Here is a 72,089-nt window from a genome sequence, read left to right on the forward strand (position 1 = left end):
GTCAAATTTTGATATATGTGTATATATGTGTTATGTTGTGGTCAATCAAGCGTATTAGATTCTTTTAGACTTAGTTCAAGGTCTTATGTGGTCTAATGAGAGAAAGGGATCAATTTGAGTGCTTGAATGCACAAAATTTTTAGAAAAAGTAACTTTTTATACCCCAAGTGTTCAAATTTTGATCGAACCATTTAATCATGTCCAAACCTATCTCATTAGTTAGCTTATGAAATAAGCTTCATTTGGGCGCTTGAATCACTCCGATCAAACATTATATGTGAAAACAGTACACGCTGGAAGTTCATCATTTTGTTGTCAAAATGATAGTAGAAATTTTAGACTACCACACCATGATGGCGCATGGTGTCTCATACCGTAGTACATCTCATAAAAAGTTTGGGCGTATGGCTCTATGCCACATGTCACAGTGCATGTACAACACGCCATAGCATATGGCCCATATTCTAACCTAATTTTATAATTTGTGATGCATGCAATGGGTGCTATTAATGCATGTGACTTGCTTTCGCTGTTTATTGCTTAAATGTGTTGTGATTTTGATGATTTTACAAATCAGTCTTAGGCCTAAGCTTTTCAAATAAAATATTTGATTACTGATTGGTGTGCTTTATGTGGTGATTTTGTTAATCTTTTCCTATATTGAGTGGATATGAGAGGAGGTTACACATGAATTGGGTAATTCTCCTCATACAGTCTTAATTGTCTAAATGCATAGGCTACAACCCTAACATATTGCATTAGTACACATCCCAACCTTTTGAGTGAAGCATTAGTATAGACCACATATGGCCATTTAGGATCTGGAATGCTCAGCACTGGTGTTGTAATTCCCTTTATATCTACCCGATATAAGAAAAAGGTTAAATTAATCACCATGCTCATACCAAACTAAATCAACAAGTAATTTGTGACAAGCTTAAGACCCAAGACTTCATTTTCAAAATCATCAAAATCAAATAAATATATATAGCAATGCATAACGGAAGATAAACACATGCATTCATCACCCTCAAGTTATGATCTAAAATCAAGGAAACAAGGCTAGATATTAGGCCATGCATCACAGCATGCACCATATTCGCCACAACATGTGGCATAGTGCCTCCTTTATGCGCTATGCACCATAACGTGATACGTAATGCACTATGGTGCATATGACAAATTTTTGCTATCATATGACAGTTTGCAAAAGCAAACTTCCAACATGTGCTGTTTCTATATACTATGTTTGATCAAAGTGGTTTAAGTGCCCACATGAAGCTTATTTTATGAACTAGCTAATGAGATAAGTTTAGACACAATCCAACAATCTGATCTAAATTTGGATACTAGGGTGCAAAAAGTCACTTTTTAAAAAAATTATGTGCACCGAAGTGTTCAAATTGCATACTTTGTCTCATTATACCATTTTAGGCCTAGAACTAAGTCCAAAAGTAACCAACACACCTGATTGACTCATAATTATAGCATAAATACATACATCTAGATTTGGCCATTTAATCGCCCATTTACACAATAAAGATCCAATTTCCAAACTTTTCAAACAAACACCTATTTGGCCAATCTTTACTAAATAATCACCACAGTTAAACACACATATTCATCACAAAAGACATGCTTTTATACATTATATTATATTTCCATATTGCTTATGTCTACAATTGAGTTATAATTCACACTTCTATCTCATATATTCTACATATACAATCACAATAAATTCTTAGCCCACAGTCACATTTTTCATCACAATCAATACACATTCACCATTACAGGGCTAAAAATCATAAGATTACTACTATTCACAACTATCCACATGCACATGAATCCTATGGTAACTTAAATCATTTTACAAACATAAAAGGTGAAATTCATTATACAAGCTCTAAATTCATATGGCAAATGCACATCTATACCGGTCTTGGGTCTTTCCTTTTGCCTGGCTAACTACTTTAACCTATAAAAATGTAACCATGAGGTGAGAAAATAATTTCAGTAATAGAATAACTTGCTACTACTAACTATCACTAGTAACTATAAACAAGTATAAGATATATATTTACAATCGAACATAGAAAATACATAGTTTCACATCATAATACATTTTCACCATAAACTATCACCATCGTTAGCATGATCACTACCATCCAAACCTCCAAATCACCATGACTAAAACTATAGGCTCTTAACAAGCCAATTCACACTCATTGACCCAAGCACACTTTCAGTGGTAGAATCACCCAACCAAAGGTGTTCTATCCTACTTTTGAACTATGGTTTCCCAGTATCATATATTAATTATGGTGTCATTACTCTAACACCGCATCACATAGATGCTAAGGAGCTCAAATCTCCAACACTGCACCCCATCGGGCACTAAGGCAAATAATGCCATATGGATTTTTCACTACTTCTCCCTGTGATGAACTATCACCCCCTATGATCATGCTTTTGTTCAAACCACATGTTTGCATAAAAATCCAATACATACATACATACATACATACAACACATATATACATATAATCACATAAACATGCATTTTCATAAACTCACATCCTTAAAAATCCATTTCATGCATCAAACATATATTTATCAAATATGCATATTCTAAAACATTTTCATGCAATAATATTCATGCTCCCAAACAATTACAATAGATAATCAAATAAAGGAAGTCATTTAGTTACCTCAACCCTCTTGTCACCAGAAAAGTTATCTATGGATTTTGCAACCATTAACAATCCACTACAAGCTTCGTTTCTCACTCTACATGCGTAATATGCCAATCTACACATTTGGCACTATTAGTCTACTAATGAAATTGACCAAAAGTACTTAATTATTACTATAAACCATATTTAGCTATTCATTCACTTTCACTTGGTCAAGCTAGGTCCATCACCACTCATTCATCACTTTCTATCACTTCTAGGAATCTCATTACATTTCCACTCAATACCTCTCATTTATGGTTAAATTAAGCTTACAAAATTAAAGCTTTATCGTTTAACCCCAAACCAATCACAAAATCTTAATTTAACTCCTAAGAATCTTTTCATTACAGAAGGGTAAGAAACAAAGCCCTTAAAATTCCCAAATTTAATTTCTCTATAACTTACACCAAGAGAAATTATAGTAGACTCAAAGCTAAGGCCTATATGAAACTTACCTAATAAGCTATCGGTCGAAAATGCCTTTCAAGACTCCACAAATCCCTACCCTAGTAGAGAATGGTCTCTTTCTCTTGTCTTTTTATGTTTTCCTTTTGTATCCTTTCTAAAATCACGAGCTGATCATGACCTTATTACCCAATTTATGTGCCACACATTGTGGCGCATACAGCTTGGGCCACGGCGCATGACACAATAAGGGAAATCCTCACCGTACATACACGCTTCTTCAATATAGTTCTTCCACCCGTTTCTACTCATTTAACACCCCAAAGAGTCAAAATATTGACTTACCTCCTAAAATCCTAATCGCTCACTAATTACTAATTTACCCTTAATTAGTAATTAGTTTCAGGATTAAAAAATCAGGATGTTACAAGCGTTATAGTCAATTTCTCTTTTAGAGTTTGGAATGCTTCTTTACATTTCTCATTCCACCCAAACTGCTAATCTTTCTTCATCAGCTAAACCTAATTTGTATGCATGCATGGATACCTTATATTTTTCATGTGTGTTTGTAAAGTTTTGAATGGATTTTGAAGCCACATGCATGGTCACCTTAGTCAAATTTCATGTTGTTTTCTTAGGTGGCACAGAGCATGGAAGAGGCTATTAGTTTAAGACTTGGCTTTTCACAGAGGAGCTTAAGGGACGTGATTCAGATCCAATGGAGACGATTTAGATGTGAATTTCAAGGCTTAAAGAGGAGCACATAAGGTTTAACTTACACTTGCACATAAGAGATCAAAGTTGACATGAAGTTGGCTTGCCTTCTCCAAGATTGTTCCAATTTGGTTAGAAGACTTAAGTGGGGCGTGATTTCCAATATTTATCAAGGGACCACAAATGCTTATAATGATCATGCACATATGAGATTGGAGGAATTAGTAAGAACAACATTTAAATTATCATCATAATTAACTTGCAACCTATTGCACTATTCACCTTACCCTTCCTAATCACTTGTAATTAGTTTTGTGGCAACTTGCTAATCAAGTCACCTTAAGTATTTTTAGCCAAACACAATTTAGCTAGGACCTTAGTGAATTTTTAGATCATCACACTCATTTGCTTAGTTTTCATATTTCAAGTTCATTAAATTCTCTCACTTCTCTCTTTACACTTTCACCTTCTCTCCTCCATATCTCTCATTCCAACCTTTCAAATCTCACAAAAGTTACATGAATCTCTTCCTCTCCATAACCTAGAGTCTTAACAAGAATCAAGCACTTGTAACTTTGGGCAATTTTCCATGGAAGTTTCAGCCATGATCATAGTGGTTCAACTTAGTCTTCACTTGGAGAAACAAGGCTAGATTCTTGAAGGAGCTACTATGTGAAAAAGGAAGCTTTAAGCTCGTATTACTTTCTAGCTAGATTTAAGTTTCTCTCTCTACCTTTCTCTCTCTAGAATTATAATTTGTATGACACTTTGATCTTAAGATTTCAAATGATGATTTATGTGATTGAGAGATACTTGTTACAATTTGAGTTTTATTTCATTGAGCTCTTCATCTCGGCCTAATTGAGTTATTCCATAATCTTGGTTTAGCTTGATTAGGTTAACATGTCTTCTTGCTTTTCATATTCTTACCAACTTAAATGCATGTGAATATCTCATGTTTCATAATTTTAAGCATGTGGATCCCATTAGTATGTGCTTAACCTAATTGACTTTTACTAGTAACACTTTGGTTAGACCTTTTACTAGCTTGGCTGTGGCTTAATCTTGATTCATAATCTTCAATTAGAGTTCGTTAAGGTGTTAGCTAAGTCCTAATTAATATAACTAAGTGACTAAAACCAAAGAAAAGAGAAAGGGGACCAAATTAGCAAGATAGTGATCTTATAAGGATAGGTGACCTAATTTACATAGGAGTTCCTAATTCTTACTAGGTTTACACTCACCAACTTCATTCACACTAAAATTAGGTTTGTTTGCTCACTTAGTTTTAAGTCTAAATATGTTCTAAACACTCCATAACATGTAGCACATTTAAATAAAGCTTGTCCAACTAAGCCTCCTTATAGAGAATGACCTAAGTTCATACTACTGCTATATTAGTATAGCTTAGTACTATTTTGCAAGGGTAGTGACAACTCTAATCACCTTATTAATCCATAATTAATCACTAAAACCAAGGTAATCATCAAGTTCATCCAATTCAATTACCAAGTTTATGATATTTGATAAAAATGAGATCCCACAATCAAACTTGAAAGAATACACAATGTCATTTTGTAAACCAAAATCAAATTACATTATATATACAAAAGCATGGGATTCCTATAACAACTTTAAAAATCATGGAAAACAGTTGAAAGTCCATTTAGCCCCTAAATTGAGAGATACACGACAGCAGGGTGCCCCTACACTATGGCGTACCTTCTTTATGCCACGCATCTTGGCAAGTTGCACATTTTGATAGCACTTCTACTGTCATTTTGACAACACCTTGGGCAACTTCCAATTTGCCCCAATTCTCTGTCTAATGTTTGATTAAGGCAATCTAGGCATTTACTAAAAGCTCTTTTCATAATCTGGCTAATGTCATAGGTTTACTTCTAAATTATTTCACATGAGGAAGATGGACACCTAAATACATTTTTTCAACTTTTCATACTTTCAGAAGGGTGGCTAAGACCACCCTAAATATGTGCCAAAAGCTACTATGATCACTAAGACCACACTTAATGGACTCAAGACCATCTATGCAACACACCACATACCCATAACAATAAAATAGAACGAGGAAGTTTAGCATTGCATTTGATCAAATAACTTTCATTGTTATAAATATTTCAACATTTGTGTACATGTACTTGTATTTTGGTCCTATTAGCAATATTGAAATTTACTTATAATATTTCAGGGCCCAACATACATCCACCAATCATAAACATTATTATAGTGAAAGTATATTCAAAATGTATTTTATAATTGGTAACATCCTATCAATTATATAAAATAAATGAGTTTGGGAGGCTTTATAGTAGGAATACTAAAATTCCTAAGCATCTAATTCCTTTCTCCTATCTGCACTCAACCTAAAGCCTATAAAATATTAAGGAAAGGGGATGAGTACAACCACCAATAACTAAGGTACATCTATCCTTTGCAGTTGCATATCAATTGACATTAAACATGTATTAAAGATGATTACAAGTATGGATTTAATCACACATAACACATATCATAGTTATATGATTCATCTTATTCTTATTTTTCACAATTCATAACACAAGACACATAACCACAATACTAACAACCATGTGCCAATGGCTCAATCAACATAACAATGCACATTGCCACAATAACAACCATATGATAATGACACAATCAAATATTTCAACTTGCCACAAACTTATCAACCATATGTTGTGACACGTCAGATAAGCATGTATGATCAATTCCTCTTTATATCCTCCTCATTTCCTTTAACTAAAACCATGGGCTATAAATCAATTAGGGCTCTATTAGTGTGAATAGACTACCCAATCTCACTAATTGTGAGAAGTGACCTAGCCAAAGATCACTGTACTTACTCTTAGACCTTAAGCTAGTCTCCTTAACAAAAAGGAAGAGATAGCTAGGTTTAAGTCCCTCAACAAACTATGAGATAGTCCCTTGAGAAGTAGTAGAACAAGGCTAGCTTTTGTAATGCCCTCTATGACATTACCATTCAATACTCAACAATTTAAATTAACAAAAAGAATCTTTTAAAAGGGTTGGAATCTCAACTTAAAGCATTTATAACTTAAAAGTATGTATCAATCCACAGCAAAAGCAACACGATCATGTGTATGAAAACCTTAAGAAAGAAAATCAAAACCACACATTTCAAGTAGAATAGGGCCATGCACCGTGGCTTGTGCCACATGCACTATGATGTGTGGCACAGAGGCACTGATGTTGGCTCTATGTTGTGCACTGTGGCATGCGACACATATGCTGCGGCGCACACATCAATTTATATAGTCAAAATAGCAGCTCTAATGAAAACTTTTAATGTGCGCTATTTACACATCTGATGTTCAATTGGGGTGATTCAAGTGCCCACACAAATCTTATTTTAAAGTCTAACCAATGACACTGGTTTCATCAAATTCAAATATCCCATTTGAAAATTGGACACCCAAGTGTAATTTGACCACTTTAAGTTAAAATCTTCCACTTGAGCATCATCATTTGAAATCATAAGTCATTGGGCACTTTTAGGGCCTTGACCATGTCCAACGGGACAATTATCACCTAATTGACCATTCATATACACAATATCACGTGTATATACAAGTTTGGCCAATAAATTTCCTATTTCACACACACTTGAGCAAAATTGTATCATTAATATAAATTCTCGCTATTGGCCAAACTTTTTCATTCATCATACATTCATTATATCCATATGTACTAGTAATCAATTCCTAGCCCATCTCATCACTTTCACTTCAAACACACATATACAGACATGATAGGGCTAGGGTAGAAAATCACACATGTAATTGCATTCATAATGCTTATGCACAATTATATACTCCTATAAAAAGTTATATGTAAATCACCAACTTATATAACACAACTTCATTATACCAACCCTTTAATGGGCAACTAGATTAATCCTCTAGTCTTGGCCCATATCTTTCCCTTTAGCACTACTAGTGTCAGAACCTGTAAAAATATAAATAACCATGGGTGAGATAACAATCTCAATAACCAAAATAGTTCATTAAATGCTCATTAACACAAATAACCACATATAAGTAAATAAAACCAAAGTAATAGGTTAAATGTTGTATATAAGCATAATTTTCCTTTTTTCTAAACATTTCCACACGTCCACAAACACTAGCATGATCATTTATCCATCAACCTCTAAACCCCCTGACTTGAAGCCATAGGCTTTAATGGATCAATTATATATTTACCCAAGTACCCCTTCAGTGGTAGAAACACCTGACTAAGGTATTCTATCCTACTTCTAGACTATGGTTTCCCCCTTCACACCAGACTAAGGGGTGTCATTGACTCCTAACCGCACCTTCATGGGCACTGAGAAGTTGCTAAACTACCTAGATGTCCCATGGAAATAGTCCCAATATAAATGCTGCACTGGATGTCCTATAGTGTTAGCCTGACCATATAGATTTGTTTACATGCACATCTCTATACACGCACCTACATACACATAGGGTGAACTCCCACCTACTATGATCATGCTTCTCAACACGCATAAATTACCACTTTTCCACATATTACAATATATATATATATATATCCATTTCATTTAAAAGCCATTAACAATTCATCAAACATTTCAAAATACTATTGAATGCTAAAACCATGCACATTGTAAGAAAAACATTGAATTTATATTTAGCACATTTACTTCTATGCAGTTATAATAGTTAATAAACATAACAAAATATATGGTTACCTCAACCCTTTTATTCTTAAGAAAGATTGCTAATGATTTATTTCTCTACAAGCACTTCTTTTCTCAATTCACTCGTTAGACACAACAATCTACACAAATAACGACACCTAGAATCAATTACCACAATGATTATCAATATCACTTTCAACAATTCAACACCTAAACACTACCAATTTTCCTATTTGAGTCCATTTCTACTTTTCTAACCCTACATATCATCTATCGCGACCTTAACATACTTATTCCCAAATTTCACCTATTTTCTCTTCTAAATTTCACTAATTTGAGCCTATAACTTCAAAACTCTATCATTAAAGTTGAAACTAGTCACAAAGTCTTAGTTTAACCTTCAAGAGCCTTTTTACTACCATAGGGTAAGAAATTAACTAATTAAAACTTCTAGATTTTAATTTCCCAATAGCTTAAACTAAGAGAAGTTAGTGTAGAGTCAAAGGTCAAGGTGGTACAAGACTTACCTAATAAGTAACAAGTTAAAATTATCTTTCGAGCTCCTAAAATTGCTTGCCCTAATAGAGCCCCTTTCTTCTTCACTCTCCCATTTTTTCCCTTGCCTTCCACAAGCTCCACGTCCTTATCTATCATATTTCTATGCCATGTGCCGCAACGCATAGCATAATGAGAAAAATTCTCACTACACTCACACACTCTACTTCGTAACACTGCTCTTCCACTCTAATTTGTCATGTAACATCCCAACGGGTCAAAATAATATTCCCTCAGTGAAAACCCTAATCACACCCTAAATTACTAATTCACCCTTATTTAGTAATAATTCTAGAATTAGGAATTCAAGATGATACAGCCTTCATTTAATGAAAAGTGGCCATATAATAATATATGGATTTAACTACTGATCTCCTTAAGCAAACTCCTGCCATTCTTGCTCACATATCTAACATGTTCTCATACATAAATAGCAGCTCAATTGATTCCTACAACTAGTTTTCACATGTGAACATTATAGCCATTCTCACTTCACACACATCACTTCTATTCTTAATTTTATATCACAATCACATATTCTTTGCTTTTATTCGTATATTGCACAAAAATCATTACCCCAACTCAATCGTCTCATCAAATTATCAATTTCTTCTTTTTAAAACTTAATTGTTATATTTCAAATATTTCAAATTCAAATATCACATGTTTTTTCACACAATCAGAATTATGATAAGCATTCATCCATATCAAGTAATTCATTTTCAACGACATAAATCAATTAACAAGTACATAAAAAAATTTCCCTTGATTACCTCAAATAATTGAGAGGTCAAAAGTTTTGTTATGTCCTAAAAATTATGCATGACTAGCATGAAATATATGCACAAACATACATCCCTTAAGCCGTGGTCAAGAAAACTTTAATATAAAATTTAATATTTATTTCTAAAACATAATTAAATTTATATTGAAATTTTTAATACCTTTAACAATGTTCACCTACAGTAAACATTTTAGTATTTTTACAGAAAATTTGGCATAACCTCCCTTATAAATAGGCCTCCCGAAGATTTTATAATACAATGTTTCAATCAAAATATCAAATCAATCAAGAGCAAGCTCCTTCCAGCTAGCAAATAGAATATATAACAAAATAAAGAACTTAGCTATAGACTATGTAGAGCACTAAAAAATAAGTTTACAAATTAAAATTTCATAATTAAAACTTTACATCAAAAGAAAACTTAATTCTAAGCTTGTCTACCTCTAGTCAGTAATAGACTCCTTAGTGTTTGGCAAGTGGTTCAATGTTAGCTACATTATCTTAGACCAAAATTATTTCCAATGAATAATGTCCCAATAATAAAGTCAAAGAAGATAGATGGATTTTTTGGATAATTATAAACAAATTAAAAAACACTAAATTAGAGAATTTAAATATCTTGACAACTTCACAAGTGTTGAAACATTAATTTTTTTAATAAATAAACAATTTATCACTTGGCTTTAAGAAATTAAGTAAAATAATTAAATAGGAATAGAAATATTTACTAATTAAAAACAACAAAGTGTGTATATATTTTATTTTAACAAATCACAAATCTAATAAGATTAATTTGTTTATGAGGACTTTGCAGAACAGATAATATACATAGACACACAGTCCTTAGGGTAAATAACCAAACACAGCTAAAGCTATGAAATAGATGTGGACACATGGTCTACATGTAACCTCCTCCTATATTCGTTAGATATAGGAGAAGATTAACTAAAATTACCACACTAATCACACTAAACAGTAATAAAATATTTTGTTTAAAAAGCTTGGGTCTAAGACTCATTTTTCAAATTCATTGAATTATATTACATCTAAACCACATGCAATGAAAATAACCCATAAGCATTCATATAAACTATTGTATGCTTTCAAATTTACAAATTCAGGTTAGGTTATGGGCAATGCACCATGACAGATAGCACCTACACCACGGTATGCAGCACAGAACCAAATGCCTAAATCTTCTCTATGTCATGTGCCATGGCGTAAGACACCATGTGCCATGGCACACAAATCCGAATTTGTTGCTATTATTTGATAGCAAAATGATGAACTTTTAGTGTGCACCGTTTTCACATACGACGTCTAATTGGATTGATTCAAGTGCCCACATGTAGCTTATCTCATAAGCTAACTAATGAAATAGGTTAGACGCAATCTAAGGTCCAATCAAAATTTGGACACCTGGGTGTAAAAATTCACTTTTTCAAAGAATTTCACACACCTAAATGCTCAACTTGATCCCATTATCTCATTAGACCATACTAGTCCTTAAACTAAGTCTAAAAGGACCTAACACTTGATTAACCATATTATAACACATATATACCCATATATCACAAATTGGCCATTTAATGGCCCATTTTCACATTTCATAAATTTTCACAATTTAACACAATTTGGCTTACTTGGCCTTTTTCACCACAAATTCACATATATCCATATTCTTCAGATGGTCATCACTAAATCTTAGCCCATACCATTCATTTTACCACATATTTCCACACATAGGCTAAGATTTACCAAAATTCACAACATTCACAACAATATATATGTTCAACAACTTATAATGAGTCAAATCATGCATGCAATCCTATGGCAACTTATATATATACAATATTCACATCCAGTTAGTTCATTATACAAACTCAAAGGTCTTGTAGTCATGGCACCACTATACCGGTCCAGACTCTTTTTCCTTGCCCTGATCATTGCTTTGTCTTGTAAAAATATACTACAAGGGTGAGAGAAAAATCTCGGTAATGGAATAACTCACTCCTATTAACTACTACATGTAACTATGTGAAAGTATAGCATAGTATATAGTTAAAACATAACATATATCATGTATTCAGTTCAATTTTAGTTATATAAATCATTTCACCACTCTTAAATTGATATTTGCCACAATTAACCGCTTTTTACTACTTTTTCACATATAGCATGATTACTATTGACCGAACCTTCAAATCATCCCAACTTGAAACTATAAGCTCGGCTTACACCAATATAAGCTCGCCTTTAGCCTTGAGCTCACATTTAATGGTAGAATCACCCGGCTAAAGGTGTTCTATCACACTTATGGACTATAGTTTCTCCCAATACACACAATGAGGTATCATTGACTCTAACACTGTATCACACAGATATTAAAGAATCCAAATCTCTAACACCGTACCTCTATAAGTATTAACGAGATAATCTCCAACACTACACCTTAAAAGGTACTAAGGAGATATAACTCTCCAATAATGTATCCTGCTGGGCACTAAGGAGAATATGCCATATAGTCTTATTACCACACTTTACATAGGTGAACTCCTAACTCTATGATCATGCTTTTCGAGCCATTCATAGGTTCCCAATTCACCACTTTACTCATATATACACATATATACATTTCTGTATCAAATTACACCATTTCATTCACTTGTTTAACCAAAGTTCCTTTTCATGCAATAAACATACAATGCTACAAAACATGCTTAGTTCAAAGTAATTTCATGCACTACATAACATACTCACATACAGTTATAATAAATAGTCAAATAGAGAAAGTTAGTCAGTTACTTCAACTCTTCTGTCACTAGAAAGGTTACTCGTGGATTTCAATTACCACTATAGCTCTTCACAAACTTCCTTTCTCAACTCACTTGTTAGATATGCCAATCTATACACAATTGGCCTAATCAGTCATTTAGTCTAAATTGATCAAAAACACTTAATTATTACTTATGGCTACATTTAGCTATTTATTCTTTTCCAATTATCTATTTTTGGTTCATTAACACTAAATTATTACTTCACATTACTTCAAACAATCTCATTTCAGATCAAACGTGATGTTCACCTCAAATTCTCTCTTGTTTTAGGGCAAATGGAGCCTATAGGTTCAAATCTTTATTGTTTAGCTCAAAACCACTTGCTTCAACTTGAAATGCAATCCTTCCACCCATATCTACTCATTTATCATCCTAAAGTTATAATTCATCAAATAATCATCCAAATGTCTAACTTTTACTAATTACCACTTTACCCTTGATTAACAGCCAATCATCGAATTAGAATAACTAGGATGTTACACTATGAGGGTAAGTAACCAGATGTGGTTGAAGCCATGAAATAGATGTGGATACACAGTCCACGAGAGTAACTAACTAGATGTGGTCAAAGCCATGAAATAGATGTGGACACACAATCCACACAAATAACTAACTAGACGTGGTCGAAACCATGAAACAGACATAAGCATGAGACCTATGAATAACAGACATGACAATAAAGCTCACAATAATCAAACTATCTAGTTGTTGACCAAGCCACGTCAAGGGCTAATAGAACTGCCGTTAGCAACAGTGTTATGCTTAAAGTCCTCACAAAATCATTTTTCAAATATGAGAGAAAAATAATCATTTCTAAAATATAATTTTCATTCTCAATACCAAACTCACATGAATCAATTAAAATAATCATTCTTTTTAATATGAAATTTCATAACTAACATCTCATAAACTCCTTCGCCAATTTTCATGATTGTCTTTATTAAATAAAGGATTACTAAAACTTGTAAAAACAATTTCATCAATCTTGTAAGCATAGGACATGACTTCAAGAAATAGAGTTATTTAATCAACAAATTGAAAGTAATTAATGCTAGAGAAATACACACATACACATACATAATTATGAATTGTTGAAAATAATATTTTGATAAAAGAAAATTTGCTAATAAATTATTTAAGACGTTATCATTTACCTAATCATTTCTCGAATAAATTACTCCTAACAGATCTTCCTGCAATAATGTTTCCTTTTTAAATCCTCAATTTACAATAGTAGGAAGGAAAGAAGTTTGTGGCATAGAAGAAGGAGGAAATTTTAAAATCAAACTCCCAAGAACAGCAGCCGAGTTCCCCTTTATAGCTGCTCAAACAGATAAGAAGGAAGAGGCTTTGATGATGAGAGACAGAGAAAGATGAGGAAGGCTATGGGCTACATATAACCATGGCAAACAAAGTGATGACGGGCACCCATACCAACAATAAGCACCCATACTGGCAAGGATTGTAAACAGTGAGAGAGAGAGAGAGAGAGAGAGAGAGAGAGATTAGATGATAAGGGTTTAGATATGAATCCTAAAGTTTTTAGTTCCTGTCTGCTCGCACAAAAAAATGAAAGAGAAGGAAGAGAAGATGAAAACAAATAAGATTAAAGAGGGGTACTATGGTCATTTTAAAAGGAAAAGAAGCAAAAATAAAATCTCATTTTGGGACAAAAGGTTTGAACCCAAAACCTTAGAATGAGAGGCAATACTAATTTCACTAGGCTAACAATTTGCTCTTGATAAGTTTTCCCAAAAACATAAAAATATCATTAAATTACCTTATCATCAATTTTTAAGTTTAAATTAAATTATGGGTTATTATAGGTTTACCCCTCAAATTAATGCTTTTAAGCTTGCTACCAAGCCAAATAGATATGCAGATGATTAATTTATAATTAATCATGTCCAAAATCATCATTATCACAATTTACACTCTTTATTTCAATACTTGAAATATCCCAAGATGCTCATTACTAGCGTATAAACTTATTCATTGGGTTTATTAACATCCATTGACTCTAACATCATTAAACTCTTATCTTATCATTAATGGCATTCAAACCTCTCCAACCACCCTTTTATTATGAAAATCCAGCCATAAATGCCTTTCCAACAACCAAAATGTATAAACCTATAAATTTTAGGTTTAAATACCTCAAACAACTCCCATTAACTCCATTTGAGTTAATGAATTTGGACTCATAACATATATGGACCAAAAATTAACCCTGCTCAACAAACCAAAACAAAAACTTAAGGAAATAGGTTCGGAAGGGAGAATAAGTGGCTATAAGACTTACTTTTGAGGTTTGATTACCTTTAAAATGCCTCCCATCTTCTCAAAATTAAAGCCCTAGTAGAGTATAGCTTGTGCTCTTTGTTTCCCTTCCTTTTCTTCTTCTATTTTATTTTGTCTCAGCTTGTATCTTATTTTTGCAGAAAATGAGCCATGCGCCGTGGTGCACATCACATGTGGTATGGCATGTGGCATGTGGCATAAAGAGGCTCCTTCGTGATTTTCTAGCGCAATGCACCATTGCACACCACACACACATCGCAATATGTGACATAGAGACATTATTATTGGGTTTTCTCCTCTTTTGACACCAAATGACCTAATTTTCACTTCAAACCCAAACCTAGGGCTAAAAACACATCCCAAAGCATTTAATAGTCCTCTTTGATACCACATTGATTTACTTAATAACCTTTAATTAGTTTGATTTAACAGGAGCTTTAATTTTTAGGATGTTATAGAAAATGACTGTTATTTTAAAGGGTCAAGATGAATGCCATATCAACATGGGACTAGGCTTTACAACTGTGAAAGTGACAATCATTTTCTCTAACTTAACAGTAAGGTTTTGATAGCTCATATTTGTTACACACTTTTCTTAGGCATTTAGGACCACATTTCATGGTAAGAAACCCTAAAATATGCATTCTTGGTGTTAAATTAGGGTTTTGGGCCCTGGTGAGAAAGTCTGCATATTAAGGGTATTTTGATCATTTTGCACTTTGTTGGGAATTCAAAGGCAAATTTAGAATTTGATGTGTGCATTAGTTTTAGGTCTATTAGAAATTTTTCTTAGCTAATTAGGACCATTTCTATATCTTAAAAGTCTCCATACACATTGATATCACATTTTTAGTGTAATTTTTCTTAAGTGTTCAAATACATGCATTAGGGGTAATTTGATCATAAAATGCACTTTTTCACCAAATTAGGGTTAAGCTAGAGGTTTATGTCTTTTAATGAGATAAGATGATTTGTCTAATTAGTTTTTACTAATTCATTCTAGGTTAAGAGTTATTGGGAAAAGATAACATTTTAAGGTTGTCTTCCTTTGATTTTAGTTCAAATATGTGTGTCTATACTTGTGTCTTGTGAGGCTCTTTTCCTTTAGTCATTTTAATACTTTGGATGAATTAAATATTTTCTATCTTAGTTTAATTAAATAAATGTCACATTATAGTTATTTGATTATTTGATTTGATTGTGATTTAGGTGAATTAATGTGACAAATAAAGACATAACTCAAAGTAGCACTTTACATGGAAGAGGCTTTAGTTCAAGACTTAGTTTAGCACATGGGGGAGCTATTGAGCACAAAATTTCAGACCTGAATAGGCTTCAAAATGGTGTGATTTATCAAGTCTAATGAGGCATACATGAAGTTTCCATGCATTTGTATATAAGGAATTAAGTTGACTTGTCAAAGTTCAAGATAATTGCAATGTGTTTGAAAAGCTTGGAAGCAAATTTCATATCTAAATTTGAATGGCATTAGGATTGAATTCCAAGAAAATTAAAGGAACATAAGAGCTTATCATGTCCATGCATATATGGGATTAGAAGAGCAACATTGGAGTTATTACACAAGTTGACTTACAACCTAGACTACTCTTAACCTCACTTGACTTAATGACTTGTTTTGAGTTTTATAGCGACTTGTTTAGTAGGTCACCATCATATCTTCATCCAATAACACTTCTTAACTAGGTTTAGATGAATTTTTCAGATCATTCACTCTTATTTTCAGATTTCAAACTTCAAGTTCATCAAATCCTCTCACTTCTCTCTTTATATTTCCACTCTCTCTCCGCCATATCTCTCAATCTAACTACCCAAATTTCATAAAGCCGCCACTATTCTCTTCCTCTTTTATTCATCCACATAACCTATTAGCTTTCTCAAGGATTAAATCAAGCTTTCTTTAGGTGAAATCATGGTAAAGAAGACCATAATTTTGGAGCTTCATCTTGTTCATCATTTAAAGATGCAAGGCTAGATTCTTAAAGGAGCTAACTACTATGTGGAGAAGGAAACCTTAAGTTTGTCTTATTTTCTAGATAAATTTAAATTTCTTATCTCTACTTTTCTCTCTCTAGAATTACAAATTTGTATGACTCTTTAATCTTGTAATCTCAAGTAATGATTCATTTGATAAAGAGAAGCTTGTTACAACTTGAGTTTTGTTATGTCTAGTGCATAATTTTGGCCTCTTTGAGTTGTATCATAATCTTAATATAGCTTGATGAATTTAACATGTTTCCTTCCTTACCATAATCTTGCCAATTTGAATGCATGTAAATATCTTCATGAATCATAATCTTGAGCATATTGATTCCTTCATATGTGCTTAACCTAATTGACTCATATTTGTAACATTTTGGCTAGGCTTAATGCTAGCTTTGCTTTAGCTCACTCTAAGATGATAATCTTGGATTGGGGTTGGTCAAGCTATTAGCTAAGTCTTGGTTAATATAACTAAGCCTCTAAAGCCAGAGAGAAGAAACCAAACTAGTTAGGTTGTAATCAAACAAGGATAAAAGACCAATTCCACATAGGAGTTTTTACTTCTAATATGTTTACACACACCCACTCCATTCCCTCCATAATTAGGTTAATTAGCTTCATTAGTTTTGAGCCTAATTCTATCCAATCATCTTTAACTTGTAGCACACTTCAAACCTAAATTTTCCAACTAAGCCTCCTTATAGAGATCGACCTAGGTTCACACTAATACTACATTAGTGTAGTTTAGTATTATTTTGCTAGGGTAGCGACAACCTTAGTATAAGTTTCAGGCTTTTAGAATTTAGAAGTTAAGGAGAGTTTTTGCACATTTCAAGAGTTTAGGATCCATGATGCTATTCATGTAATGGCTTCATTAACATTACCATTCAATCTTCCATGCAATCTACTAAACAATTCAAAACTATTTCTTTTGAAGGGTTGGGATCCTAACATAAAGCATTTGAAAACCAAATCTTTGAAATACTTGTTTTACAAAATATTACATAGCAAAAGCATCTCATTCAAGTAGGTGAAAATCAAGAAGGAAACAAATTCCAAATAATAAAATTTAGCTAAAATAGGGGCCATGTGCTATGGCTTGTGCCACATGCACCTTGGCTATAGCACAGAGCTACTAGCTCATGCTCTGTGCCATGCACCGCAGCGCACACATCAAATTCTACTGTCAAAACAATAGTTTCTAATGGAAACTTTAGAGGTGCACCATTTCTGGATCTAATACCGATTGGGGTGATTTAAGTGACCACACGAAGCTTCTTTCAAAATCCAACCAATGTCATTGGTTTCATTTCAATCTAACATCTTATTCAAAAGTTGGACACCTAAGTGCATTTTGATCATTTTAAGTCAAAATTCACTACTTGAGCATCACCATTTGAAATCACAAGTTGTTGGCCACTTCTAGAGCCTTGACCACATCCCAATGGACAATTTACACTTTGATTGAACAATTACATGCACAATATCATACATATACGCACATTTAGCCTAACAATTGCCCATAACACATATTTGGGCATAATTCACAAATTTCTCATTTCAATCTACTAGAATGACCAAACTTTACACATATATAATATATTCAATACATCTACATGTACATATAATAAGTCACTAGCCCATACTGTCATATCACTTCTTACACGTGTATTTACACATAATGGGTTAGGATACCAAAATCACACTCATATTGACATTCATAAACTTATGCACTGCAATATATCTCATATGGCAACTTAAAGACAAAATGTAACTTATACAATACAAATTCATTACACCAATTCCTACAATGGACTTAGTTAAGAAATCTTAGTCTTGACCCAAATCCTTTCCACCACAAATGGCAAAACCTGAAAAATGTTAAACAATCACAAGTGAGATCAAAATTTCAATAACTAAAATAGCTCGTTAAATGCTCATTAATACATATAAAGATATACAAGTGAATAAAACTAAAGCAATAGTTTATATATCAATCTAAGTATTTTCACACAATCATAAACAATAGCATAATCATCTATCCACCAATCCTTCAAAACTCTCCAATGTGAAACCATAGGCTCTAATGGATTAATCACATACTGATCTAAGCACACCATCAATGGTAGAAAGGTATTCCATCCCATCTCCTAACTACAATTTTCCCTCATTTCACACACTTATGATAGAGGTGTCATTGACTCCTAACCATATCCTAACTAACACTAGGGAGCTGCTAGGTTGCTTGGATGTCTAATGGTAACAGTCCTAGTATATCGCTGCAACAGATGTCCCATGTTGTCAGCTCGATATAAATTACTACACCAGATGTCCCATGATGCCAGCCTAACCATATGGATTTATTCACTCACATCTCCACACACACACACACATCCACATATACCCAGGATGAACTCTTACCCCTTATGATCATGCTTTTTACACATAATTTACCACTTTTCCACATTTTTCACACCATACACACACACACACATATAAATATATATTCATTTCATTTGAAAAGTAATAGTTACTTAAAAAACTTCTCAAAATCACTTTACATGCCAAAACTGTAATGTCCACCTTGACATTACCAAAATTCACCACACAATCACAACAAACAATCATAATTAGGAGCAATGATTTGCTCCTAATCTCACATTATATATATAAGGGTTAAAACTAATAATCTTTTAAAAATAATTAAGGAATATTTGGGATCCCATAAAAACCCTTTAAATTGATAGTTTGAGCTAAAACTTAATGTTTTAAATAGGCATTAGAAGCATGGAAAAGTTTTGGGAAGCAAACCACTTTAAAATAGGGCCAAAATGTCATTTTTGAGTATTTTGGTCCGTGTGCCGCAGCTTGTGGCACAGAATGCCATGTTTTCTCGCTGTACCGTGCACTGCGGCTTGTGCGAAATGCACCGCGATGCACCTGTCCATGATAGCAATGTTGTCATGACAGCTTTTCTGGACGAACTTCGAACGTGCGCCATTTTCACATCCGATGTCTGATTGGAGTGATTCAAGTGTCCACGTGAAGCTTATTCAATAAAATAACTAATGGTACAAGTTTAGTTTCAATCTGACACCGTATGAGAATTTTAAATACTCGGATGCAAAAGTCAGTTTTTCAAAGAAATTTTCAACCATCCAAGTACCTAAAACTCATAACTAATACCATTAATCCATTGTGAGGCTTGAACCAACTCTAATGGACCAAAATATACTTGAGTGACCAATCAAACACAAAAAACATACCAAACACAAAATTTGGCCACTAAATGTCCATTTTGCCTAATACAGCCAAAATGCACAATTAGCACTACAACCACTATTTAGCCTCTATTGCCACATAATACACTACCAATACATTATCACCACATAGATAAAACATTTCTTGCACTTGTATTAGTATTTTAGCCCATCACCACAAAAATTATCACATATTTACCTCATATACAATATTGGGCTAAAATACACAACAACATAGTATGAAACAAGTGCAACCAATCAAAATGATATGCATTCCTAGTTGGCAACATATAATATCATAGCAAGTTTATGTACACTACTCAAACCAAAATCGAGCTTTACAACGATTGTAGCAGATATGCTAGCCCCTGCCCGATTCCCTCCCTGGCTCAATCTTACTGGTAGCACCTGTAAAATGATAATCTACAGGGTGAGATAAAAATCTCAGTAACTAAAATAATCTACATTATTGATTAACAAGCCAAGTTATAAACAAGCATTAAAATAAGTGACATAATCACATCATATAATATCACCACAAATTTACATGCATGATTCCTAACCATCTGGTCCTCCAATACTCCCGATCGAACCAGTAGGCTATTTCACAGAATCAAACCACATGTATGGTCCCCAAGCTCACCATCCATGGTAGGACTACCCGGCCAAGGTGTCTGAAACCACTTATGGACTACTATTTCCCCCTATTACAAGGAATTAGGGTGTCGTTACTCTAACACCGCATCCTACAGATGCTAAGAAGCATAGTCTCCAACTCCGCATCCTTTTAAGTACTAAAGAGAGAAAGTCTCCAACAATGCACCCATTTTGGGTACTAAGGAGAATAAATGCTGCACCTAGTGTCCTGAGGTGCCAGCAATGCCATATAGACTTAATCTTCACTATCTCCACTAAGGTGACCTCCCACCCTCTAATATGCCACATTTCACTACATATCTCCACTTGATCATGTATAAATAACTTTCCAAACAAATATAACAAATCTTACCATTACTTCAAAAATATAGAATTTCACAAACCAATACTCCACTCATTTTCTAGAATAGTTAACCTTTAAAGAATTTTTACATATCTACTCAACAATCATAGAAAAACAACTTGAGAATAACTTATACAAGTTAATAAACAATGCAAATTATCTAGTTACCTCAACCCTTTTGTTAATGAAAGGGTTACCTATGGTACTAAATTTCTTCTTGTGTTTTCCCACACCACAATCTACAACAACAAGTACTATATGTTAATTTTTAATTAACACAAGCACTATTAACTATCAATAACCTCTCAATTCTCCCACTTCTTACTCAATTCTCAACAAATAGACTTGTCAAGATTAGAATTTGTTCACATCATCCCTTCAAGTCTCCTTCTAACTCTATCATAACATAAAACTCAATATCTCAACTTATCACACTTCAACACCTTATGATCAAGATAAAGCTTGATTTAACTTGCACTAAACAACAAAGTAGCTTCATATTACCATATATCCGAGATCAATAAACCTAAATTAAACCTTTAGAGTCAATAGAAACCTTCAAAACATTGACTCATGGCTTAATCCAATCAGACTAAATTCTCACTCTTCCAAATCCCATGAAAAATGAGATGAAAAGATAGAGAAGAAGGGTAGGAAACTTACCCAAGAGTTTGAAGGCTCAAATCATCTTCAAAATACTCCTAAATTGATGCTCTAGCAGTGCCCAAAGTTACCCCCTTCATGCTCTAGGTTTTCCACCCAAAATTCTATCCATTTTTTATGATTCCCGAAAATTTAAGTTGCCTGCTGTGCCATGTACTGCAGTGCATGCCACGCAAGCCACGGCTTATGGTGTAGTGAGCAACAACTTGATTTTGCAACCCCCGATGCCTCCCGACTTGATCCGACTTTCATCCTATCTCAATTTAGAGCCAAATATAACCCACAAATCCAATTAGCCACCCAAAAACATAATTAAATAAATTAATCATATTTTTAACTAATTTATCCCTTAATTAATCCATTTTTCCAAATTTGAAGTCTTAGGATGTTACAAAAACCATTTGCAAAACTATGCATAAAAGTTCACAAACATTGAAACTATAATTACATATTTACTTTTATACAATTATAATAATTAATAAATATAATGAACTATACGGTTACTTTAACCCTTTTGTTTGCAAGAAAAGGGTTACCTGTGTTATATTCCCTTACTCAAATCTCTTTTGCTATTCAACTCATCACACACAAAAATTTACACAAAATTGGCAACCATAGTCAATTATTTTATTACCTAAAAGGGCCAATTATATCAATTAAGCATCTAAACTATCACTTCTCCCGTTTAAGTCCATTCCTACCTACAACACCCACTTACCTCTTATTACAAGCATTAACATGCTTATTCTCAAATTGGCCCATTTCCTTCTCTCTAAACTCAACCAATTTGAGCATACAGCTCTAAAGCTTTATAATTCAGACTCAAACTAGTCCAAAGCTCTAGTTTCATCCCAGAGAACACTTTTATTACTATAGAGCAATAAATCAACTCCTTAAAACTTTTGGATTTAGTTTCTCACTAGTTAAAACTAAGAGAAAATAGGGTTGAATTTGAGGTTAAGACAGTACAAGACTTACCTGATAAGTAAAAGGTCGGAAACGATATCCTTGCTCCTGAAATTTGTTGCTCTAGTAGAGGTCCTTCTCCTCTTCCCTCTCCTGTGCATTTTTCTCACTTTTTCCTTAGCCTCCATGAGCTAATACACATCCTTATTTATTAGAATTTTGTGTCATATGCCGTGCCGCATCCTACATTAGCCAATGCATGTGGCATGGTGAAAAAACTCCTTACCGCACTCATATGCTTTGCTTTACAATGCCGATCTTTCACTTCTATATGTTCATATAAAACGCCAAGGAGTCAAAATAACACTTCACTATCCAAAACCCTAATCTCACATTAAATTACTAATCCACCCCTCAATTAGCATTAATGTAAGACTTAGGAATTCAGGATGTTATAATTCATGCAATAGTTTTTTTGGTCTAAAATGCTCATTAATCCTCATCTTTATTGTGACAATGTTAATTTTCATGACAAAAGAATGAATAGATATTTTTTTAAGTTACTTATCAGTGATGACTCAATAGTTTTATAACAATAAACAATAAACAATTACAATTTTAAAGAACATGATTAAATTACCTAAAAAATTATAATATGAATTCTATTACTAAGGGAAATTAATGAATGCTTTGAATTTACAAAATTTTTTGTTTCAAAACTGCTTTTCTTAAAAAGTATAAGTGCTTTTAAAACAAAATTTTTATTTATTAAGCATGAATTAATTTTTTTTGGCATGGGGGAGGGAGTTATACTCCCCCTGTTAAAAAATATAAGGCATTTTTAATCGAATCTCACCTCCAATAAAGTAGTTACCTACTTTTCAACTAACTCTATCTTTCATATTTATTCCTATTAAACACTCTACAATAAAAATAAAGTCATTATTAACAAGGGTACTTTTGAGAAAAAGGTAATATTACACCTTGAAAGATTTAAAATGCTTTACATTTTTGAACATATATCTTCTCAAAAAATGCCTTACATTTTTGAATAGAGATAGTATTTTTCTGAACATTAAATTACACAATATATCAGTCTTTTTATTTGTTTTTATACTCTTTTAATATTTTATTAAATAATTATAGTCCAAAGACATTGAATCACTCGCTTGATATTTTATTAACGAAATAAGATATTAATCATTATGAGTTCTTTTGTACATGTAATTAGTTTGACAAGATGTAAATAAATTTAAACACAAAAGGTCTAAAAATACTGATCCACGGCAAAAGTAATAGGCGTCTTCAAGAATAGCCTATGTTGTGTTCCGAGAGATGTTTAAGAACATTGAAAATGAACTATAGTTTTTTTTTATATTATTTCTTACACTGATTATTTGCTTAAATTTTATTCATGGTTTGTACTTCTCTATCAAAATGAATTATGATTATATTATTCACATTTAATATTTGTTTAGTTGGTCACAAATTGATGCAATTAAGCTAAAGACCTCACTTGGTTTAAAAAAAAAAAACTAAATAACACATTAACATCATTGATTTTAAATACATAGCATGTAATATGGTTTGTAATAACAACAATACTCTACAATATAGTGTGCGTTTGGTTTTCAGTTTATCAAAAGTTTATTTGGTGAAAATCCATTTGGTGAAAGTCAATTTAATAAAAGTCAGTTGTTGTAACGAAATTTGTGTTTGGATATATTTTTTCAAAAGTCAATTTGATACATTGAAAGTTATTTGGTTTGTGATAGTGAAATGTGCTTTTAAATGTACAATTACCAAAAAGAACATTGATTTATAATGATTTATAATTTTTATTATACAAATGTAATATATTCAAAATATTTAAAAAATGTAATAAAGATTTTAAATAACATAAATATTGATCTATAGTACTAAAAATTTAATCTCTAGTTATTTTTATTTTTTAATTTATAATTTTAAAAGATGTAATAAAGATTTATAATTTTTATTATACATTAATGCTAAAAATTAACATGATTAATTACTCAATTTATAATACTAAAAAATTAATATCTAATTATTATTATTAAAATAATAATTATATTTTTAATGCATTAAATATTTTTTAAATAAAAAATAAGAGATTAAACTTAAGGTAGTATGATCAAATAACATTCTACTTTTTAAATTTATTTTTTAAAAGCTTTAAATAGTTACGTTTCAGAAATTCACTTTTAGCTATTATTTGAATGTACTTTCAGGATGTGTTTTTCTGCAAAATATTCTACCCAAATAATTTTTAATTTTTTAAAAGTAAAATTTTATTTTTTGAATGTAAAACAGAGAAAAACCAAACGGATCCATAGTTTCTCTTATAAGAAAGTAGCTTTGAAAACGCACGTAAACTAATCTAATTAGGTAAGTGTATCGTACGTGGTGGGACACTAGTTGATATTAACAATAAATGGGTTAGATGATAAAAGGGTTTCAAGGGGAGGCATAAAGAAAATGCTGCATCTTTTTAAAGTTCATTTAAGTCATGATTGGCGATATTTTCTTTCCTTTTCTGTGTTAAATTTGAATATCCATAAGAAATAAGTACTGTATTTTTTTTCAGTTCAATGTGTTTTAATAATCATTTAATTTTTTTATGTTTTACATTAATTTTCCTTCTTTCATTTTAATTCTTTTAAAAAAAAAATCCATGTTTCATATTCACCGGCCATTTTTTTAATAAAATAATCAATATATCAAAATGTTAAAAAATAAAAAGAATTTCTCACAAGAAAGTTTTAAGAACAATACCGGAATAAAAACATATAAACTTATAAATATAAAATGAACACGAGATAAATTGAGAAATTAAAAAACTAATATTCATCAGCCATTTCTATGGTGTATAAATGGGATCTATTCTATTTATAATGCTCATAACTTGAATAAAATTAGAGATTTCATTTTTTCCCTTCAAATAATCAAATCATCAAATTTTATACTAAAAAAAAAAAAAAATTGAAATGTTACCGCCTTTTCCGATCAGTGGCGGGAGACCTGCTGTAAATAGTAAATTTCATTTGTGAAATGACCAATTTACCCTTATTTGGTCAGACGCATTATAAGTAGGAGCCGAATCCGACTTTTCCATTTGCTCCGCAGTCGGAGTGCCTCTCTGGCCGTGGCGAACGAAGCGGGTCTACCGTGGCGGAGGAAAAGCATCGTCGTCGTCGATCCCACAGGTACGCACTAGCGTTAGTCGCTACCTTTTCTGCCTCTTCCTGGTCGAAATTTTCTTTCTTGTTTTAAAATTTAAACATGATTATGCTGCTGTTAGGAAAATGGAACATTGTATTCGTGGAGGCTTTAATGGAAAAGATTCGGGAGGGAACGAAAGTGATGGTGACGGGAAGATTCAGTACATTTCAAGGGGGCTTGCTTCTGGCAGCAGCATTGGTGCATTTAAAAAGAAGTGTAATCCCAGTCTTTCCAGAAGTGAGGAAAAGAAGGAAGCCTACAAAAGGAGGAAGAGGACTCCTGACACTGACAACAGTTGGAAGCCTCCAAGTGATGAACACATTTCAAATGGGGTTATTCCTGTAGACCCGAATCTCTTCGCAGAATATGCATACACGTTAGTCTCTCTTCTCCGTTGACATCTATATTATTTTTCATTCAAATTTAAATATTATTAATAGTCTCTGATCTTGCTTTTCCATCTGTAGGGGTCCAAGCTATAAATGGAGCTCTTCTCTCAGTGGAGGGGCTAAATATCTATACTGTTCAGAGGAGATTTCAAATGGGGTTGCTACCAGCAGCATTCTATCCAAGCTAGAACCTTACCCTGTGCGCAAGAAAGTGATTACCAGAAAAGGGAAACCTAGGGCAGTTCTTACAGCAGACGAGACAAAGAAAGAGTGCTATAAAAGGAGAACTTCAGACAACACTTGGAAGCCTCCACGCTCTGTCCATCGTTTACTCCAGGAGGAGTATGCTCATGACCCTTGGAAAGTTTTGATTATATGTCTTTCTAAATTGCACTACTGGAGGACAGGTATATTTTTTCTAAATTTCCTTGTATCTTTCAATTTCCTGCAAGAATTGTTTTTTGGTTTGTATTGTTTCCTGGAATCTTAATCAGGTCTTCATATTTTTGTGTTGATTTTGTAAGATAGTTTTTTGAAGCAATATATGAAGCATTTTAATTTCAATTTAATGAAATGGATCTAATGTTGGTGCTATAATAACCTGAGAGTTTTGAAATGCAGGTGAAAAAGGTACTTTCAAGATTTTTTGATTTATGTCCAGATGCTGAAACATGTATTCAAGTTCCACCATGGAAGATAGAAAATATAATCTCAAGTCTAGGTATTTTGAGAAGAGTTGAGACTTTGCAATGTCTCTCATCACAGTATTTGAGCGATAGTTGGACTCATGTCCCACAGCTGTACGGTGTTGGCAAGTAAGTTAGATTGTACATTTTTGTTTTCTGGCTTATTTCTGTATATTTTTTGATTACTTTTATCTAGCTGATGTTATCTTGATTGACTGTGATTCTATTTCAATCAGGTATGCAGCTGACGCATATGCAATATTTTGTACGGGAGGATGGAGGGAGGTGACACCTGAAGATCACAAGCTAGTTGATTACTGGCGGTTTCTTCATTCCATCTACGATTGAGAAGTGCTTTTTTTTTTTGGGAAGTCACCTGCAGTTGTTGAGGTATGAATCTTTAAGAAAGGTTTGTATTAACATATCAAGATCTTTAGTTTTAGGTCTCCCAACTTACTGATCTTAATGTTTAATGTCAAGAGTTGGATGAGCTGAAATTGTTACTGTGAATTGCTGCAAGTGTTTTGATTAATTCTTATTTCGGTCAACTAGACTGTTTGGACAAGTATTTTGCAGTATGCATGCGTGATTTTTTGAAGAAAGCTCAAAATTTACGCCCTCTTAAATTTGAGTGAATTTTGAGTAAAGACTCAAGCAGATTATGATATGTTTCCCGATAGTTGTTTTAGGTCGATTAAAAATTTGAAGTGTTTACTCCCTCTCAAATTTTCAAATTTTCCTTGTACTAGTCAGACGATAGAACTGAAGTGAAGCGCAACTCTTATTTACCAACAAGCAAACCATTTCTTGGGACTCTGTCTTTCTTGCAGACCATATCCTCTACATATCCAAGCGTGTTTGTCTCTCTATAAATTGAGAGGGAAAAACTGATGTTTCGAATCTTGAATTAAATATATTAGGGTTCTAGTTTGATTTGTAGACTCATTTAAATAGTAGGGATTTCTTTTTCTGGTTTCAAGCATTGATTTGGTTGTAGACCTTTACATTTGTCTTTTGAGAATCACAATTTACTCATTCTTTCTCTTTTGCTCAATTTCCCCTTTGCATTAAGTTTTACAGCAGTATAGTCCATGTTAGGTAACTATGGGTGGATGTTACCTTCTAATGCAATGAAGGTTGCACTGTAGTGACAAGATTACTGATCGCTCTAACAATTCATTATAATGCAAAGTGTTACAGGTTGACATGTCTGCTTTTCAAGCTAAAGTTGTTGACTCAAAATCCTTTTGAATTTGGTGGTCTGACAAATCAAAGTAGGAAGTTGAAAGCTCTTGAACGTTTTGTTCATTTGTAGTTGACTTTTCAGTTGACAGCTCTTTTTGTAGTTCAAGCTCATTGCCTGTGCACTTGGAGCATGATTTCTTTCTCTTAAATTAAGTGCTAGCTGTCAAATAGACCTTTGTAACTATCTATCTACCAAATTACTGAGTTAAGTATTTAGATTATACTTGGTTGCCTAAGAAAGTATCACTTTTGTTTTGTTTTGTTTTGTTTTGTTTTTTTTGCTAAATTATTTTTTATAACCTAAATGGACAAAATAGGAATTGCACTTGATGATGATATTAGCCATGTAGGAGTCCCTGCCCATGAATCATGAATATGAAGCCGAAGGCCATCCTTAAATTGATGCTTGATTTTATTTAATGCTTATTTAAATAATGATGATAATGCAACGTTGCAATAGGGTTTGGTAACATGTATGGAACATCGTGATTAAGCTCTCTTCAATATTTACAGAGCCATCGTGTTCATTTTCATTAATTGTGTAAAATTGGACTCTATCATCAAATCATAATTAAGATTTCTCTCCCTTTTAATTAATTATTAATTAATATATCTGTTTTGCGTATGTAAATTTTTTTATTTATTTAATTAAAGTGTCTTGATAAGGGGGGAAAAAGAAGTCTCTCCCTTCGGACTTTTCGTTCGTATTATTGTGAAGAATTTAATTTTGTAGTGGATGTAGGAACTTTTTCTCATGAAGAACTGAAGAAGCAAATTATGTGAAAATTGAACAAAATACCATATGCAGGTGGTTCTTTTTGGCAGTACAATCCTACAGTCAAGAACGACGCAAGAAAAAGCGGCTAAGGAAAAAAGAAAAGAAAATTGGCATTAGGTATGCTTGCATCTAATCTTTCTAATGGAACTAGTAAGATGGTAATTTTAGGAATGTCCACTTTATGAGACTAAGCTTCAGTGGAATCACAATTAGAGGTACCAATAAGGGATGGCATGACTTTTAATTGCTCAATCTAATAAGCTCTTACATTTAAACTAGTACTTTTTTCCAAGCCCGAGCTCAGATCCAGGCTCTTCTAAAATTAAAATTTATCACTTAACTAATACGTATGTGTAAATTACAAAGTACCTTGTTCTTATTATCATCAATCTTTATTCAAAAATAAAACATTACACCTTCACAGATAGGTCTACTTGGAGAGCGTGGTGCTTTTTCAACAATTTCACTAACACTATGCTTGTTACCTAAGAATAAATATTTAACAAATTGTGTTATTTATTAATTCAAAACTTTAAATAAATTATATAACTAATGTTACAAAAAAATATAATGGTTTAAGGGTTAGCTGAGTTTGAGCTACTTTTGCAAGGTTTATAAGAGTAGGGCTTACAAGTCTTTTTATACCAAAATCCCTTATGTTTTTAAGCCTAACCTAAGAGGATAGTTGTTAATTTTAGACCATCTTTTTTTTCATGGCAAAGACCATTACCTTCAATAATTAATATCTTAAAGTTCAGCTAATGTATTGGGATAGAGACCAAGATATTTAGTGAATTATTTTATGCAATTGTCATGATTGTCTTTGTATAAGACCATCACAAGTTACCTGATATGGAGCTCAAACTTTGTACAACTTTAGGGAGCTTTGTAGATTCCTAATCAGACATGTTCACCATAGAGATCTCGAATATTTTGGACTTGCATACTTGTGAGCAATTCTAGTTTGGATCCTTGAATTTGTGGGCAAATTGAAACCAATGCGTGAATTGAGTACTCTATTGATTGAAGTTCATTGAGGAAACTACAATATGAACAAAAGAGAGAAAATGAAGAACACTATGAACAAGAGAGAGAAAATGTAGAAGATGAATGAGATGAGTGTTGGATTTGAATTCTTGGTGAGAATGGCATGATTATTCTATTTCCCATTAGCTGAAGCTTAATTAAAAAAAGGAAAAGAAATTAAAATGAAAATGGGAGCCTTGTCACACTTGCAAGGTGGCAACCTCCTATTGGTTGGTATTCCAATGCGTGTGTAATTTTCCTTATGTCATTCACATTTTCAAGCTAATTTAATCCCCAAATAAAGCCTAATTCATGTGTAAACCATCAGCTTTGACCTCAAGGAGTGTTGATTTCAATTGCCTAATTGATGCACAAGTCATATGCCACCTATGTCACATAAATCACATAATTTAATTAAATAGCATGTGATATAATAAAATCTAATTAATTTTCAGAATTAAATTCATAATTATAAGGGAGAATTTATTAAATTAATTAAGTTCTAAGTTGCACAAAATTATATAAAAAATTTCACAGAAAGGCAAATCGAAAATTAAGTTAAACTAAGACACTTTAGAAAATATTGACTTTTTATTTAATTACTTTCAATTTTAGAAATATAATTTTACCACTCATCAATTGGACATAAAATGTACTCAATTTTTTTGTACATTTTCTCCAAAAGTTCATTTTTTGGACCAAAATACCTCCGGTGCACTAAACTTATACACTTAGGCAATTTCCTAAATTGAATGTAATGTGTGTACTTTGAGGTGATAAACATTAATAAAAAGGTTTTAATTGACAAATAAAAGTGGGTAATAAATGTGTTTTATCATATAGTCTGAGAACACAACTTAATGGAGTCTTTCATTGATTCTCAACAAGATGCCCCATTGAGAGCCTTAGTTAGTGCCTATACTACTATGACAGTAGTGATTTTTGGAAGGAGTTGAGAATGACATAGCTAGAAGATGAATATCTTCTTAGGATTCAAGAAGAAGTTGAGTCGAATTTGATTAAGGATTTCAGCTTTAATGATGATGGATTCGTCGTATACCAGGATAAAATTTGTGTGCCTAATGATGTAGATTTGAGAGAGGTGATTTTGAATGAAGCACACTATAGTAAATACACTATTCATTCGGGAGCTATGAAGATGTATCAAGATGTAAAGCATTATTAGGGTGGCTAGGAATGAAAAGAGAGCTAACTGAGTTTATAGCATGGTGTTTGACTTGTCATAAAGTAAAGATTGAGCATCAGAGGCCGATTGGAACGTTACAGCCACTAGAGATACCTAAGTAGAAATGTGAAAGCATTTCTATAGATTTCATCTCTCAATTGCCAAGAACTCAGTTGGGGCATAATGCTATTTGGGTGACGTTGATTGGTTGACAAATTCAATTCATTGCTTAGCCATCACGATCAGTGATTCTTTAGAGAAGTTACTTGAGATTCATATCCATGAAGTTGTGTGGTTACATGGAGTGCCTAAGGATATAGTCTTCGATTGATATCTGAGATTCATATCCAAGTTCTGGGGAGCATTACAGAGAGCTATGGGTACTACTGTGAAGTTTAATATCGCTTACCATCCTCAGATCGATGGGTAGAATGAGCGAACCATTCAGACTCTAAAAGATATGTTGCGATCTTGTGTGCTAGAGTTGCGGGGTAGCTGGGATAGCTACTTACCATTAGTAGAGTTTGCGTACAACAATAGCTACCATTATAGCATTCAGATGGCACCATATGAAGCTTTATATAAAAGAAAGTATAGATTGCCATTATGTTAGATTGAGCTGAGTGAGAGAAGTATAGTAGGACTTGACATTATGGACCAAACCACTCTAAAGATTGAATTGATACGACAGTAGCTATTGACAACTCAAAGCAGGCAAAAGAGCTATACTGATTGAAGAAGAAGACTATTGGAGTTTTTGGTAGGTGATTATGTGTTTTTGAAAGTTACGCCAATAATAGGAATCGAGAGGTCAATTAAAGCCAAGAAATTGACTCCTAGATTCATGAGTCCGTTCAAAATTTTAGAGAAAATAAGGCTGACTGCCTACTGAATTGCCTTACCTCCATAGTTATTAGGGATTCATGATGTATTCCATATGTCTCAATTCAAGAAGTATCAACTGAATCCTTCCTATATGATTAAGCCTGAAGAGGTGGAGTTGCAAGAGAATATGAGCTACCAAGTAGAACCGGAGCGAATAGTGGATATGAAGGATAAGCAATTAAGAAACAAAACTATTTGACTAGCAAAGGTGCTCTGGAAGGGTATGACTACTGGTGATGCGACCTGGGAGACAGAAGCTATAATGCGATAGCTATACCTTTAATTGTTCCCTTAGGTATGTATGTATATTGAGTTGTTTCAATTTTGAGGACAAAATTCTTAATAGAAAGGGAGAACTGTAAGATCCTGAATTTCTAATCTTGCCTTAATGAGTGAATAGGAATGAATTAGTGATTTAATGTGGGATTAGGGTTTTAAATGGTGAAGTGTTGTTTTAACCTATTCAGATATTATATGGATAGATATTAGCGAAAGAGAAGAATCTCGAAACAGAGTGTGTGAGCACAGTGAGGATTTCCCTCACTATGCCACATGCCATGACAGGGGATAGATATGCTGCGGTGCATGGTGCAGAACTCTGATAAGTGGGACTTGTCCAACTCATGAAGAATATAAGGGAAATAAGGAGGAAAGGGTTCAGATGTGGAGAAGAGTAGGGGATTTACTAGAGCAAGCAAAATTAAGAGTAAGGATGGTGTTTTTGACTTGTTAATTATCAAGTAAGTCATGTTCTGTCTTAACCTCCGATTTTACCCTCTTTTCTCTTAGTTTTAACTAGTGAGAAATTGAATTTGGGAGTTTTAAGGAGTTGATTTCTTACCCTATAGCACTAGTACTTTTTGACCGGTTTGAGTCAGAATGATAAAGTTGTAAAGCTATAGGCAAGATTTGCCCCAATCTAGAGAGAGTAGTGAGAGAAAATTTGCTAGAAAAGGTTAAGGTTTGAAATGAGTGGTAATCAGTGGTAATGCATGTTATCGAGTGTGAATTGTGGAATTCATAGTGGTTAGGTGTTTAATTGCGATAATTGGCACTTTTATCAATAGTGAAATTGACTTTGAATGCCAATTTTTATTGAGATTCTAGCATGTGATGTAACATCTTAAAACTTCAAATTTGAAAAAATGGATTAATTAAGGGATAAATTAGTTAAAAATATGATTAATTTATTTAATTATGTTTTTGGGTGGCTAATTGGATTTTTGGGTCATATTTGGCTCTAAATTAAGATAAGATGAAAGTTGGATCAAGTCGGGAAGTATTGGGGGGAGCAAAATCAACTTGTTGCCTGCTGCGCCGTGAATTGCGACTTGCATGGCGTGCGCTGCGGTGTATGGCACAACAAGCAACTTAAATTTTTGGGAATCAGCAGAAAAAATTAGATTTTGGGGTAGGAAACCTAGAGCATGAAGGGGGCAACTTTGGGCACTGCTAGGGCATCAATTTGGAAGGATTTTGAAGATCATTTTAGCCTTCGAACTCTTGGGTAAGTTTCTTACCCTTCTCCTCTACCTTTTCATCTCATTTTTCATGGGATTTGGAAGAGTGAGAATTTAGTCTGATAGGATTAAGTCATGAGTCAATGTTTTGAAGGTTTCTATTGACTCTAAATGTTTAATTTAGGTTTATTGATATTCGATATGTGATAATATGAAGCTACTTTGTTGTTTAGTGGGAGTTGGATCAAGCTTTATCTTGATCATAGGGTGTTGAAGTGTGATAAGTTGAGATATTGAGTTTTATGTTGTGATAGAGTTAGAAAGAGACTTAAAGGGATGATGTGAACAAATTCTAATCTTAACAAGCCTCTTTGTTGAGAATATGAGTGAGAAGTGGGAGAATTGGGAGGTTATTGGTAGCTAATAGTACTTGTGTTAATTGAAAATTAACATATAGTACTTGTTGATGTAGATTGTGATGTGGGAAGATTTACCTTGACACAAGAAGAGAATTAGTACCACGAGTAACCCTTTTAGTAACGAAAGGGTTGAGGTAACTAGATAATTTGCATTGTTTATTACCTTGTATAAGTTATTCTCAAGTGATTTTCTATGATTTGTTGAGGATATATGCATAAATTCTTTAAAGGTTAACTATTTTTAAAAAAAGTGGAGTATTGGTTTGTAAAATTCTATATTTTTGAAGTGAATGGAAATATTTTATTATACTTGTTTGAAAAGTTGTTTATGCATGATTAAGTGGAGATACGTAGTGAAATGTGGCATATTAGAGGGTGGAAGGTCACCTTAGTAGAGATAGTGAAGATTTAAGTCCATATGGCATTGCTAGCACCTCAGGATGCCAGATGCAGCATTTACTCTTCTTAGTGCCCGAAAATGGGTGCGGTGTTGGAGACTTACTTTCCTTAGTATCCAAAAGGGTGCGGAGTTAGAGAGTATGCTCCTTAGCATCCGTAAGATGTGGTGTTGGAGTAACGACACCTTAATTACTTATAATAGGGGGAAACAGTAGTCCAAAAGTGGTTTAGGACACCTTGGTCGAGTAGTCCTACTATAGATGGTGAGCTTGGGGACCATACATGTAGTTTGGTTCTGTGAAATAGCCTACTGGTTCGGTAGGGAGTATTGGAGGACCAGATGGTTAGGGATCATGCATGCAAATTTGTGGTGATATTATATGATGTGATTATGTCACTTATTTTAATGCTTGTTTATAACTTGACTTGTTAATCATTTTACAGGTGCTACCAGTGAGACTGAGCTAGGGAGGGAATCGGCAGGGGTTAGCATATCTGCTACACTCTTTGTAAAGCCCGATTTTGGTTTGAGTGGTGTACATAAACTTGCTATGATATTATATGTTGCCAACTAGGAATGCATATTATTTTGATTGGTTGCACTTGTTTCATACTATGTTATTTTGTATTTTAGCCCAATATGATATGTGATATGAATATGTGGCAATTTTTGTGGTGATAGGCTAAAATACTAATACAAGTGCAAGGAATGTTTTATCTAAGTGGTGATAATGTATTGGTAGTGTATTATGTGGCAATAGAGGTCAAATAATGCTTATAGTGCTAATTGTGCATTTTGGCCATATTGGGCAAAATGACCATTGAGTGGTCAAATTTTGTGTTTGGTATATTTTTGTGTGTTTGATTAGTCACTCAAGTGTATTTTGGTCTATTGGACTTGGTTCAATCCTTATAATGGATTAATGGTATAAATTATGAGTTTTGGATACTTGGATGGTTGAAAATTTCTTTAAAAAACTAACTTTTGCATTCGAGTATCTAAAATTCTCATACGGTGTTGGATCGTAATGAAACTCATACCATTAGTTAGCTTATTGAATAAGTTTTGCATGGGCGCTTAAATCACTCCAATTGGATATCGGATGTAAAAATGGCACGCGTTTGAAGTTCGTCTAGAAAAGTTATCATGACAGCATTGGTGTCATGGATAGGTGTGCCGCGGCGCACGGTATAGCAAGGAAACTTGCCATTTTGTGCCACAAGCTGCGGCGCACGGACCACGAGCCGCGGCGCATGGACCAAAACACTCAAAAATGACATTTTTAGCCCTGTTTTGAAGTGGTTTAATTTCTAAAACTTTTCTATGCTTCCAATACCTTTATAAATCCTTAAGTTTGAGCTTAAACTATCAATTTAAAAGATTTTAATGGGATTCAATTCTACAATTATTTTTAAAAGATTATTAATTTTAACCCTTTTATATATAATGTGAGATTATGAGCAAATCCTTGCTCCTAATTATGATTGGTTGTTGTGAGTGTGTGGTGAATTTTGGTAATGTCAAGGTGGGCATTACATGTGACGAGTAGATAAGTGAAAAGAGATTTGAGTAAGAAAGTTACATAGGTAAACCTTTCTATTGGACAGAAAGGTTAAGGTAAGCATATATTTTATTGTGTTTATTAACTATTATAATTGCGTAGAATGAATACAAATTGATGAATTTGTTACTTTAAGAGTTTGTGTATGATTTGATATTAAAAATGATTTTAGCATGAACATTGGTTTGTGCAATGGAATTTGAAAAGTCATTGATTTCAATGGATATATATATATATATATGATACGAAAGTATATGTTGTGCAAATGTGCATAAGTAGTGATAATTGTGAAAGAGCATGATCATAAGGGGTGGAGTTCATCCAGGATATATGGGGATCTGTGTGTGTGGAGGTATGTGAGTGAAAAATTCATATGATCAAGCTAGCACCATGGGACATCTGGTGCGGCATTATTTGTACTGGTACCATGGGTAATTCGGCACAGTATATTATGGGACTGTTACTATGGATATCTGACCAGTCTGGCAACTCCCTATTACTCGTTAGGGTACGGTTAGGAGTCAACGATGCCTCTATCACAAGTGTGTGAAGAGGGAAGCCATAGTCCGTAAGTAGATTAGATTACCTTTGGTCGAGTGCTTCTACCATTGAAAGTGTGCTCGGGTCAATAAGTGGTTGATCCAGGAGAGCCTATAATTTCGTATCAAGGAGCGTTAGAGGATTGGTAGATAGTTGATCATGCTAAGGTGTAAAAGTGTTTGAGAAATGATTTATATGTGAAAAATGATGTTTTTAGCTATTCTATGCTATATATTTATGTTATATTATAGTTTTTATTACTTTAGCATGGTTATTTGTAGTAATAGGCATTAAATGAATTATATTGGTTATTGAGATTTTTATCTCACTCATGGTTATACATATTTTTCAGGTTCTAGTGTTGGTGCATCGAAAGGAAAGGACCTAGGTTGAGTTGACATCTCTCACCTAAGCCTTTGTAAGAATTGGTGTAATGACTTTGTAAGTTGTACTGTGTATAAGTTGCTTTAGTACTTGAGGATGTGCATATTGTGGTAAATGTTGCGTTTTGTGATTTTAAGCTCCCTAGCCTTTTGTATATGTATGAATGATGAAATGACTAGATGGGCTAGTGGAAGAATGTATATGTGTGTGAAAATGAGATGTTTGAAGAGTATGTGTGATGATTTGGCCATGTATAAGATTAGAGAAATGAAAATGAGATTTGGCCTAAAAGTGTGAAATGGGCAATTTACAGGCCAAATCTGTGTATATGTGTTATATTGTGCATGTGTATGGTCAATCAGGTGTGTATTGTTCATTTGGATGTAGTCAAGGCCTAAAAAGTGGCTAATAACATTTGGTTTTGAATTGAGACACTTAAGTGACAAAAATTTTGACAGAAAATGATCAAAATGCACTTAGATGTCCAATTTTTTATAAAAATATCAGATTCAGATGAAACTAGTGTCATTATTTAGAATTCAAAGTAAGCTTCATATAAGCGCTTAAACCATCCTAATCAGATATTAGATGTGGAAATGTCGCGTATCTGAAGTTTGCCTTAGAAACTGTAAAAATAATAGCAATTTCAAGTGTGTGCGCCACGGCACATGGCACAGAGCAAGCAGCTATGGTCTCTATGCCATATGCCGTGGTGCATGTGGCATGAACTATGGCGCACGGTGCCAAATTTTACTTTGTTTTTCAGATTTGCACATGTTTTCTTGATCTTTAATGCATTTAGGCAATATGCTTCTACTGTGTATGAGGTTTTATAACCCAAGTGATTCATAAAATGATTTTTGGAAATCTTTTCTTGGGATCCCAAGACTTTCAATGTTTTCAAATTATATGATTTCAAAGTGATTTGAATTGATTGTAGTAGAACATATGGTAATGTCAGTAAGGGCATTACATTTCTCATCCTTGGCATCTTGCTACACATTTCCCATCGGGCGTGTGATAGAACACATTTGTTACGCACTTTTATTTGTCAATTAGGACCTTTTTATTAATGATTTATCACCTCAAAGTGTACACATTGTATTAGATTTATAATTTTGCCTAAGTTTCTAGGTTTAATGTACTAGAGGCATTTTGGTCTAAAAAATAAATTTTGAGAAATTGTACAAGAAAAATTGACAAACTGCATTTTATGTTCAGTTAATGAGTGGTGAAATTTGATTTTTAAAGTTCATTTTAGTTTGAAAGTAATTAAATAAAAAGTTAACACTTTCTTAAGTGTTTTAGTTTGACTTAGTTTTCGGTTTGCTTTTGTGCGAAAATTTTAATATAATTTTGTGCAGCCTAAAACTTGATTATTTTAATTAATTCTCTCTTCTAATTATGAATTCAATTCTGGACTTCAATTACATTTTATAATGTCACATGTTATTTAATTAAATTATATGATTTATGTGACATAGGTGACATGTGACTTGTGCATCAATTAGGCAAATGAAGTCAAAAGTCCATAGGGTTAAAGTCTAATGGTTTGGACATGTAAGGACTCCTATTTGGTGGTTTAGATTAGCTAAAATTGTGGATGACACATGGGATTAATTGTACACACATTGGAATCATCTACAAGCCAATAGGATGGTGCCACCTTGCAAGTATGACAAGGCTCCCATTTTCCATTTATTTCTTATTTTTTTTAATTGAGCTTCAGCTGATGGGGAAACATTAGATCATGTCCCACACCCCCCAAAATCTGATCCAACACTTATCTCACTCATCTTCCACAATTTCTCTCTCTTGTTCATCTTGTTCTTCATTTTTCTTTTCCTTCTCTCTACACATACAGCCACATCCAACCACCTTTTCATCCACTTTTCACCATCAAATCTACTCAATTCTTCCTCCATTCTCTTCTCCTCTCATGGCCAACTCTACCCCTTGCAACAGAAGGAGATTTGAAGCTCAATTCATCAAGATTCATGGAGCATGTCTTGATGTCTTAGTGTTCTTGGAGGAGCAAGGAGTTCTTGATGTTTCTAGCTAGATTCTCCATGAAATCCTAGGGGAGAGTTGATGGAAGAGGAGTTTTGAAGTCTTCACTTGGCAATGCTGAACTATTTTTTTCATCTTATTTCAATTCCATTAGAATATTATGACTATTGTTGATTGTGGTTCAATTTGACTTTAGTTTCATAATTGTTTGTAATTTGTAATGTTGAAACAAGATTGTTTAGTTAAATTTCATGTTGTTGTTGCTGTTGGAATTTTTGGCCTCCTCATGAATTTACATTGTAATATGTGATTTCAATAGGTGAATGTCTTGTATTAGCCTAGCATGTAATTGTGTGGTGAATACTTGATGAGTTGCTTGAGTTTTTATACTTTTAAGCTTAGGTACAGCTTTGAGTAGTGGCAATTACAAATGAATTTTAACTAAACACTTGGTTAATTTTAGAGCTAAGCTAGTGAGGTTACTTAAGGGGTTTGTAATAGCACTTAGAGAATTGAATTAGTGAAGCTAAGGTACTTGAGATAGTTGTCTTAGATAAACTCATTTTTTTTAGCCAAAGAAGAGGAGTTGAGTGAGCTGCCATGTTTGATTAAGAATTAGGATTCTTCTATTAGCAACACCTTAGGGTTCCTACTTAAATTGGGAAGCCACTTTTTTTAAAATTAGGATTAGTTTTCTAGTTTAATTCACTAGATAATTAGGTTAGCACTTAGTTAATTAACTTGAAATTTTGAGTGATTTATTTCACTATATACCTTTTGTTAGACTTGAAACCATTCCTTGGGAGATGACCTAGGGTTGGCCCTATATTATATTAGGATTAGCTTTAGTTTAATTTTGAGGGTAAGCGATTAAATCCCTATCAGCATGCCAAAAATTGTTCATCATGAACAACAACAATACCAGGCATGCCAAAGATGTTGAGTCTCAAATGATAACAAAGGGTCCCCAAGCTCTCATACTACAATTTACCTAGATGTAAAAGATATAAAGGAATTAGAATAACAAGTATTTGATTAATAGATTATGAAAATTACAAAGTTGTAAAGATTACAATGCTAAAGATGATAATGACAATAAAGCTATTTGAAAATAAAAGTTAAAAGTGTAATGGACTTTGATGACTGATGGTTGTTTGGTGTTCTCTCTTTATGACATTCTCTTCCTTTTATATTGGTTTAGTTAAGACGGCTACCCCCTACCCCCATGGAATTTGGAATTTGTTCCTGAAGCATCGATGACTCAGTAGGCATGATCCATGAGATTCATGGATGATCTTCCTATTTGCAAGCTGTATAGGCTATCGTTGGTTGCTAGCTGATGTCATTAAAATATCCATAGATGATGGCCATGTCCTTGTGTAATGCCCTTACTAACATTACCCTACAATCTTCCACACAATTCACTAATCAATTAAAAAACATTTATTTTAAAAGTTTAGGATCCTAATGTAAAATTTTCAGAAATTACTTCATAAAAATGATTTAAGTTATACCAAGCAATACATAGTGGAAACAATTAGGATTAGGTAAAGAGTACAAACTCAAACCACTCAGATTTTCACAAATTATGAGACATGCACAGTGGCTCGTGCCATATGCACCGTGGCATGTGGTACAGAGACACTAGTATCACGCTCTATACCATGCAGCCCGACATGTTGTCACATATTGACACATGCACCATAGTGCACATACCAGAATCTAATGTCAATGGCCTAATTCCATTAAATACCCCATTTTAATCACACAATGGCCTAATTCCACACACATATTAAATACCCCACATGTATACATAGTAAGCTACTATCCCATGTCATCACATCGTCCTCATTCGTATAACATCAAAATCATACAAACACACAAGCATCCACAAACTATACACATGAGTTAAATCTTATGGAAACTTATATACACATTCAGCATTATCAAAAACACATTCATCACACCATCTTACAATAGGCTTTTTAGAGGAGTCTTTACTTAGACCATTTCCTTTCCTTTTACACTACTAGTACCATAACCTGAAAAATGTAAATAACCACAGGTGAGATCAAAATCTTAATAACCAATGTAGCTCATTAATGTCCATTATCACAAATAACTGTATGAAAGTAAATAAAATCAAGTAAAGGTTTATATAGATTATAACATAGCTTTTTATTTAGCTATTCTCTTTTCCTAACATCTCACACAATCACATTTACTAGCATGATTATCTATCCACCAATCCTCCAAAGCCCCCTGACACGAAATGATAGGCTCTATTAGATCAATCACATATTTACTTGAGCACATCTTTGGTGGTAGAAACACCCGACCAAAGGTAATCTATTCCACCTTTAAACTATAGTTTCCCTCATCTCACACACTTATGATCGAGACATCATTGATTCCTAACCATACCTTAACAGGCACTAGGGAGTTACCAGACTGCTTGAATATCCCATGATAACAATCCTAATATAATGCTATACCGGATTACCCCCAATCATATGGATTCTTTCACTCACATCTCTACACGCATACATCCACACAAACCCTGGGTGAAGTCCTGTAACATCCTAAAACTTCAAATCTAGAAAAGTTGTTTAATTTAAGGGATAAATTAGTTAAAAGTATGATTAATTTATTTAATTATGTTCTTAGGTGGCTAATTAGATTTTTAGGTCATATTTGGCTTTAAATTGAGATAGCATGAAAGTCGGATCAAGTCGGGAGGCATTGGGGGGAGCAAAATCAACTTGTTGCTTGCTGCATCATGAGCCGTGGCTTGCGTGGCGTGCGCTACGGTGCATGGCACAGTAGGCAACTTAAAATTTCAGAAATGATCAAAAATTGATAGATTTTATGGTGGAAAACTAAGAGCATGAAGGGGGAAACTTTGGGCACTGCTAGGGCATCATTTGAAAGGATTTTGAAGATAATTTGAGTCTCCAAACTCTTTTACCAACCCTTCTCCTCTATCTTTTCATCTCATTTTTCATGGGATTTGGAAGATTAAGAATTTGGTTTGATTGGATTAAGCCATGAGTCAATGTTTTGAAGGTTTCTATTGACTCTAAAAGTTTAATTTAGGTTTATTGATCTTGGATATGTGGTAATAGGAAGCTAATTTCTTGTTTGGTGAATTTTGGATCAAGCCTTAACTTAATCATAGGGTGTTGAAGTGTGATAACTTGAGATATTAAGTTTTATGTTGTGATAGAGTTAGAAAGAGACTTAAAGGGATGGTGTGAACAAATTCTAATCTTAAGAAGTCTCTTTATTGAGAATATGAGTCAGAAGTGGGAGGTTTTTTGGTAGCTAGTAGTGCTTGTGTTAATTAAAAATTAATATATAGTACTTGTTGTTGTAGATTATGGTGTGGGAAGACTTACCTTGACACAAGAAGAAATTTAGTACCACGAGTAACTCTTTTAGTAATAAAAGGGTTGAGGTAACTAGATAATTTACATTGTTTATTACCTTGTATAAGTTATTCTCAAGTTGCTTTTCTATGATTTTTGAGTAGATATGAATAAATTCTTTAAAGGTTAACTATTTTAGAAAATGAGTGGAGTATTGGTTTGTAAAATTCTATATTTTTGAAGTAAATGGTAAGATTTGTTATATTTGTTTGGAAAGTTGTTTATGCATGGTCAAGTGGAGATATGTAGTGAAATGTGGCATATTAGAGGGTGGGAGGTCACCCTAGTGGAGATAGTGAAGATTAAGTTCATATGGCATTGCTGGCACCTCGAGGTGCTAGGTGCAGCATTTACTTTCCTTAGTGCCCGAAAATGGGTGCGGTGTTGGAGACTTACTCTCCTTAGTACCTAAAACGTGCGGACTTGGAGACTATGCTCCTTAGCATCTGTAGGATGCGATGTTAGAGTAACGACACCCTAATTCCTTATAATAGGGGGAAATAGTAGTCTAAAAGTGGTTTAGGACACCTTGGTCGGGTAGTCCTACCATGGATGGTGAGCTTGGAGATCATATATGTGGTTTGGTTTTGTGAAATAGCCTATTGGTTTGGTTGAGAGTATTGGAGGACCGGATGGTTAGGGATCATGCATGCATATTTGTGGTGATCTTATATGATGTGATTATGTTACTTATTTTAATGCTTGTTTATAACTTGGCTTGTTAATCAATAATGTAGATTATCTTAGTTATTGAGATTTTTATCGTACCCCCTGACTCTTTGTAAAGCCCGATTTCAATTTGAGTGGTTTACATAAACTTGTTATATGATATTATATGTTGCCAACTAGGAATGCATATCATTTTGATTGGTGGCACTTGTTTCATACTATGTTTTTGTGTATTTTAGCCCAATATGGTATATGATGTGAATAATTGGGAATTTTTGTAGTGATGGGCTAAAATACTAATACAAGTGTAAGGAATGTTTTATTTATGTGGTGACAATGTATTGGTAGTGTATTATGTGGCAATAGAGGCCAAATAGTGCTTGTAGTGTTAATTGTGTATTTTGGCCATATTAGGTGAAATGGCCATTGAGTGGCCAAATTTTGTGTTTGGTGTGTTTGATTGGTCACTCAAGTGTATTTTGGTCCATTGGACTTGGTTCAAGCCTCACAATGGGTGAATGGTATTAGTTATGAGTTTTGGATATTTGGATGGTTGAAAATTTCTTTGAAAAACTAACTTTTGTATTCGAGTGTCTAAAATTCTCATACAGTGTCAGATCATAATGAATGTACCATTAGTTAGCTTATTGAATAAGCTTCGTGTGAGCGCTTGAATCACTCTAATCGGACATTGAATGTGAAAATGGCGCGCGTTCGAAATTCGTCCAGAAAAGCTATCATGACAACATTGCTATCATGGACACATGCACCACAGTGCATTTCGCGCAAGAAACACCTATAAACACTTAAAAATTTGGATGTGCAATTCGCAGCATGTGCAAACTTTGATTTGTCTCTTTGCAAGTCTTGAATTGATTTTAGTTTTATAAACTTGGGGTCCCCATTTGGTTAACCAATGAGAATTTCGTATTTAATGCTTACCAATGCCCCATTCTCCTAATTATCGAGGATCTAGGTTTAATTATGGGATTAAAAGAAGGAGGATATTACAACTCATATACACATATATACATAGGTTCTTGGTTCATTACACAAACTCCAAGTTTACACGGCTTTAACAACTCAAGTCGATCCAAAGTCTCTTCCCTTGCCCTGATCACTGCTCGATCCTGTAAATATGTAACCACAGGAGTGAGATAAAAATCTAGTAATAGAATAACACGCTTCTAATGATTATCATATACAACTATATGAAAGTAAAGCATATTATATCATTTAATATAACATATCACATATTCCATTTTCAATTCACAACCACATATATCCATTCACCATTTTTCACCACCTCCTCACATATAGCAACATATTACATCATATAGCATTTCATAGCATGATCACTACTGATCGAACATCTAAATCACCTCGAAACGAAATCATAGGCTCGCTTTAGACTAATATACACCCTTATTAGCCCTGAGCTCACATTTAGTGGTAGAATCACCTAGCCAAAGGTGTTCTATCTTACTTTTGGACTATAGTTTCCCCCAATACACACAATGGGGTATCGTTGACTCCAACATTGTATCACATAAACACTAAGGAGTTCGATATCTCTAACATCACACCTTAATAGGCATTAAGGAGATCTTTTCTAACACTACACCTTAAAAGGCACTAAGGAGGTATAATTCTCTAACATCGCACCCCGTCAGGCACTAAGAAGAATATGCCATATGGTCTTATCACCACCTCTCTACTAAGATGAACCCTCACCCCTATGATCATGTTTTTTTGAACCATTTAAGGTTCCAAATCACCACTTTTTCTCATACATGTATATATGCACATTTTATAGCAAACCATACAGATTTAATCATTTGTTTAACCAAAAGTTCTTTTTATGCAATACACATTCGATGTCACATAACATGCTCAATTCAAAACAATTGCATGCACTATATAGCATATTCACACACAGTTACAACAAATAGTTGAATAAAGGAAGTTATTTAGTTACCTCAACATTTTTATCACTAGAAAGGTTACCTGTAGATTTCAACTACCATAATAGCTTATCACAAGCTTCCTTTCTCAACTCACACAACTAATATGCCAATCTAAATACATTTAGCTCATTTGAGTCATTTGGTCCATTTTAACCAAAAACATATATTTACTACATAGGGCTATATTTATTCATAAACTCTTTTTCATTTATCCATTCTAAGTCCATTACTATTGGATTACTACTTCACATCACCTCAACTGGTCTCATTTTACTCAAATCAAATTTCTTACCCTTTTCTCTCTCTAATCCAGGGTCAAATTGAGCCTATGGGTTCAAAGCTCTATTGTTTAGCTTTAAACTAGTTGTAAAGCTCTAATTTAACTTTCAAGAACCTTTTTATTACTATTGGGCAAGAATCAAACCCTTAAAATTTCACTGATTCAATTTTCCTATAACTCATTTTTAGAGAAATTTGTGTGGAATGGAATGTAAGAGTTATACGTAACTTACATGCTAAGTTATTGATCAGAAGCACCTTCCAATGGCTTGAAATGGCTTGCACTAGCTCTTTAGCCCTTCTTCTTTCCCTCTTTTGTACATTTTCAAATTTCTCTCTTCTAAAATTTCTTAAATTTCACAATTTTAAGAAGTCATTTTCTAGTCCATGCACTGCGGTGCATGGCACAGTAAGATTAATTCTCACCATGTTCATTTGCTTTGACCAAAAATGCAATCCTTCCACCTGTACCTAGTCATATAACATCCTAATGAGTCAATCTATTAAGTAATCATCTAAATCTCCAATCCCACACTAATTACCACTTTACCCTCGATTAACATCTAACCTCGGGATTAAGAAATTCAAGATATTACAAACTTTGAAAACACTTATAATTTCTCTTAAAGGAATCATCCCAATCTTTCCTATGCCAACTTGAGTGGAGCTTTGCAAGAGAGCCAACCAAGGGGATCATTCTCTAATGCTCAAGGCCAAGACATGTAAACTCACTTCCAAGTTGGTAATTTTAATTCCTATCAACAAAGAGGTAATGCTTTCAACTTCAACTTCAATTCTAACTCAAATTCTAATAGGAAAATTCCCATTGAATCTCCTTCTTCTAGTACTTCTAATGACGTGAAATTTTTGGCTAAGCAAATGATAGAGATGAATCACATGTTTAAGGGAGCTTATGATAATTTCAATAACAAAGTTGATGCTTTAACTTCCTAAATGAGCATGTTCTCTAATCATGTTAATTCATCTAATACACAAGCACCTACACTTCTAAGCAACACGGTTGCTAACCCAAAAGCACCTATTAATGCTATTACTTTGAGAAGTGGTAAGGAAGTAGGTGAAAATGTTAAGAAAGAAAGAAAAAAGGGAGAGGCCATGGCTATATATGATAATTCCTTGCATAATGCTTGTCTTTACAAGATTCTTCTAGTACTACTAATGCTCAATTAGGTAGGGATGAGGAGGAGGAGGAGATTGAGATGGAGAAACCTCCACAAAAAAGCCAAGGAGATGGCAAAACAAAAATTTAAGAATTGGTGTAAGAGGAGGAAAAGGATGATGAGGCCAAGAAAGAGTAAGAAATTGTGAGGAAACTTCCTTTTCCTCAAGCTCAAGTGATAAAGCATCAATTAAAAGGAGTTCATGACAAAGAGGTAATTGATTTCTTCAATAAAATTTACGTGAACATTCTTCTTCTTGATGTAAAAAATTTTCCCAAGTATGCAAACATTCTTGAGGATTATTGCACTAGCAAGAGAAAATTTACACCTAATGCTAGGGTTCAACTACCTTCTTCTATTAGTGTAATAATGAAACCTCAATTACTAATCAAGTGTGAAGATACAGGTTCTTTTACCATTCCATGCAAAACAAAAAATACCATGTTTTCTAATGCTTTGATTGATCTTGGGGTGGCTATCAATGTCATGCCTTTATCTATTTACGCTTCTTTGAAACTTGACTACATGCATAAGACCCTAATGATATGCCAACTAGCATATAAAACTTTGAGAAAACCATATGGTATTATTGAGGATTTAATTGTTTGTGTGAAAGAATTGCTATTCCCAATTGAATTCTATGTGCTAGATATGTCTAAGGGGGGAAAGGGATGATGTGTTGATTCTTGATAGACCCTTTATGAGAATAGCCCGTACCTTAATTGACATGGAGAAAGGGTTACTAGAGCTTAGATGTGGTGATGATCATGTTGTTTTTAATATATATGAAGCAATGAAACATCCTTTTGAGGATTATTCTTTGTTAGATGTGAGTTCTATTGAGGTGTTACTTCATAATGCTTGTGAATCTCACATGATTGATTCTTTCCCATATGTTGATGATGATTTGTCTCTTGTTACCACTTCATGCATTGATGGGTGTCATTTTTCTATTTGTTTAGAGATTGATGCATATTTAAATGATGCAATACTTCTTCTCATAATTTTTTTGATAATTTTAAAATGTTTGCTATGCTGATCTTGAAATGCTTGAGAAGGGTATATCTTCTTGCATTATAGGTATTAATGCCATTAAGGCTAAATCTATGAGTTTCTCTCCACTCGAGCTTGATGTTCCTAGGATTCCTAAGCTATTGGAGGAAAATTTTACACTTTCACATATTGAGGTTATGGCTAAAGTCCAAGCATGTGAGGACAAGCTGCAAAAAGAAGAGGAGGCCATAAGGTTCAAAGAAGAAACAATTAATGGAGTTGAGCTTGAAAAAGAGGAAAAGTGTAACATCCCAAAAATTTTAAGACTTGAATTTGATTTAAAATAAAATATCTATAATTAAATTAAAACTATGAATAATTTGATAGAGGTCTAGAGTTTAAATTTTACTAAGCAAAAGTTTGGTTTTATTTTAATTTTTTAACTATGGAAAAAATTACTAAAGTTGACCTGGGTTTTTATGCTATAATAAAAAATGTTGAGCCCTTCTTTGTAATTTTCCCTAAAGCTTTATGATTAGTTTTTTAAGAGCAAATACACATAGAAATGAAACAAGAAAGGAAAGGAAAAGAAATGCAAGAGCAAGGATGAGAGAGTGAGAGGAAGAAGAGAGGAGGAAGAGAGGGATTTAGCCTTAGATTTGGAAGGCTTTTGTGGTTGTTGTGAGCTCAGCTATATGATAGGTAAACTCCTTACTTCAATCCTCGTTCTTCCTATTAGGATAGATTGGCAGTTACAACTAAGAGGGGGGTGAATTAGATGATGCTTAAAAACTTTTGAAAACTTGAAAAGAGTGAAGAACTGAAGTGTGAAGGAAGAAAATGAAACAAATAAGATTTATACTGGTTCAGCCATAAATTTGGCCCACATCCAGTCCTCAAGATCACACTTAAGATTTTCAACTAAGTTCACAAGCTTTAATGGGTGCTTGGCACCATAGTGTAACTCTCAAGACTAAACTTGTCTTGATTCACTCAACAAACCTTACTACAATCCACCAAGTTATTATAAACACTTGAAAAATACCTTTTCAAGAATCTTGATGAAAGAAAAAAGCTTTAGTAAAAAATTCTCTTAAAGAGCAGAAGACATTATAATTGAAAGCTTCTAAACTTATGAGAGCTTTCATAATTTTTTTCCAGAATAATGAATGAATGCAAGATGTAAAAGCACAATTTGAAAGCTCTTTAAATGCACAAATGATAATTTGTTCACTCAAGGATCATTAGTTCTTGTTTTGGTTCAAAATGAATCACTTATTTAGTTTTTAGAAGTTAACAGACCATTAGAACAGTGATTCTGTCCATTTGTGCACTTTCTTAAAAGCAACTGGTATAATTACACATGAATTTGCACTAGAGTTGTTCCAGAAAAGTATATGTGATAAATCACGCGTGAACATCTTGACCTCTCATGCGTGGTTTTGCACTTTTGAATAAGCATCTAGTTCTGTATGCTAAAACTCATGTGGTACTTCATTGCTCTCTTACATGGTTTCGCAGTTATGAATATACTCTCATATTAGAGTGCTAAAACTTGTGAGTAGACCATTAGCTCATATGTGTGGTTTTGTACATAGGAATCTATCATTAGTTCTATATGACCAATCGTGCTTGGAACCTCTTCTCTCTTACATGTGAAATGGCTAAGAGAATGCCAAAGCCATTCTATATGATCAAAACTCATGAGGAAGTAGAAAGCTATCATGTGTGAAATTGCAAGCACTATAACACAAACTAGTCTGGTGCATTTTCATGTGTGGAACTACATACAATTCAAGCAAGATTTTGCATGATCAAGAGATATAGATTTTGTGAATCAATAATCATACATGTGAACAATTTAGCTTGGATTGAGAAGACTTAAGACTCAACAAAGCAAAATGTGATTACGCAATAACTGACAAATCATGCGTAACTACCATCAGTCTCATGCTTGGTTTTGTACTTTGATACAATGTAATAAAGTATAGATGCTAAAACATGGGTAGCCAATACAGGCTTTCACGCATGGTTTTTCATATAGAATTAAAGCTTAAGGCATCACATAACACAAGTGCTTAATCATGTGTGAATTACTTCTTCATACTTGTGTGATCTAGCAGTAAGTGTGCCTAACATGCAAAAACTCATGAGTGATTTGCAGAATCACATGTGATTCTGCCTTTCACAATACAAATAGATTCTATGAAATTCAACACACAAAAAAGACATTGTTTGCAAGCTTTAACACACTTAGATGAGCCTTAATACATATAAACGAGCCAAATGATGCATTCATTTAATGATTATGAAAAGTGATTAAGCTCTCTAAGTTTTCACTTTGAATTTAAGAGAATTTAAATAACTTATCCTAAACTTCTTCATCTTCTCTTGATTCTTTATGCTCTTAAGGTTTTGTCTTCATCCATGACTCTTTATATCTGCACACACAACAAATACGTCTTCTTTTGGTATTGTAAACATGAAAACACATGATCCAACACTTCCCTCTTGGCTTTCTTAAGTTTTTAGAAGAGGTAAATTTTAGTTTTGATCCTAAAGGCTTTATTCTTATAAGCTTTAGTTTCTTTGGATCCTTAGAAGGATGTTTTGAGTTTCTATATAATGCTCTAATATTTTGAGTGGGCAATTGGATGAAAAGGGAGTTTTAGGGAAAAAGTCAAATCCTAAGGGATTGAGTTTTGCTCTTTAATATTTTAAACCTATTGATTTAGTTATAATTATGCTATTTAAATCTAATAAAATTTAAATTAAGCTTTGGTTTCCATTATAAAGGCTAATTATAAAAGTTCGTAACACTAAGTGAAGGCTTTTGGTTGATTAAAAATTGTATGGTTTGAAAATTAGCCTAGTAATGGCTAATAAATGGTGTTGGTGGTTAAGTGATACTATGTGAGTGGTTAGTTTAATATATGGATCATTGAGATGGATTATAGTTCATTGACCCAAGTTGTATGGTATGACTTATAGTCTTCTTTTATGCTATTTGCTATGAGAAGTGATGTGGACCACTTATATGTTATAGGGATTGTTCGTGAAATTTGTTTGGAAGTTAAGGGACAAGCCAAGTCTTATTTTTGCACAAAGGAAAACCCTTTTGGTACAGGGTTGAGGTAACAGGAGAATTTATATTTTTTATTGCTTTTTTTAGCTTTTTTTTAGTAGATAATCTTATCTAGCATGCATTAAGTGTTTTAGACTATTGAATGCAAATAAAATGTGTTTTAGAAAGGTTTATGGGTTATAAATTTATTAATAATGCATCTATGCTTATTATCTATTTAATAATGATGTTATTTATGGAAATAAAATTATTAGCATGCATTATGGTTAAAGAAACAAGGAGTTGCACTTAGAAAGTGCAACTGGATTTGGTACCTTAGATAGGCTAAGGAACCACTTAAGGAATGAATTATGAGTGTTATATTACCTTAGAATATTGAAGTGGTTAATACTCAGGAAATGTAGGAAAGGGTAGGAGGCATGATCTCGGTGGTAGTTCACCAATAGGGAGATATGGTTTTGTAATACTCTATGGCTCACTATCAGTACTTAGTATTGCCTTACATATTATGGGCTCAGCACACTAAAGTGGTTAGTAGATTAAGCATTCAACACCTCTCAATGGGAGAAGAGATTTGGCATATGAAGTGTGACATTGAGTGCTTAGGTCAAAGTAGCCCTCACATGGAAAGTAAGTCATGCTAGCTTTAGGAGGGAGTTAGCTTTGGCTGCTCAAGATTTACGTCAAAGGGGCATAGGTAGTTTGGTGGGTTAGATCATGCCTTAGTTTATATTTTATGCCTCTGGAGGTACAGTAGGTATAAGGTTTACCAATAAGCTAAAGAATGCCAGAGGGCATTCTATTGGTCAAAAAAGGCCATATTGGCCTATCTCATACACTCAAGCATTTTAATTAGTTAATTATATGTTATTTTAAATATATTATTTATTTATTTAACTATGGCTTTCCTTGCAATAAGAAATATTATTTTTCTATTACTAAGACTGTGGTTATCTCACCATTTTCTTTATAATATTTTTGGTCTAGGCGAAGGATCCAATGGTAGACGGGAAAAAGAGCCAAGCTAGGGGCTTGCTTATGATTTGTAAAGAACTACAAACCCTTTCTTTCACAAAAATATAGTACAATGTTTTTAGATTAGGGTGTTAGTATGATGTGATTATACATATATATGAATATGAGTAGATTATGTGCTTGTGTATGAATTTTTGCTGCTTGTAGACTTATGGCTCAGAAACTTAGTTATGGTGTGTGGTTTTAATAGATTCATTTAGTAGATCAAGTTTTCACTACAAGCAAATTTTTATTTTGATATGTATATGAGTATATGTGATTTTACAAGAAAATGCAAAGTAGTTGTATTGTGAATTGTGTACTATGGACAAACATATACCTTGGATAGAGAGAGTGGGTACATGGGCCCCATAGGGATCTCTAAGGCAAGTGAAAATATTTAGCATGTATATTTATATAAGTATATGGTGTTTAGATTGGTTTTTGACTACTCTTATATGATTTGTGTATTTTGGGGGTTTAGGGTCCATTTTGAGAAATGATACTTGGATGGTTAAATTTTGATATAAGGCATTTTTCTATCATTTAAATGTTCCATTAGGTACTCCTAGTCTTATTTGACGTGTTCAAAGTATTCCCACAAGTTTTTAACCCTTAGGATGAAGTTTAGACAATTTTGAAAATAGTTTTTACCAAAAAGCTGTACTTTTTGCATTCGAGTGTTCAAATTTCAATCCGACTGTTGGATTTTCCTAAAATTTTGGTCAAAATGAAAAAAATTTTATAATCTTCATGTGGGATTCAGAATCACATCTATTAGTCTTCGAATCAAGAAATGGCGTACCCTAAAAGTTGGTCTGGAGATGCTGTCATGATAGCAATATAATACTCTCATGACAACAACAATTGCTGAGGTTGGGATGCACACGAATTTTAATTTAATTGTTGGATCTCTTTAAAATTTGGTACACTTGTAGTACTCTTTAAATGTGATGTGTGGGCTCTAGTATTGCTCTAATCGGAGGTCGGATGACGAAATAGTGCAATTCGAAAGTTGGTTTGAAGGTGCTGTTATGACAACAAAAATGCCAAAATTGTAACATGTCTAAATTTTAATCCGACTATTAGATCTTTTTGAAATTTGAAAAACTACTAGTACTCATTAAAAGTGACTTGTGGTATTTGAAATAACTTTAATCGGAGGCTAGACAGTGAATTGGTGCCTCCCAAAAATTTGCCCGGGAGGGCTATCATGATAGCAATTAATTGCCCCTGTTTGCCAAATTTGCTTTCGTGCGCTATATAGTAATCCCTCAAATTTTTTTAAGAGGTTTTAAAATGTGTGCTTTGCTATTATGTAGATTATTTGGTAATTCAAAAATGGTTTGTTTTTTAAGTTAGTTTTATGACCAACTCCTTAACTTCACTTAGTTTTCTTGAGTTATGGTGTGCTTTTGGTAACACTTGTGTGCTTTTGGTAACACTTGGGGCAAGTGTTACCAAAAGCAATCAAAAACAAATGAAGGGATCATTTCATGTGATCTTGAACTAGATAAAGAAAGGAAGTTGTTGCTTTGAACTTTATTAATTCATTTCATTTCATTTATGGTGCATTTATTCATTCACCACCTAATTTAATTCCATGGATTGAGTTGTTTAATTTCTGATTATGCAAGGTCAATGCTTTGTTGCTTATATTTTAGGACCTTTGCTAATTGAGCCTAAGCCTCCAGATGGCTTCCAAGGAGAATTTTCCAATCAATGCTTATGGAAGGATCTCAATTTTATCATTAGAGATTCTACTACCTATTTTGAGCCACCATGGTAAGGTTGTATCTCTTAAACCTTAAGCTTTGACCTTGCATTATTTGATATATTTGATAATAGGGTAGTTCAAGTGTGGGGGAGATGAACCTAGTAGGAGTATAATTCAATTGCTTTGTTTTGTTTGTTTCTTTTTAGGTATTTGTTTTGTTTAAAAAAAAAATTCTATACCACACTTTGTTATGCATATATCCATTTTGATTTTACCTTGTCCTATCATTAGTCTATACATACATTGAAGACAATATATGATTTAAGTGTAAGGGAGAGACATAAACATGTTTTCTTTGTTTTGATTTTGAAAAAAAAAATAAAACATTGAAAAAAAATTTGTCTTTTGTTTTGTTTTGTTTGAGGTTACTTAATGGCCTAGCTCCTTAAATGGATATTTTGATGCTTGAGATGTGATAATCTTTAGGATTGAATATGTGTGAAATGAACATTTTTTTACTTTGAATTAATGGATTAGAGTGGCACACTACCCTTTGATGGAAGAAGCCAAACACTCATGTGTGATTGGTTCCTTAGTGATGTTACCCTCTAAAATTTGCTTCACTTCTTAATTGAGACCATATGTTTTGCATTTTCTTGAGAGGAAATGAAAAATGGCATTCATAAAAAATAGCCAAGAGCCAAATAGCCAACCCATTATTATTGATTATCCTTTGTTAGCTATTTTGAGCTTTTGATTTGATTCTTTCAAAAATAAGTATTCACCCCATTTTCCATTCCCTAAGGGATGCATGTTATACTTTTATATCTTTTTAATAAGAATTGCATGCCCTAGATCAAGTGAATGGATGTCTATTGTCATTTTTCTATCTATTACTTTTTATCCTCCATTGGTACACCATTATATCCATTGTTTCCATTGTTTTCCTAAAGAGTTAGGGGAAACTAAAAGAAAAAAAAATAGAGAAGCAAAGAAAGATTTGAAAAAGAATATATGAAAATAAAAGAAACACAGTTGCTAGAAAATGAAACAAAACAAAAAAGAAAAGAAGGAGAAAAAGAAAAAAAAAATAAAATAAAGTTGCCTAGCTCATCTACTTCCATTTGTTTCATTGTTTCTTATCATTTCTCTCTATCCCCATTGTGTTTAGGCATCTACTTCATATTAGGGGATGTTTCTTGACCATAGCATTGTCTTTATGCTAATCCTATTTTCCCACATGCATTCCTTAAACATCCTTTCATTACCCATAATATAATCTAATAAAGTCTACTTGATTCTTGATTGCAACTGTTACTTTAGTGGTAGAGATGTAGAAAGTGTAACATCCTAAGTTTCTTAATCCCGTGATTAGTTGTAACTAAAGGAAAAGTGATAATTAGTGTGGGATTAGAGATTTGGATGGTTAGTTGATGATTTGTATTTTTGGGATGTTGTATGAGCAGATACAACTAAAAGGATCACGTTTTATGTCGAAGCAAGTACGCATGGTGAGAATTTTTCTCATTATGCCATGCGCCATGACTTCTGTTGTATGCACTACAGTGCATGGACCAAAAAATGACCCCTTAAGTCATGAATTTTGGGTGATTTTCAGAAGGAAGAAATCAAAAACGCATGAAAGGAGAAAAGGAGAAGGGCTGATGTGCTAGGGCAAATTATTTTAGGTCATTAGAAGGTGCTTATAATCGATAACTTAGCGGGTAAGCTATGCATAATCCTTATCTTCTATTCTACACAAATTTTTTTGAATATGAGTTATAGAGAAATTGAATCGATGAAATTTTAGGGGTTCAATTCTTGCCTAATAGTAATGAAAAAGTTCTCAGGAGTTAAATTAAAGCTTTGTAATTGGTTTAGAGAAGAATAATAGAGCTTTGGACTGTAGGCTCAATTTGGCCCTAAGTTAGAGAGAAAGGGGTAAGAATCTGGTTTGAATGAAGTGAGACCAATTGAGGTGATGTAAAGTAGTAATTGAGTAGTAATGGATTAAAATGGGTAAATGAAAAAGAATATGCAGCTAAATATAGCCATAAGTAGTAAATATGTGTTTTTGATCAAATTGGACTAAATGACTAAAATGTGTTCAAATTGGCATATTGAATGTGTGAGTTAAAGAAGGAAGCTTGTGATAAGCTGTAGTGGTGGTTGAAATCCACAGGTAATCTTTATAGTGGCAGAAGGGTTGAGGTAACTGAATAATTTCTTTTGTTAGACTATTTGTTGTAATTGTATGTGGGTTTGCTATGTAGTCCATGAAATAGTTTCAACAAAGCATGATTTATAGCATTTTATGAATATTGCATGAAATGACTTTTGACTAAATAAAAGTATTGAAATATGTGATTTCCTATGGTATGAATATATATATATATATGTTATGTATGAGAAAACATGTAAAGTAGTGATTGGGTGTAACCTCCTCTTATATTCACTTGATATAGGAAAAGATTAACAGCATTACCATATCTCAAATCACCACAATAGTCAAAGAATTTATTTGAAAAGCTTTAGCCAAAGACTTATTGCGTAACATCATCAAAAACCATAATATATCAAAGAATATACAACGGAAGCAAATCACACATTTATATAATTGCGTAGTGTACATAGCCCATAAGCATTCTTATATCAATTGAATGCATTTAAATTCACAAAATCAGGTTGAATTATGGGCTGTGTACTGCGGTACGTGGCATATAGCCACATCCCAACTTTTTATGCCATGCGCCGTGGAATATTATTCCCTGCACTACAGCACGCTTATTTGAAATTGCTGTTATCATTTTGACAATAAAATGATGAACTTCTTGTATGTGTCATTTTTATATCTGATCGGAGTGATTCAAGTGCCCACACGAAGCTTAACTCACAAGATAGATAATGAGATAGGTTTGGACACGATCTAATAGTTTGATCAAAATTTGGACATCCAAGTGCAAAAAGCCACTTTCTCTAAAAATTTTGCACACTTAAGCACTCAAATCAATCCCTTTTTCTCATTAGACCACACAAGGCTTTGAATCAAGTCCAAAAATATCTAATACACTTGATTGATCATAATATTTCACAATTATATGCATATATTAAAATTTGACCCCTCAACAGCCAATTTTTACATTTCATAAATGTGCACAAATTGCCAACACTTGGCATAACATAGCTCACTTGGCCTTTTATGTTCTCCAACACCACACCTTAAAAGGCACTAAGGAGATATAATTTTCCAACACCACACCTCGTTGGGCACTAAGGAGAATATGCCATATGATCTTATCACCACCTCTCTATTCAGGTGAACTCCCATCCTTATGATCATGCTTTTCCAATTATTCAAGGTTCCTCATCACCACTTTACTCATAAATGTACATATACACATTTTATAGCAAAGCATACAGATTTCATCATTCAATTTAACTAAAAGTTCTTTTTATGCAATACACATTCAATGCCACAAAACATACTGAGTTCAAAATAATTTCATGCACTATATAGCACACTCACATATAGTTACAATAAATAGTTGAACAAAGGAAGTTATTTAGTTACCTCAACCCTTCTATCACTAGAAAGGTTACCTGTGGATTTCAACTATCAAAATAGCTTATCACAAGGTTCTTTTCTCAACTCACATGTCCAATATGCCAATCTAAACACATTTGGCATGTTTAAGTCATTTCGTTCATTTTGATCAAAAAATTATATTTTCTACTTATGGCTATATTCATCTGTAAACTCTTTTTCATTTATCTATTCTAGGTCTATTACTATTCTATTACTATTTTACATCACCTTAACTAGTCTCATTTTGCCTAAACACAATTTCACCCTAGAATATAATATCTCTTTCTTAAGGCCAAAATTGAGCCTATGGGTTCAAAGCTCTATCATTCAGCTTTGAACCAATCGCAAAGCTTTAATTTAACATCTAAAAACCTTTTTATTACAATTAAAAAGAATTAAACCTTAAAATTTAACTATTTCAATTTTTTTATAACTCATTTTCAGAGAAATTTGTGTAGAATGGAAGGTAAGAGTTATACGTAGCTTACTTGATAAGTTATCGATCAGAAGCACCTTCCGATGACCTAAAATGGCTTTTCCTAGCTCTTCATCCCTTCTTTTCTCCTTCTCTCATGTGTTCTCAATTTCTCTCCTTTGAAATTTCTGAAATTTCATGACTTAAGAAGTCATTTTCTAGTTTATGAGCCTCGGCACATGTAATACAATCTGCGGTTGTAACATCATGAATTTCTTAATCCTAAGTTTAGAGGTTAATCGAGGGTGAAGTAGAAGCCAGTGTGAGATTAGAGATTCAGATGATTTATTTTAACTTGTTTGTATGTTGTATGAATAGATGTGGGTGATAGGATTGCATTTTGGGTCAAAACAAGTGTGCATGGAGAGAATTAATCTCATTGTGCCACGTGCCGCGACTTGTGTTGCATACGCCGCGGTACTTGGACCAAAATTTGCCTTCATAAGTCATGAAATTTTAGAAATTTTAGAGGAGTGAAATTGAGAACCACATGAGATAGAGAGAGGAGAAGGGCAAAGAAGCTAGGTTAAGTCATTTTGGAGCGGTAGAAGGTGATTCGGATCGATAACTTGCCAGGTAAGCTACGTATAACTCTTACCTTCCATTCTACATAAATTTCTCTAATAATGAGTTATAGGAAAATTGAACTGGAGAAATTTGAGGGGTTTGATTCTTGCCCAATCATAATAAAAAGGTTATCAGAAGTTAAATTAGAGTTTTATGACTAGTTTAGAGCTGAACGATAGAGCTTTGAGCTCGTAGGCTCAAGTTTAGCCTTTAAAGAGAGAAAGTTAGGGTTAAAATCTGATTTGAGTGAAATAAGACTGGTTGAGTTGATGTAAAGTAGTAATTGGATAGTTATGGACTTAGAATGGATAAATGGAAAAGAGTTTATAGATGAATATAGCCCTAAGGGGTAAAAAAGTGAGTTTTGGTCAAAATGGACTAAATGACTAAAATGTGCCAAATATGTTCAAATTGGCATATTGGACACTTCAATAGAGAAAGGAAGCTTGAGAAAAGCTTGTGTAATAGTTGAAATCCACGAGTAACCTTTCTAGTGACAGAAAGGTTGAGATAACTGAATAACTTCCTTTATTTGATTATTCATTGTAACTGTATGTCAGTATGATATGTAGTGCATGAAATGGTTTCAAATTAAGCATGTTTTATAGCACTAAGTGATTGTTGTGTGTGAAAAGACATTTAGTTGAAGTGAGCATTTCAATGTGTGTTTGGTAATGAAAAATATTATTTATGTATAATGTGCAAGAAAATGTGATACGGTAAATGAGAACCTTAAATGGTTCGAGAAAGCATGATCATAGGGGTGGGAGTTCACCCGAGTGTAGGAGATGATAAAGACTATATGGCAAGGTTTTCTTAGTACCCTGTTAGGGTGCAGTGTTGGAAATAATTCTGCTTAGTGCCTCAAAAGGTGTGGTGTTGGAGAAGATCTCCTTAGTGCCTATTGAGGTATGGTATTGGAGATGAGGGACTCCTTAATATCTTTGGAATATGGTGTTGAAGTCAACGACGTCCTATTGTGTGTATTAGGGGAAACCATAGTCCATATTGTGTGTTAGAACATCTTTAGCTGGATGATTCTTCCATTGCAGGTGAGCTCAAGACTAATAAGAGTGTACATTGGCCTAAGATGAGCCTATAGTTTTGTGTGGGGGTGACTTAGAGGTTCAGTTGGTATGGATCATGTAATGTCCACCTTGACATTACCAAAATTCACTACACAATCACAACTAACAATCATAATTAAGAGCAAAGATTGATCCTAAGCTCACATTATCTATATAAGGGTTAAAACTAATAATCTTTTATAAACAATTTTGGAAAATTTAGGATCCCATAAAAACCCTTCAAATTTATAGTTTGAGCTCAAACTTAATAATTTATAAAAGTATTAAAAGCATGTAAGAATTTTAAGAAGAAAAACACTTTAAAATAGGGCCAAAATGTCATTTTTGAGTATTTTGGTCCATGTGCCGTAGCTCGTGGTCCATGCGCCACGGCATAACGGTTAATGTCTTGATACATCTTTGTAGCTCTTTGGTGAATAGTATGCTTGCTACAATATGCTTCCTTTAAAATCATCCTTCTCAAATCTTCATCATTAGGCACACAAATTTTATCTTGATAAACTACGAATCCATCATCATTGAAGTTGAAATCTATAGACAGATTCGACTCAACCTCTTCTCGAATCTTAAGAAGATACTCATCTTTCAATTGTGCCATTCTCAATTGCTTCCAAAAATCACATAGTAGTATAAGCACCAACTAAAGCTTTTAACAGTGCATCCTATTAAGAATCAATGAAAGACTCCATTAAATTGTGCTCTTGGATCATTAAACTGGCTATATGTAGCATCTTCCTGCTCAACGCATCAACTACTACATTAACTTTCCCTAAATGGTATTTCAACTCAATTATATTCTTTAAGCAATTCCATCCATCTTCTTTGTCTCATATTCAATTCCTTTTGGTCCATTAGATACTTTAAACTTTTGTGGTCACTAAACACACTAAACACTAACCCAAACAAATAATGACACCAAATCTTCAGTGCAAAAACCACTGCTACTAGTTCTAAATCATGAGCCGGGTAATTCTCTTTAAATGGCCTGAGTTGTCTTGATGCATATGCCATAACTCTTCCATCCTGTATTAGCACACAACTAAACCTCTTAGAGAAGTATCTGTATACACCTCATGTGGTAGTCTCGGATTCAGAATTATTAATACAGGTGCAGTAGTTAGTCTCTCTTTCAGCTTCTAAAATGCAGTCTCACACCTGTCATCCCAAATAAAAGGTTGATCTTTCTGGGTCAATTTCTTTAATAAGGAAGCAATCTAAGAGAAACCTTGAATAAACCTTCGGTAATATCTAGTTAATCCTAGAACACTTTGAATTTCTGTAACTGAACTAGGCCGTTCCCATTTCAACACAACATCAACTTTATGAGGATCAACAGAAATCCCATCTGCTAATACCACATGACCCAAAAATCTAACTTCTCTTAGCCAAAACTCACATTTACTGAGCTTAGCATAGAGTTTGTTCTCCTTAAGAATCTAAAGGACAATCTAAAGATGTTTGGCATGTTATTCCTCAACTTTTAAATAAACTAGAATGTCATAGATGAAGACTACCACAAACTAGTCTAAATACGGTCTAAAAATATGGTTCATGTAATCCATGAAAACTGCAGGTACATTGGTAAGACCAAATGGCATGACAAGGAACTCATAGTGCCCGTAACGCATACAAAAGGCTATCTTAGGTACATCTTTCTCAAAAACCTTTAACTAATGATACCCTAACCTCAAGTGAATCTTAGAAAAGACTGAGGTTCTAATCAATTGATCTAATAGATCATCAATCCTGGGTAAAGGGTACTTATTCTTCACTATCACCTTGTTCAACTGTCAGTAGTCAATGCACAATCGTAAACTGCCATCCTTCTTTCTTACAAACAACACTGGCAAACCCTAAGGTGATACACTCAACCTGATGAATCCTTTGTCAAGAAAATCCTCAATCTGCTTCTTTAATTCATTCAACTTTGAGGGTGACATTCAATATGGGGCTTTAGAAATTGGTTTTGTACCAGGAACTAAATCTATGGAGAATTCAACTTCTCTTTTTGGAGGTATTTTAGACATTTCCTCAGAAAATACCTCAACAAATTCACTCAATACTCCAATCTTCTCAATTCCATCGCCATACACACTGCTGGTAGCACCAACTACTATATAGGCATCACACCCTTGCTTAATTAGCTTCTCAGCTTGCACAACTTATAGGAACCTAAGTTGCTTAGTAGAACTAGTCCTTGCCAACGACACGGGCAATGACACTAGCTTCCTGGCATAGTCGAGCGTAGTATTATTAGCCGCTAGCTAATCCATGCTAACTATCACATCAATCCTTTTCATGGGAATGCAAATCAGATCGATCACAGATACTTGATCCTCAAATACAATCTCAACTCTCTGACATGCTCTACTAGTAAAACTTGAGAGTCCAGAAGGAATAGTCACTTTAATTATCATAGGTAACTCTTTCAATTCTAACTTCAATCTATCTACACATTCTTCTGAAATGAATGAATATGTAGCTCCCGAATCAAGTAAAGCTTCAATTCTATTACCACAGACAGAAATAATACCTTTGATTAAGTTCAAAGCCACTCTAGCCTCTTCTTGTGTCACAGCAAACACTCATCTTGGAATCATAGTATGCTACTCTGCCATTTCAACTCCACCTTCAGAACACTATTTAGCAATATGGCTTGGCTTCCCATAATTGAAATAGGACCAACATTTTCCCACATCGAATCTGCCACAGAATTGCACTGGGGTGACCTTCCAGTGCTAAAAGTAAGAGCTAGTGTGTTTGAGGATTATCTTAAAGGTTGTTGAGGCCCAATTCTAACCCCAATACTCTTCTGTATAGATCCTCTCTGAACTAATCAAGTCTAAGAACTTCTACCAAAACTCTTCTTCCTATAAGCTCCAGAATTGCTTGAGTTATACATGGTCTTCTTTGATATACCACTCGATGAACCCAAAGAAGGTGTAAATCTTCCCACACTATCCCTTTTCTTTTCAGCCTCCACTTCTTTGCCTTTCTTTGCAACTATTCTCAACTTATGACACATGTTTTCATAAGTTGTGATGTTGAACAGAGCAATTTACTGCCTGTACTCTGGATGCATCTTCTCTAGAAATTATTTTGCCTTCTACCTAGTGTCATTATGGTGCTATAAATAGGTAGAATAGGCTGATAAATCATTGAATTTCTTTATGAATTCCTCTTCATCCAAGTCTCCTTGCTTGAATGCATGGAAATCTTCCTCTTTCTCAGTGTGAAAAGATGCTGGGAAATAATAGCTGAAGAATAACTTCTTGAATTTTTCCTTAGACTACCTCACACCACCAGTTGGCCTCACTGAATCCTACCATCTCTTGGCTACTCCAACTAGCCAAACTGTAGCTAAGGTTACTTTCTGCTCTAAAGTACAGGTCACCACCTCGAATATTGTCTCGAGATACTTAATCTACTGCTCAGCTTCTCCTTCTCTCATACTGCAATCAAAAGTAGGCGGATTGAACCTCACATATGTCTTCTAGGCTCAGTTGATAGATGGATCTTTAGCAACTCCCACAATCTGTCTACTATTCAAAGTTTGAGGTGGTTTAGGTCTACTATAAACTTCTGGTATTGGCGTTTTCTGAGCTTCTCTTTCCTCTTCTTGATCTCTACCCCACAATAACACATCATGCTCTCTAACTGTTTTCTAGATATCAATCATCATATCCCTCAATTCTTCTAACAAGCCATCTCTTCTATCAGCTTGTTGAGGCATATCTGGTTGAACCTTAGGAACAAGTTCATCCTCAACCAGATGCCTAGATACTCGAGTGCTATGAATAGCTTGAGTACCTCTTCTTCTCATTTTCTCCCCTCTTAAGGATGAAAGTAATAGAAAAGTTAAGGAAAAGGGAAAGAATAGGTGTAATGAATAATATATAAGTTGCCAGAAACTAGAATGAATGCAGAAACAAAGCAAAATCAGATCGAGACACTGGAGAAATTGATACCAATAATTTGTAATGCCCTCACTAACATTACCATACGCTCCACTACAAAATCACTAATTACTTTTAATCTTTGAGTTAAAATTGTTGAAACATTGGGATCCCAATAAAAAATTTCTAGAAAATATTTTACAATCATTTGGGTTATTCAATTCTATACACAATTACATATACAACAAAAGCATGTGCATCACTTAAAAATAAAGTGAAAATTTGCATCGTGTGCCGCGGCTTATGCCACATGTGCTGTGGCATGCTTTATGCCATGTGCCGCGGTATGCGAGTACATGCACCGCGACGCACACACTTGAATTTGCTATGAAATGGCAATTTCTGATATAAAATTCAGATGCGTGCCATTTCCACATGTGGAGTTTGATTGAGATAGTTCAAGCGCCCACATGAAGCTTATTTTGAAATCTAACTAATGACACTGGTTTCATCCCAATCCAATATTTCTATCAAAAATTGGACACTAAAGTGCACTTTGACCATTTGCTATCAAAGTTTTGCCACTTAAGTATCTCAATTCAAAACCAATTGTCATTAGCTACTTTTTGGGCCTTGCCAAGTCCAAATGGACAAAATACACCTAATTGACCATACACATGCACAACACACATACACAAATTTGGCCTATAATTTGCCCACATCATACTTTCAGCCAAAACCACATTCTCACTTTTCTAGTCTCATATATGGCCAAATCCCTCTATTTAATCTGCACCCACTTCATATACACATATAATTACATCCATCCACTAGCCTTTTTCAGTCATTTCTTCATTCACACACATACAAGGCTAGGGAGTTCAAAATCACAAAAGGATACCATAATCATAACTAATGCACATGTATAAATCCTATGGCAACTTATACATACTTTTGGCTCAAAATTTACAAATTATTACACTATATCTTATAAAGATTTAGGCAAGAGATGTCAACTCAGCCTATATTCTTTTCCTTTAACCTACTAGTACCAGAACCTGAAAAAATGTAAATAACCACAGGTGAGATGAAAATCTTAGTAACCAGATATAGCTCATTAAACATCTATTACCACAAATAACCATGCCAAAGTAATTAAAAAGTATTATATAGCACATCTATATATAATATACCTATATTAAATTATCTTTTTTGCACAGAATCACATTTCAAACACTTTTACACCACAACATGATCAACTATTCATCAATCCTCTAAAGCTCCCCAACATGAAACCATAAGCTCTTCTGAATCAACCACTTATTGACCCGATTTTAGTTTCAGTGGTAGAAACATCTGGTTAAAGGTAATCTAACCTGCCTATAGACTATAGTTTTCCCTCTTCACACACTTGTGATAGAGGTGTCGTTGACTCTAACCACACCCTAACAGGCACTAGGGAGTTGCCAGACTGCCCGGATGTCCCATGGTAACAGTCCCATAATATGCTGTACTAAATTACCCATAGTAACAGCCCAAATAATGCTGCATCGAATGTCCTATGGTGCCAACCCGACTATATAGATTTTTCACTCACAAATCTCCGCACACACACAACCCCATATATCCTAGGTGAACTCCCAACCCCTATGATCATGCTCTTTCACAACTTCCACTACTTATGCATCTTTACACAATATATATATATATATATATATTTATATACATAAAAATTAATAACTTTTCAAATTCATTTCACAATGCAAAGTTCATGCTAAAACTCATAAATTCATAATTTGACATTTGACATTCACTTTTACATAGTTATAATAGTTAATAAACATAATAATATGGTTACCTCAACCCTTCTGTTCATTCGAAAAGGGTTACCCATGTGACTTCAACCCTATTCAAGCTCCTCTCTCATAATTCATGCATCACACACTAGAATCTACATAGAATTGGCATTCAAAGTGAATTTCTCTGTTGACTAAAAGTGCCAATTATCGCAATTAAACACTTAATTGCTATCAAATCCACATTTTACACTTGATTATGCACATTACCACTAATCATCCCTCATTTCAAGCTTTAACATTTTCTAGCAATTTTTCTCTCACTACTATCTCTCTATATTAGGGCAATTCTTGCCTAAAGCTTCAAAACTTTATCGTTTCGACTTAAACTAGCTACAAAGCACTAGTTTAACTTCAGAGAACCCTTTTATTACTATCGAGTAAGAAATCAACTCTTTAAAACTCCCAAATTCACTTTCTTATTAATAAAACTAAGAGAAAATAGGGTAAATTCAAAGGTTAAGGCAGTACGTGACTTACCCAATAAGTAACAAGTTAGAAACACCGTCCTTGCTCCTGATTTAGCTTGCCCTAACATAGCCTTAGCTCTTCTCTACTCCAGACCTCTCCTCCTATGTTTCTTCCTTCTATTTTTTAAGTTGGACACGTCCCTATTAAACTGATTTCTGCTCCATGCACCGTGGCACATCTGCCACCTGCTGTGGCGTGTGGCACAGTGAGGAAAATCCTCACTATGCTCACCCACTTTGCTTCAAGACCCCATTCTTCTACTCATATCTGTTCATATAACATCCCAATGAGTCAATATATCACTTCATTACTTAGGACTCTAATCCCTACATTAAATCACTAACTCATCCCTAATCAATCATTAACACAGGATTAGAAATTCAAGATGTTACATGTTGTGGCACACGTGTCCATGACAGCAATGCTGTCATGACAGCTTTTCTAGACAAACTTCGAACGCGTGCCATTTTCACATCCAATGTCCGATTGGAGTGATTAAATTAGATATTTAGATGCAAAAGTCAATTTTTAAAGCAATTTTTCAAGCATCCAAGTACCCAAAACTTAAAACTTATACCATTAACCCATTTTGAGGCTTGAACCAAGTCCAATAGACTAAAATACACTTGATTGGGCATCCATACACACAAAAACATACCAAATACAAAATTTGGCCACTTAATGTCATTTCACCTAATATGGCCAAAATACAAAGTTAACACTATATACACTATTTGGCCTTTATTGCCATATAGTACACTACATATACATTATCACCACATAGATAAAACATTCTTTGTACTTGTATTAGTATTTTAGCCCATTGCCATAAAAATTGCCACATATTCACATCATATATAATATTGGGCTAAAATACAAAATAACATAGTATGAAACAAGTGCAACCAATCAAAATGATATGCTTTCCTAGTTGGCAACATATAATATCATCCATATATGTTTATGTACATGACTCAAAATAAAATCGGGCTTTACAATGAGAATGTAGCAAGTATGCTAGCCCTTGCTCGATTCCTCCCCTTGCTCAGTCTCAGTAGTAGAAACTGTAAAATGATAACCATAAGGTGAGATAAAAATCTCAGAAACTAAGATAATCTACATTATTGATTAACATGCTAAGTTATAAACAAGCCTTAAATCAAGTAAAATAAACACACTATATAAAATCACCACAAGTTACATGCATGATCCCTAACCATCCGGTCCTCCAATACTCCCAACCCAACTGGTAGGTTATTTCATAGAACCAAACCACATGTATGGCCCCCAAGCTCACCATCCATGGTAGGACTACCCGGCCAAGGTGTCCTAACCCACTTCTAGACTACCGATTCCCCCTATTACAAGTAATTAGGGTGTCATTACTCTAACACCGCATCCTACAAATGCTAAGGAGCATAGTCTCTAACTCCATACCCTTTTGGGTACTAAGGAGAGTAAGTCTCCAATATCGAACCCATTTTCAAGCACTAAAAAGAGTAAGTGCTGCACCTGGCGTCCTAAGGTGCTAGCAGTGCCATATGGACTTAATCTTCACTACTCCATAAGGGTGACCTCCCACCCTTTAATATGCTACATTTCACTACATATCTCCACTTGACCATGCCAAAACTACTTTCTAAATTAATATAATGAATATTACTACTTACTTCAAAAACTTAACATTTTACAAATCAATACTCTACTCATTTTCTAAAATAGTTAGCTTTTACAAAATTCATACATATATACATAACAAATCATGCAAGAACAACTTGAGAATAACTTATACAAGGTAATAAATAATGTAAATTATCTAGTTACCTCAACCCTTTTGTTACTAAAATGGTTACCTGTGGTACTAAATCTCTTCTTGTGTTAAGGCAAATCTTCCCACACTACACTCTACATCAACAAGTACTATATGTTAATTTTCAATTAACACAAACACTATTAGCTACCAATAACCTTCCAATTCTCCTACTTTTCACTTATATTCTTAACAAAGAGGCTTGTTAAGATTACAATTTGTTCACACAATTCCTTCAAGCTCTCCTCTAACTCTATCACAACATAACACTTAATATCTCAACTTATCACACTTCAAAACCCTATGATCAAGTTAGGGCTTAATCCAACTTTCACTAAACAATAAAGTAGTTTCATATTACCACATATCCAAGATTAATAAGCCTAAATCAAACCTTTGCAGTTAATAGAAACCTTCAAAACATAGACTCATGGCTTAATCTATTCAGAGCAAATTCTTCCACTTTTAAATCCCATGGAGAATGAGATGAAAAGATAGAGGAGAAGGGTAGGAAACTTATTCAAGAGTTTGAAGGCTTAATTTATCTTTAAAATCCTCCCAAATTGATGTCTTAGCAGTGCCTAAAGCTTGCCCCTTCATGTTCTAGGTTTCCCACCATAAAAATTGACTTTTTCTGATGATTTTCAAAAATTTAATCTATTTGCTATGCTGTGCACTGCAGCACATGCTGCATAAGCCGTGGCTCAAGATGCAGCGATCAAAATCTCAATTTTTCTCCCCTCGATGTCACTCGACTTGATCCAACTTCCATCTTAACTCAAATTAGAGCCAAATATGACCCAAAAAGTCAATTAGCAACCTAAAAACATAATTAAATAAATTAATCATATTTTAACTAATTAATCCCTTAATTAGTCAATTTTTCTAGATTTAAATTTTTAGATATTATAGATCATGCTAGTATGTTATGGGATATGATGAAATATCTTGAGAAAACATGGAATCAATTGTGATATGATGAAAAGTAGAAAATGAAATGAGATATGTGATATAAATTCTATTTTATGAGGTTTTAATGATATACTATGTTTACTTCCATATTGTTACATGTGATAGTCAATAGGAGCGAGTTATTTTGTTACTGAGAGTTTTACTTCACCCCATGATTATATGTGATAGCCTAAACCAGCTTGAGTGTGAAGTCATGTACTGAAGTTGTGTAATGAACTGATTTGAGATTGTATATATATAAGTGTATATGAGTTTTCATAGGGTTGTATGCATGAATTGAATTGAGATTTTGTAAAATCTATCCCGATTGATTGTATATATGTTGAAATGAAGCAAAAAGGGGCTATGATTTAGAGTATATGTGTGAAATGGTTGTTAATGTTGGTGAATTTTAAGCTAAGGGACAAATTATGATGAAATGAGTAATTTAAGGGCTAAGATTGTATTTTGAATATGATTGTATATGTATGAGTTGAGAAATAGCTAAGTGGGCTAAGTTATGCTAAGAAATGGCATAGTATGTGAAGTTAGTAAATTGTGAAAATTGGCATAGAGGGATCAAATTTTGATATATGAGTGTGATTGTAATTAATTGTGGACAATCAGGTGTATTAAATCCTTTTAGACTTGGTTCACGGCCTAGTGTAGACTAATAAGAGAAAGGGATCGATTTAAGCACTTGGGTGCGCAACATTTTTAGAAAAAGTGAATTTTTGCATCCAGTTGCCTAAATTTTGATTGAACTATTTGATCGTGTCCAAACCTATCTCATTAGTTAGGATACAAGCTAAGCTTCGTGTAGGTTCTTGAATTACTTCAATCAAATGTCATATGTGAAAACGGTGCACGCTGGAAGTTTGTCATTTTGTTATAAAAATGATAGCAAAAAAATAGACAAGCGGGCTGTGACATATGGTGACACATGCCGTGGCACACGACATAAACAGGGCGAGCATGTGGCTCTGTGCCACATGCCGTAGCGTACGAACTGCCAGCTAGGGCGCACGTACGAAATTTCAATTTTTATTTTGTGTTGAAATGCATGCAATTGAGATAGGAATGCTGGTGGGTTATATCCACTATATAATTGAGGTGTACATGATTTACTTCTGCTGTGTTTATCTTTGATTGTAAGGTGATTTTTTTCATTTTATAAAACAAGTCTTCGGCTGAAGCTTTTGAAATGAAATTTGATTATTGTGATTGATGTGAGGTAATAGTAACACCGTAATCTTCTCTTATATTGTGTAGATATATGAGAGGAGGTTACAGAGGTGCGTGGCACCATGAGATTAATTCTCACCATGCATACTTGCTTTAACCTAAAACGTTATCCTCTCACCTGTATTTATTCATACAACACACCAATAAGTTAAACTATCAAGTAATCATCTAAATCTCTAATCTTATACTAATTACCACTTTACCTACAATTAATAACTAATTTATGACTTAAGGGGATTTGAGACTCCCTAGTGTCTATGAGATATGGTGTTGGAGTCAACGACACCCCATTATATGTATTAGGGAAAACCATAGTCTGAAAGTATAATAGAACACCTTTAGCTAACTGGTTCTACCACTAAAGGTGAGCTTGAAGCCAATGAGAGTGTACATTAGTATAAGACGAGCCTATGGTTTCGTGTGAGGGTAATTTGAAGGTTCGATTGGTAGTGATCATGCTATGTGATGCTATATGTTGCTGTATGCTATAAAAGTGGAGGAAAGTGATGAAACAAGTGTAAAAATGGTGAAATGATTGATATGAGTGATATTTAAAATGAAATATATGACATGTTATATTAAATGGTATATTATACTTTATTTTCATATAGTTGCATGTGGTAGTCAATAGAAGTGAGTTATTTTATCACTAAGATTTTTATCTCACCCCTATCGTTACATTTTTACAAGATAGAGTAGTGACCAGGGTAAAGGAAGAGAGTTAGGACCAACTTAGAGTTGAGAAGCTATGTGATTCCAAAGTTTGTGTAATGAACTGGAAAACATGTGTATATATGTGTAAATAAGTTGCCATAGGGTTGCATGTATGTTTTTTCAGAAGTAATTTTGTGGAATCTTAGCCCAATTGTGTATATGTGTGGTGAAATGAATCAAGGGTTAAGATTTGGGTGTACATGTGTTGAAAAGTTATGAGTTTGGGGAATCTTAAGCCCAAATGAAAAATTATGATGAAATGAGTAATTTAGGGCTAAGATTGAGTAGTAATTATGTTATAGATGTAGTTATATATGAGTATGTTGAAAAAGGGCCAAGTGGTGCCAAATTGTATTGAATTGTGAAAAGTTGATTAATGTGGAAATTGACTGTTGAGGGGTCAAAATTTGATAAACGTGTATGACTATGATATAATGTGGTTAATTAGGTGTAATAGGTCCTTTTAGGATTGGTTCAAGGCCTTGTGTGGTCTAATGAGAGAAAGGGACCAATTTGAGTATTTAGGTGAGCAAAATTTTCAAAAAAAGCTAACTTTTTATACTCGAGTGTCTAAATTTTGATTGGATTATTGGATCATGTCCAAACCTATTTCATTAGCTAGCTTATGAGATAAGCTTTGTGTAGGTACTTGAATCACTCTAATTGGACATAGTATGTGAAAAGGGCACACGCTGGAAGTTTGTCATTTTACTGTCAAAATGACAATAAAAATTTTAAACAGGTGCATCGCAGCACATGGTGTCACATGTGGCGATGCATGTCACAGACACGGCCTGTGACATCCTGACTTTCTAATCCTGCATTAATGACTGATTAAGGAATAAGTTAGTGATTTAATATAGGGTTAGGGATTTGAGTAGTGAAGTATTGTTTTGACTCCTTGGGATGTTATTTGAACAGATGTGAGTGGAAGGGTGGAATCTTGAAGCAAAGCATGTGAGCATAGTAAGGATTTCCTCATTATGCCACGCACCACAGTGGGGGATAAATGCGCTGCAGCGCATGGTGCAAAACTCTGATAAGTGGGACATGTCCAGCTTGTGAAAAATAAAAGGGAGAATAAGAGAGAGTGGTTCAGATATGGAGAAGAGAAGGACATCTACTAGGGCTTTGGTTTTCAGGAGCAAGGACTATGTTTCTGACTTGTTACTTATTAGGTAAGTCTCGTACTACCTTAACCTTCGATTCTATCCTATTTTCTCTTATTTACAACTAGTGAGAAATTGAATTCGAGAGTTTTAAAGAATTAATTTCTTACTCTATAGTAAAAGAAAGGTTGTTCGAAACTAAACTAGTACTTTTATGACTGGTTTGAGTCGGAATGATAAAGCTTTGAAGTCATAGGCAAGATTTGCCCTAATCTAGAAAGAGAGTAGTGAGAGAAAATTGGCTAGAAAGGTTAAAGTTGGTAATGAGGGGTAATTAGTGATTATATGTGTAATTAAGTATGAATTGTGGAAATGATAGCGATTAGGTGTTTAATTGTGATAATTGGCACTTTTGTCAATAGCAAGATTGACTTTGGTTTGCTAATTTTGTGTAGATTCTAGTGTGTGACAAGTAAATAAGTAGAGAGAGATTTGAGTAAGGATGTTACATAGATAAACCTTTCTATCGGATAGAAGGGTTGAGATAACCATACATCTTGTTATGTTTATTAACTATTATAACTGTGTAAAAGTAAATACAAAATGATAAATTCTTGTTTTATGAGTTTTTATACACAATTGGTTATTGAAAATGATTTTAGCATGAACATGGGTTTGTGGAATGATTTGAAAGGTTATTGATTTCAATTGATATATATATATATATATATGTTATGACATTACATGATGTGAAAATGTGAATGAGCAGCAGAAATTATAAAAAGAGCGTGATCATAGGGGGTGGGAGTTCACCCAGGATATGTGGGTTTGTGTGTGTATGTGTGTGTGTGTGGAGAAGTGAGTGAAAAATCCATATGTTGGGCTTGCACGATGGGAC

The 72,089-nt window shown here is 33.7% G+C and overlaps 1 protein-coding gene across 11 annotated transcripts; it reads left to right on the top strand.

Moving 5' to 3' along the window:
* The first annotated feature begins 25,981 nt into the window (after positions 1–25,981).
* On the top strand, positions 25,982–53,385 carry LOC129315807 (uncharacterized). 11 transcript variants are annotated; one of them, XR_008594600.1, is made up of 11 exons: positions 25,982–26,105; positions 26,201–26,497; positions 26,589–26,917; positions 27,132–27,325; positions 27,433–27,586; positions 29,250–29,336; positions 35,039–35,103; positions 37,049–37,137; positions 50,654–50,741; positions 51,680–51,737; positions 53,371–53,385. XR_008594600.1 is itself a non-coding variant. In XM_054959872.1 (7 exons), exons 2-4 carry the CDS (start codon positions 26,205–26,207, stop codon positions 27,158–27,160), a joined length of 651 nt encoding a protein of 216 aa, XP_054815847.1. In that variant the 5' UTR covers positions 25,982–26,105; positions 26,201–26,204; the 3' UTR covers positions 27,161–27,325; positions 27,433–27,586; positions 29,250–29,336; positions 37,049–37,386. The 11 variants fall into 11 exon arrangements, 5 of the variants coding, with proteins under 5 accessions (XP_054815847.1, XP_054815848.1, XP_054815846.1 ...); XR_008594604.1 differs by having other exon boundaries at positions 35,039–35,079; XR_008594602.1 differs by lacking the exon at positions 51,680–51,737.
* Positions 53,386–72,089: the final 18,704 nt, after the last annotated feature.

The sequence above is a fragment of the Prosopis cineraria genome, unplaced genomic scaffold (assembly GCF_029017545.1).
Source record: "Prosopis cineraria cultivar Desert tree isolate PC_DT_omini unplaced genomic scaffold, ASM2901754v1 PC7, whole genome shotgun sequence".
NCBI classification, from domain to species: Eukaryota; Viridiplantae; Streptophyta; class Magnoliopsida; order Fabales; family Fabaceae; genus Prosopis; species Prosopis cineraria.

Excerpts from the sequence above, each read along its gene's own strand:
- LOC129315807 (XM_054959872.1), top strand. The coding sequence starts at position 26,205 with ATGGAACATTGTATTCGTGGAGGCTTTAATGGAAAAGATTCGGGAGGG. Across the intron at positions 26,498-26,588 it reads TTCGCAGAATATGCATACAC|GGGTCCAAGCTATAAATGGA; the intron begins GTTAGTCTCTCT and ends TTCCATCTGTAG. Across the intron at positions 26,918-27,131 it reads ATTGCACTACTGGAGGACAG|GTGAAAAAGGTACTTTCAAG; the intron begins GTATATTTTTTC and ends TTTGAAATGCAG.